Source organism: Cloeon dipterum, chromosome 3 (genome assembly GCF_949628265.1).
Source record: "Cloeon dipterum chromosome 3, ieCloDipt1.1, whole genome shotgun sequence".
In the NCBI taxonomy this organism is placed as follows: domain Eukaryota; kingdom Metazoa; phylum Arthropoda; class Insecta; order Ephemeroptera; family Baetidae; genus Cloeon; species Cloeon dipterum.
The window spans coordinates 12,926,799-12,985,336 of record NC_088788.1 but is presented as its reverse complement, the minus strand read 5'-3'; the positions used below and the strand labels follow the sequence as shown (position 1 = coordinate 12,985,336).

General features: G+C 41.6%; 2 protein-coding genes across 5 annotated transcripts; one reads left to right on the top strand and one right to left on the bottom strand.

The window, feature by feature from the left end:
* Positions 1 to 427: 427 nt before the first annotated feature.
* LOC135938820 (uncharacterized) lies at positions 428 to 46,734 on the top strand. Of its 4 annotated transcripts, none has more exons than XM_065482761.1 (11): positions 428 to 617; positions 16,351 to 16,409; positions 37,247 to 37,599; positions 40,727 to 41,003; positions 41,411 to 41,795; positions 41,857 to 42,112; positions 42,568 to 43,203; positions 43,297 to 44,390; positions 44,843 to 44,967; positions 45,031 to 45,254; positions 45,486 to 46,734. In XM_065482761.1, exons 3-11 carry the CDS (start codon positions 37,288 to 37,290, stop codon positions 45,663 to 45,665), a joined length of 3,489 nt encoding a protein of 1,162 aa, XP_065338833.1. In that variant the 5' UTR covers positions 428 to 617; positions 16,351 to 16,409; positions 37,247 to 37,287; the 3' UTR covers positions 45,666 to 46,734. The 4 variants fall into 4 exon arrangements, with proteins under 4 accessions (XP_065338833.1, XP_065338834.1, XP_065338832.1 ...); XM_065482762.1 differs by having other exon boundaries at positions 44,840 to 44,967; positions 45,046 to 45,254; XM_065482759.1 differs by having other exon boundaries at positions 429 to 617; positions 44,840 to 44,967.
* LOC135940827 (uncharacterized) lies at positions 5,150 to 6,206 on the bottom strand. The gene is made up of 4 exons (XM_065485897.1): positions 6,027 to 6,206; positions 5,635 to 5,968; positions 5,370 to 5,579; positions 5,150 to 5,312 (listed from the first exon to the last, which is right to left on the bottom strand). The coding sequence occupies exons 1-4, from the start codon at positions 6,186 to 6,188 to the stop codon at positions 5,260 to 5,262; spliced, it is 759 nt and encodes a 252-aa protein (XP_065341969.1). The 5' UTR covers positions 6,189 to 6,206; the 3' UTR covers positions 5,150 to 5,259.
* Positions 46,735 to 58,538: the final 11,804 nt, after the last annotated feature.

Sequence of the window (58,538 nt, the reverse complement as noted above, 5' to 3'; positions counted from 1 at the left end):
GTGTGATCAAAAGTCAAAGCATTCTTTAAAAATGCATGACACCTTGCTTCCTAGAAGAGTAATTTACCCGAGGGTCTACTTGAAAGAACTTTGGATGGAAGAGGAGCCGGCCGGCTTTGTCGGAAAAGACTCGCGGCAGCATAGACAGTATATAAAACAAAAAAGAGCCTCTTCAGGTCGTCGATGGTGGCTGCATTCCGTAAATAATAAAACGTGGTGTGCTGCATGCGAGGGCAAAAACGTTGATCCAGACTCGAAATTGGATGGAAATGAGAGAAAAAAGATGCAACGGCAGCACCACGACACAGACCGGAGGCACGTAACTTTCATTAGCGGCTCTATCGGCTGCGCAGAAGCCGCGTGCGCAGGTGTACCTGCAGTTTCTTCTCCACCTGGAGAAGGTACCGCCAGCCAGAGAATGAACCTGCGGCGCGCTCTTTTTATTCAAGAGCTCGCCTCTGAGCAGTGTGCACGTACGACGTGTTCCGGCCTGTTTGTGTTGTTTGTGTTTGGACAGGTGACACTACTTCATTCCCAGTGAGACTCGCGGGAACCACGCACACCTTTTCCCCTGGAAACCTCTGGAAGCTGACACGGACTATAGGGATCGAATGCTGGTAAGTGTTATTTCCGCTACTCTCGTTCTCTCAGGTGGTGTTTTGAAGTTGTGTACAGCAGCTGCTACATCACGCTGCTCTTTCTTGCAGGATAGCACTGTACAAGCGTTTAGATAATAATATTTTTTTTTTTAATTTGGCAGACGAGAAAGTCATTTCTTCCAAATCATAATATTAAACAATTTTTCAAATTAAAACTAAAAGAAAAGAGCAATTGAGATAAAAAAAAGTAGAGATCAACATTCAAATTCTCATTGTTTGACTTAAAAAAGTCCCAGCAACCAAAATAACTGGATGTAGCTAGCTTTCTGCACATTCGTGTGAATTTTGACAGAAGCAAAAACATTCGTTTTTGATAAAAAGCTGTCGGCACATTTCAACATTCCTTTGAGGCAACCTTGTCAGCAAAACCTGGACTTCAAAGCAGCGGTCTGCAGCTTTTACAACACAAAACGATTCAGTGTTTATGCCGATGAAGCAATGTCACACCTCTAATGAGCCATTATGCAAATGAGAATGCGGCTGCGGAGATAATTAAGTTCGTTAGCGGATCGCATCAGCGGGAGTAGCTATAGAGTGACACCGCTTGTTCAAAATTGATAATATGCAGCCAGCCGCACTCGTCAGGAAAAGAAGCCCTCCAACGGCTTTTCTCTTTCACGCTTTTTTATATTTTTGGTTCATTGCACCAGCTGTTGTGACGAACGTCTCCTGCGCGCGGCACCTGAAACGAACCATAGTTTCCTCTCCTTATTCAGTGAATTATTCCAGAGGAATGTATTAACCATTCAAATATTTTTGTTTGAGAAAATTCTCCGTGAAAATGTGTCAACGAGCGAATAAATTTTAATTTAGACGCAAAGAAAAGCGAAAAATTTTAAAATGCAGCGCGGCAGACAATAGGTTGTTTGAATAGCTTCACTAACTAAGGGCGTTTTGCAACAGCTAATTTATTTATTTTGCACTGCCGGCCTTTTCAACTGGGTTGAGGTTTTTGCATTGTACAAAAGTATCCAGCTGAAGAGCTTTGTGTGAAAATGCAGCTCGCCGAAGGGAAGTTGCCGTGATTGTCAATGTTTGTTTTCACTTTCAATATTATGCTGCGCCAAAGGGGAATAACTTTGAAGGGCGGATGAGTAATGATCATTGAGCCTTCGCATGCACAACGTCGTTTAAATGGTGGTGTCGGCATGCTAATATGGCTGTACGGCAGAGAGAGGTCAAACGTCTTTGTTTACATATTGATGAATGAATGGAAACTTGGCGCAAACAATCGTTTTCTCGTCCATGCGCGCCGCTTCGCGGGAGTTTCCTCTGCAGCTTCCAAACGGATTATTCAGTGTTCATTCAGGGCTGAAGGGTACTCAGACAGCCGGCAGCTCTATTTTATATGGCTTCCTTTCTCTTGGCTCCTCTTTCAGCACTGGCATTTGATAAATAGGCAGGGTCTTAAATAAACAGGGAATCGAGCAAGGACACGTAAATTTGCACTCCCCTTCTTAAAATGCTACTAACGGTTCTTTATGTGCGACAGGAAATGTTGAATTGAAACAAAAACATTTTTTTCGGAGAACTTTAACTGCCAATTCGTGAAGGCCAAAAAATTTTGATTTTTAAACTGAATTTAAAACAGTCTATCTCGGCTAATTGTGCTGGAGCGATCGTGCATAATTTAAAAGTGAGAGAAACAACCTGTTTCGAAATGACAGCTGGCTGCACTAATCGAGAGCACAAAGCAACTCTCCGTGCATGGCCGATCGTTGCATAAGCATACACACAGAGTAATAGGCAAAAAGTGCTGTAGCGAGAGATTTACATTTTTCCCCAACTGGACGTGAGGCTATTTATTCGCTAATTAAAAAACCACGCCGTTGTGCACTTGCCGTAACTCGCAAGTGAGTGAGAAGAAAATACGCGCAAGCACAGCACAGGTGCATAATACATTCATACTACATTCCAACGGAGCTTATAGGTGCCAAGCCCTTTTCACACGGCCGGCTTTAGATGCTTTCGTTTTGATTGTTTATTAATTTTATTTGCCCTCCAATTCGAGGCGGCGGCCATTAATTATACACGCACATCAGGCTGCTGATAAGATCACGCGTTATTAATACCTTCGTGATTGATGAATGCGTAAGGGAATCATAGAAAGGGCTCTACTCTGGATAAAAAGACGCATTCAAAAAGCAATTCGATGCGTTACGGAGCTGAGTTAATCGTGGCCGCTCCTGTACTTTTTCGATATCAAAACCCCGCTGCGATGCGCTTGGGGTGAGCACGAGCTGTTGCTGCTGATGAGGGACCACCTGTAAAGACTTTGACTAAAGTCTTAGAGAGCTATATCTCTTCACTTTGACGATATACTTTAGAGCAAGGTTATTTCGGACTCAAAGGCAAGCCGCCTTTTTCTCGATGGAACGGAATTCCCTCTGCCATTATATCCAAACACCGATCAAGGCGCCAGTACGGAATTTGCAAACACTTATCTTCTTCGCAGAAAAACGTCCTGACTCTAAGAGCAAACTGGAATGCTAATCCTAGCTCAAAGTTGAAACAGTTAGCTCAAATCAAATTGTAAGATTAAAAATTGAAGTAAAATTTTACGAGTCGTGTGGATGGGAGTGTCAAATATGAAACCATAAAACGCTGATGTGCGACATCACTTTGGAAAATGAGCCCCAAGCTTTTCTACCGACGAAATGATGACCGGCATTAATCAAAACACGCATGCGACGCGCCTCTAACTCTGCTGCCAGAGGAAAATAATGTTAGAACTGGCCTTTCATCGTCCAGGACCCGCCGAAAAAAACTTGGCTGGGGGCGGATATGTACGTATTTATTATAGGATACACCGCTCTTTTGTCCGAACCCCTTTCAACAAAAAACAACTGAGTGACTTTTCTTCAGAGCATTTTCCTGTGGGGCCCAAGGAATGAGAAGGAATCAACGCCTGCTTCCTGCCGCCTTCTCTCACGTAACGAGCGAGCACGATTTCATTATATTATTTGTCTAAGCCCCGAAAGCAAACGCGCGGGTTGGTTTATCTTAATTACACCGAATTGTTGGCCCTTGAGTGGATGAGTATGTTGTTATGTTTGCCGGCAATCTGTTTTCTTGCGCTGCAACCTACGACAAGGCGATCCCACCTGCGACAAAAACGGAGTCGGAGATAATAAATATACACACGCGGAGAGAGGACACCAAGGTTATACAGCTCTGCAGAGAGGAGGAATTCAAAACAGGTGTGGATGACGCGGACATTTAAATTTGATACACCGTTCGTTTGAGATGAAAATGTACGCACTGCTGTCCCGTCGCGGGCTGAAAGACGCTGGTATATTTTATTAGCAGCTCTCAGATGCAGGCTGGCCGGCAATAAAAGGCAGATAATCCAGCTAAGTTATGCGGTTGATTCGGACACGTTGAATGAAGAGAGGAGATTTCAACGCTCGGCTTTGTTCGCAGACGTAAATGATGTTTTTATACCCATCATAAAGCAGAGACGGAACACAAAAACTGTGGAATTCGAGCAACAGTTTAAGGATTGACTTACATAGGCTATTTGTTGAGTTTCCCTTAGTTGATTACTAAAAATTTAAAATTGTTTATAATTACGAAATAAATTTTTAAATGACAAAGTAAGAAAAGTGTTTTTTGGTTTTCCGAATGAGCGACTGCAGTTCCATTCAACGCCAAAGAATAATATTAGTATTCCAGATCATATCATATGCGTGTCAAACGTCATTAATATTGATATTAATTTGTTTGCATTACTTTTAATCGCATTCTCATCAAGTCCAGCAGTCACTCACTAAACGTCAAGTTTTTGCCTGGAGAAAACGGCAAAGGATTTTCCTGACACACAGCACCGCAGGCTAGCACAAAAACAAAAAGGTTGTTCACCTTCTCTTCTCGCATTCTCTCAGCAGCTCTCGTCTGTGAGCGAGTTAGTTGTCTTATCTCTGCTCGCAGCGATTCTAAACAAATTTTACTTTCACTGACTCTAGCCAACAGCCAACACACGCGTGCTTTATTTTTTTTTTATGTTGCGGACACGATCCTTTATATCATATATGGATTGGCTGGCCTTCACTGCGAAATGCGTGTTCTGAAATTCCAGCGCACAAGCGTGAGAGGCACCGAGCAAAAATGCATTTTCGCCGATTTCAAGGTGCGATTTTTAAGCGTGAGAATTGAAAAATTTCGCCTGGCAGCTTGAGCACAAGGCGAATAATGTGTCTGTGTCATACTGCAATTTAGTTAAGAGAGTGGCTGGGAGTTGCTCTGGAATTTTATGTACCATGGCAATATATATCAAAAAGTCGTTATTGCATCGCTATGAGAACCGAGAGTGAGTACCGTTTCCGAGAGTTCGCTCTCTGCGGTTGTAATGTGTGGATGCTGGCTGCCGGTCCATTAAGAGATGACTCTGCCCTGATATTATCCTCGCACTCGGCCTGTAATTACGCCAGCTCCAATGCTGAATTTCTCGCATGAAATGTGGCGAAAAGGATAAAGAAAAGCCCTTTAAAGGTGCCGATTCTATTTTAATTTTAATCATGGAAAAAATCCCCGATTGATACATTCTTACTAAAGAATTCTTCTCATCCCACGATCTTGTTTTATGCAAAACAGCCAAACATCACTTGGGTTTACTACTTGTAGAAGTGGTGGTTCTGGTGCCATTCTGGGATCCTATAAAATATTCATCAAATATAAACTGGCAAAAATATGTAAAACTGAAATCATTACTGGCAGATATCACAACATATTTCTGTCCATTATTATTCTGCCTTTTGTTTGTCTTGCGATTACTGAATCTGATTCTGACATTGGGAATGCCACCAATTCCAGCTGGTACTTGAATTTTCCTTGCTGGTCGCTTTGTTGTCGCCGCCTTATTTGCTTTGGGTTTCTTCGTTGATGTCAATTTCCCCAGTTTCTTAGATCCTTTCCAAAATTCTAGTAAAGTGAAAAAATTTAATTGTTAAGCACATACAGACAAGAGACCTCTTACTTTTAGCGAAATCTTGCGGTCTGCGATTGTTATTAGGTTTTGAGCTGGGCTTAGTACTACTGCTTGGTGGCGGAGTGGTGCCAGTATCTCCAGGACCAACTGCACCAAGCAAATTTCCGGGTGGATCGGTATTTCCTCCACTCTCTTCTGCAGGGGCACCTTCGTCAGTTGTGGCGGGTTCTTCTGCTGCTGGAGCATCGTCTCCTGAGGTTGAATCGCCTCCATCTGCAAGGGCTGTATCGGTTGATGAAGCAGCATCATCTACTGGTGCTTCTTCTGCAGGTGCGTCAGCTGTTGCTTCGGTTTGTGATGCATAATCAGTTTCTCCATCTTGCTGGAAATCATGAACAACTTTGCTGTTGTACTCAGCTTTGAAAATTCAAGATACTTACTGCGCTGCACGGTTGTTGAGCATTCAAAAAAATAAGCAAAGCGATGAAAATTTTAACTCTTGGTCTAAAGAGCATTTTTGCGAATGGTATGCATTCGAAATCGAATAGAAAATGCTGGAATTGTGTCACGGTTGAAAATTCACCTCCAATTTCAATGTGCATTGGAAGCGTTCTGCTCTGTTTTCCTGTCAATTTTTCCGAAGCAGACCGGACTTGAAATGACGTCGTATTTTGCGGGGAAAATGATGAAACTGTTTTAGCTACTAACAAGGTTGGCTTCAACGCACGGAAATGGGATTTTCAACTATAGCGTTAACTTTTGTAAAATTTTCAACAAGGAGAAATGGCACGGAAACTGCATGAATGATAAAAAGACGCACGCCTCATTAAGTAAACAGTAGCGTAGTAAACTTCATTAACCGTGAATGCGCCTGCAACACGCAAACTCGCAAGCGAATGTTAATGATCTTTTTACTTTCTTCATTAGGCAGCAGCAGCTTTTTCCATTGATCGTGATCGCCCCGCGCATCGCGAGGAGCTAGCTGCCTTTTGCTCTTTTATTGTGTGTATGAACATGCAATATACTCAAGTCGAGAACGAGCAATCAATCAATCACGGCCACGAGAACGTACTTTTGTGTATGAGTTTATTACCTTTAAGATACTTTTCACCACTGCTGCTGTTGTTGCAATTCAATTGCTGATTGGTATTTTGATAAAAACACAATTTGTTGGTCTGCTGCGCGGTCTCTCCATTAAGAAAATGGCCGGGTTAAAATCGATGTATCGCCGGCGGCAATGGCTGCGTGAATTTTGAAATCCTGAGCCAGCAGGTTGCTGCCCTTCTACGAGAGCATTTTTTTCCTTTTGGAAGACCAGCATAGCACACACATTGTGAAAGCTTCGCGATGATAAATGTTTTGACTATCGCCTGTCGGATCTCAATCAATCAGTACTGGTTTGTTCGTGTTGATATTGCAAAACTGGACGTGCCTCACTGAGCATATTTCGTGAAATCAAATTTCCAGGAATAAAAATTCAATCTTGCACACGCAAAAGCACAATTGTATTGGAGTTAGGTGTTTTTTTAACTCAATGGAGATGAAAATTGGACTGTTTCCGCTGTTTATGAACCGTTCAGATGAAAATTTATTTTTTAATTTGAATAACTCTATGTTTCGTTAAAAATACTAAGGAGTGGTAGCTCAACACAGACAATTGTGAGCTGATGCATTTGTCCTAAAAACGATAAAAATCCTCCAGCCAAATAAGAGCCATATAATTATTAATAAGATTCAAATTTTTTATTCGTCTCTGTTTCATATAAATAATGCATTAACCGAATCTAAACAATTTCTAATATCCCATTCCAAGCGAACCAAACTTAATTACAAAGTTTGTGTTCAGGAAGGGTGCTATTAGAGTTCCTCGGAACGCTCCTTTTATCAGATAGAGGCGAACACGTGATACGCGAGGCAGATCGAGAGACTTCCTTCTCTGATTGTATTCATCGCCCAAAGTATCAATAACAATCCCGGCCGAGCAACCGACAATTGAGAAAGAGTGCGCGGTCGGCACTCAGCTCTCTGGTGCTCACAAGTGCGTGAATTGATATCGCGCAGTAAATCACCTGCATGGCAGAAAAATACAACGCGTGGACCGTCTTGGGTTCCGCCAATATCGCACTCACTCGGGTAGTTAGCATTTCAACTTCCAGCGAATATACTAATGCAACAAAAAAGGAAGGAAGATGCTCGAGAAAGCAGGTCACTGCTTCACATCCTCCCGGAGAAACAAGACACTCGTCGCTGCTGAGACAATTGTGACCATCGCGCGTGCAGCATCATCTTCTAGTTGAGATGCAGCCTCGCACGCCTGCCTCTCCTAATTGTTTGTTCAAAAGGAACTGCGTGTGTCTGGTCTGGAGGAATAGACGCCGTGCGGCCTCTCCAGTCACGCCAAATCCGCCAAACTAAACTATTTTGTTGTTTGTTTGCATTGGCGCGCGTTGACCTTTCCCAAATGTCCTTCTCGTCATTTAATCATTTTGAAATGAATGAACTTTAATCGGAAAATTGTAAAAGAGAATGAATCAGTTTTATTGGTGTGTTGATTACTTTGTCCCCGTTAGCGATCTCAGTGGACGTAACTAAAATGGATCGACCGACAATATAATCACTAAAGGGAACCCGCAAGTAAAAAGAAGAAGAAATTAACCAGACGAGCGGTCGTATAAGCTCTAATTATAAAAAGAGTCATTTCAAAGCTTTATTACCGAGCTGCCCTTAATTATGTGCAGTCAGAAACGTTGATTCTGAGCCAATTAGAGATTTCTCGCACGCCGATTGAATTTCAACAACAACTTCTGTGTCAACCCAGATCGAAAATTGTGGCCGCTGGCCAAAGTTCATGTTCAAGCCGCGGCCGCAGGTTAATTCGAATCGACAGCTGGCAAAAATTCGAGAAGCAGCGAGCAAGACTTGTCATGTTGGATGCGCGCAATGGAACTTTGTCGGATGCTAGCGCAATTTGTCTCTGCATGCATCTGTGCACAAAACCATTCGCCCTGATCACTTTTTACACGGTTCACCTACCGTCGGACGAGAAATGGATGCCCCACAGCACGAGTCGTCGCTTTTGCTCCGACGGTCAAAACGTTTCCACCCGACTGCAACTATAATTTGCATATTTTATTGCAATAAAACTTGTCTGCAAGGATACGTATGAGTTTCAATGTGCCGGCAGGCGAGCGATCGAAAGTTGATTTTTGGAAAGTGAACCGGCCCGCGTGTTATTACTTGCGGCACGCATGTAATGACCGGTCCGCGAAATTATTGTTACATTGAACTTCTTTTCGCTTGGACGGGCGAAACACGACTAACACACATTCACGAAATTTGCAAATAATGTCAAGGAAAGAGACATGTGGCCTTTTTATTAACATTTTCTGAAAATCACGTGCCATGGGGGTTTGATACGTGTCAGCAAAAATTCTTCACCTTGGATCAAAAACAAACAATACCCTATAAAATACTAAATTTGGATTGCAGAAATTTTTCTTTATTTTTAAGGATTGTAAGATGGCAGGTATAAATTGAAACATAAATTGCAAGGAGGTGGTTTGTTTTCGGTGCGTTTACAACATTATTCAGATTTTTGCTAACAGCAAGTTAAGCTTTGAATTATTGTTGCTCACACAGGTTTATCTGCTGACTGGTAAAGGGTATTATGTATGCTTAATTGCAGACAGGTGTTTTACAATAAAATTTATACAACTATCCAGTGAGAGTGCTTAAATTAAACTCAACACCAAATTGTTAACAAAATTTGATAAATTTTAAAATAAAATACAAGGAAACTTGCACTTTATAAAAATACTCTAAATATTGATCATATTTTTTCGTATATATCAAGCGCAATAAAAGAAATCAAAGTTAATAATATATAAGCTGTTATTTGGAAATATAATAAATTACAATAATATTATTTGTGCTTTTAAATTAATATTTGTGCTCAACAAGCTTACGTAAAAGGGCATTTATATAAAATGGGATACAGCACAAACAAGCTGTTGAGAGCATGTTTATCTGGGCCAGTTAGAAGGCTTCATTTAAACTGCGGGCTTAGCTAGACGTGAGTAGAAAGAACAGACAAGCGAAATAATAGCCTATTATATATAGAGAGAGAATTGTCTGGTATGAGACCTATTTGGAAATCAACAGCGAATCCGATTGCCAGGCATGCCCGAGGAAAACAAGCGCGCCAAAATGGATTCCGAGGCGTGCGAATTCCCTCCTTCCCGAAATTCTGCTCGCGTTCCGACGGAATGAAAGAAATGAGCCCGGGGCTGATCTGATTTTCAATCGGCACGCATGCGACCTGTAATTACACACGCGGATCACACCAGTCAGCCAAGTAGCGTGCAGCAACACCTGCTGAATAAATTTTGCCTCCATTAAATATTTGGCAACCGCAGCAGGAGAGTGCAGCGCTGTGAAATATACATAACGATCGGCGTTCGTTGCTCCTAGAAAACATGCTGGCTCGCGTGGATGCATTTAAAAAAGTGGAACAATAAAAATTATAATAATATATACCGCTCTCGCGTTGCATACAATATGCGAGCGGAATGCACACTTGCGAGTATCAGGTGTTTATCACTTTCTAATTTTACCGGCGAGCGATTTTACGAGAATCAAATGAGCAAACCGGGCACTTGAGAGGGAGAGAGAGAGGGAGATAGAGAGGCGAGCTTGGCAATTTGGCCGCGCGCACCCAATTGGGACAAACCGATTATTTTATTAGGCACTTCTTTGGCTGCTGAAGAGATAAAACGTTTTTCCTTTTGCTCGTTTCACCTTGCTTGCTGCTGAGTTTGATGGGGTTTTGATAGGCCAAATTGGAAGTTGCGCAGGAATTAAGGTCTTTCACTTATCGCGAGATCTCCAGAGAAACTGCTTGAGAAAATGATTGCTGGCCGATTTTTCGCCTCGTTTACCAGAACATTACTGTCACTATTCCTATCTCGAAAAGTATCGGCTCAACGGCTGAGAAAAAACTTTTGATTTTTTACCACTTTCCGCTCCTTTAATTCGATTGCCAAATGATCAATATTTTATTTTTCCAATGTGGACGAGTTCTACCTTACTTTCAATATAAATATGATTCGCTCAGTTAAAAATATGAAAAAATGTTTTTTATTTCAAATTACTTAAAACTTTTAAAATAATTTGAGAACATATGGCACCTTATAGATTCTTTGGTTATCTTTAAGAGCCAAAATTTTCTTAGTGAATGGAATGATTTGAAAAAATATCATTTCCACCAACGCAGGTAATATAAAATTTCTACGCGTAGTTAGTGACTGAATGGACGCTCACACTGCTTCCTTTCCTCCAACTCAATTCCCACGCAAAAGTTCTGCGAGAGTGCGTGGCCATCGCATCATTAATCCTAATGCAGTCTTCATTAAAATCCAAATCGCAACTCAGCTGGCAATGTTTACAGCACCACTGCCATCATGTTTCCTTTTTCAATTGAACGTTCAAGGCAGTTGCGTTAGTACATGTAATATTACAGAAAAATATGGATCACCAGGTTGATTGCGTTTCCGGCCGAGAGTGGTGTGTGCGAAGGGAATAATGGGAAAACACACACGCCGAGAGACGAGCTGCCTCTCTCATGTGAAAATCGATTCGCGCCGTACTTTCGGAGAGGAGTGCGTGATGACGTCGAGTTGACGCCAATAATTGCGATCCGTTTTGCACGCCGCGCTGAGTCAGTCAGCCAACCCGTCGGAGCAGTGTATGTCAACTTGTATGAGTGAAAGATGCCTTGCATCGGTGTGCTCCAGTTTCTTTCATGACGAGAGGCACTTATTCACATTATTTGCTCCATGCAAGCAGCACCGTGAATTATTTCGTTTGTCTTGCCGGCTGGTGGAATATATATGTGTATTATTTGCAAGGACGAAGAAAGGGAGAACGCGGAAATCTGAGGAGAGAGAATTCCCCTTTAATTAGGACGTGATGCCATTTCTGCGTGCCTTCGAGTACTTATTTCAAACAAATGTTCATTATAATTCCAGTCCAGACGTTAAAATGGTGTAGGAATGGGAGCTATTCAATTAATCGCTCTGATTAAACTGGGTCATATCGACAACTATTATTTTTGAAATCTATGGAGCCGCTTCATCTTTAACGGTATCAAAATGTTTCTACCGACTAAAATAATATAAAAATCATTATATAGGTGCGTGCAGAAAATGAATTGCATTATTAAAACTCACGAACAGTCAGTTGTCACAATAAATAAGAAGTAACCCCCGCTGACGTGCTGGTGAATGCACGATTAAAATCCAACAACCGCCTGTGCAAGCATATGGTGTAAACCACGAGCTGTTTCATTCAGCATTCAAAAAGTAACGAGTGCACAGAGCGTAATGCAGCATATTGCCGTATACAGTGAGTTGTATTTACATTAACGTGTGCCAGGCCTACTTTTGCTCCGCTGCAGTATTACAATGAGGAGCAGAGAAGTCGCTTGAATATAGCTTTGCATTTTCATCTCCAAGTGTACATTCCATTTCTAGCACAGAAATTCATCTAGAAATAAGGCAGGCAGCAAGGTCTTCAGCTTGCAGTATGGAGGGGAATATAATGCCCATAAAAATCAAGCTCGTAACAGATATCATACGTAACATAAAAATCGACTTGGTTTTCGAGGAATAAATGGAGTCGGAGCAGTAATATTTTTATGTTTGTTTAATGCCTTCCAATTTGGCGGACGCGTGCTGACGAAATAAACACAGATGCAGTCTGAAGGTCAGAAATTTGGACAGAAATGTGTGAGAAATTCACACCGCCGGGCAAACAATACCCCCAGAATTTAGTGTTTTGACTGCAACACACGCACGCAACATTCTAATTAATTATTAAGCAACTAAAACCGCAAAAAATGGAAAAAATGCATTTCTATCAACTGTTGACTAATACTAATTAATTAGTTGACAATCAACCCCCAAGACATCATTTAGTATTGGGTAAACATGCGGTCCTGGGCCCGAAAATTGTGCTCAAACATGAGAGCAGAGTGAAACCAACTTATTAATTTGCGCACGACACGCAGCCCACCAGCACAGGTTCCATAAAACAAATTGCCAGTGGAGAGCATCTCTTGCTCCGCCGTGTCTATGTGTGTGCGAAAATCCGGGTTTAAAGGAGCACCTCGAGCCAATCCGCATTATAATAAACACACAGTGCGCGAAAAGAGCGGAATCCTTGACCATTTGACACCGCGCAGCAGCGCACGGGATGAAAGGCGATGCTAAAAATTCCACACCGAGACGACCGTATCACGGCAATTATATTCGCGGGCGCAACGATTTTGTAATTAAATGCGATGATCGCCGATTCTCGCCCCTGGTGATAAATTACTCTATTATGTAGCTCCTTTGTGAAATCATCGACTCATTAAATATGAGAACGCCGCCAAGATGGACCTTGAAGATCATCCCGCGGCGGCACCAAGGTTGCATACCTTACGCCCGCAACGTCGTTCTCTTTGTTCGCCTCGTTCGGCACAAATTAATTCGCACGCACCTCAAATCTGGCATTGTATTAATTACGGCTCGGCTCGGCAGGAGGATGTGCAGCGTAATGAAAAGCGTGCTGAGCGGTCAGGAGTGATGGCAGTTAATAGAGCGTAATGAGCTGCGTTTCCTCATCCTACTTGCGAAGACGATCTAAAACGCACGCGAATTTTACTGCGGCCGTCATGCAATATTGTTACTCTCACCATATTGACGGCTGATCTCGATCAATTGTATGATTGAGCAGTGAGAGGAAAGTGGCGTGAAAACACTTAAATTTCCATAGAATATGGATCAATTACTCCTGCGTTCACTTATTAAAAATAAACTTTTACATAAACTGACGTTGCTTGGAAAAAAATACTTTCCCCTTCAGATTTTTTTTAGTATTCTGCCTATCAATCATCAATCACGAGGAAAGATAATGAGTCACAAATTTGACGTGAAACTGATGACCAAAAGAATAATAAAGCTTTGCAAACTTTCACTGGAGGACCGTCTCTCTGATAATTGCAACATTTAAAATTTTTGTTATGCGGTGATAAATTGCGGACTGTAGGAGCGCAACGCCTCGTAGATGTTGCTGGAATCACGCACGAATCAATAAAAAGCTTCTCTCTCGCTGGCCATTCGTCGGCTCGCGCGCGTCCATAAAAACAAACTTTTGATTTCACTCTGCACCATCGCTCATGGCTAAAACAAAAGCGGCGTTTAGACAATTACACACGAAAAATTTCACTGTCAAATCAACCTGCAGCTGCGCGTGTGTATCATTTTCTTGTTCATATTTATTCAACAGACAGCGAGCGAAATTTCACTTTCCAAGCCGGAGAGGTTAAGAAGAGTACAAGTATTCCGTCATCTCGAGTCAGGTTGTAATTGGAGTCACCGGGGTCAGCCTCTTCTTCATACTCACAAATATTTGCATATCACGCGGTAAAAGCTGAAACATGAATCACTCGCCAGCTCACTTTCTCACAGGAGATGCGCGCACATTCGTATTGTTAGACAGGAAGCTCCGAGTTATAAGTCCGATCGGATCGAAATTTCACTCGGCGCCGTTTTGGTTTCACATAATTAGAGCACGCACCGACGAGTGTGTGTCGTATTTATCTGGAGCATCGATTCGCGGAGCGGCCAATTATTCTCTCGTCCGACTCGGAAACAAGAGCAGAGCCGGTTGCTGCACTGCACAACTTTACAACAGCGAAATGAAATACTTTGTTCGCGGTGCGTCTCGTGTTGTTGTGTATGTGCATCTGGATGTTGATGATGATGGAAAGGGAAATGAGCGGGTTGAGCTGTCGTGTTCGCTGCTGCTTTATGTGTCATCGCGCGTAAATCGCGAGTACACCTGACATGCTTCATTGCTTTTATGACACTATATGCGCGCTGCACCTTCTCTCGTAAACGCCGAGCGTCGCTGCTGGCAACTTTATACAGCCTTATCTGAGCCCGCAATGCACGCATAACTCGCGCCTTACGGGACCAGTGATTATGCAGTTCCTGTCTTTTTTCCGCTGTTTACTCCTCACCTTTTTAATTTGCCAGGAATTTATTAATGAAGCGACTCAAGGTTGACGCCTTGTTTATTATTGGCATTGATCGTGAGGTGTTGTCAAATTTCCGATAATTAGTTGGTTCGTGCATCATGATTTGATTGGAAACAAACAACGGAAGTAACGATCAACAAAATCGACGGCACAAACACAAAACAGTAAGATCAAAAATTCTTCTCTTTTTACTTGTGAAAAAGAGTTAGTGGAAAGAGGCATTTCCCTTTTTAGATTAATCTAGTCAGTGTTTTATTTTATCATGTTTGTCGCTTGCCAGCAGAACAAGAGCAGTCCGGTAATAAAGAGAACACTATGGTGCGAGGTGTGCTAATTTGAATGCACCATTGTCCGATTGCGATGGGAAGATAAGCGGTTGAGAAAGAGAAAAAGAAAAACAGCGTGAATGGTGCACAAAAGGAACACCTCGATCGTGTTTTACCAGCAGCGCGGCATCCACTTCATTGTGCGTGTAGAGCGTGTTTTATTGTTTCTAAATTAAAACACAATGCCGAAACACGTGCATTGTGTGGACAGAGCATCAGCATCCATTGTTCCAGCGAAATAAATTCAGCGTAAAAGCCCTCGGGTTGGGAATTTTAGGCTATTTCTGCCAAACAGTTTTCTATTATTAGACGCTTTTAAAAAGCACTCCTTCTCAAAACTTTTAGAATTAGGAAGCTCTTTAACTTACTAAGTAACTTCAACTATCAGTAAATTCGAATGATTAGAAAACGAAAAATTCTAATTGCATAGGGGATTAGCAGTTGGAATTTTTAAGGAGAAAATAACATTAAGACTCCACTCTGCGCAGAGTAGTTGACAAGGCTGGATTGCTAGGAGTGAAAATTTTAGAAGAAATAATCAAATCCTACGTTTTCACACATTTACAGTGGCTATTTAAGTTCTGCAGGGCACATCAACGTCGTACTTTACCTTTCAAACAAATTTTTACCGCAGCAATAACTCTAAATTTGTTTGTATTAATTCCAGAGGGTTGATAGAATTTTTAATTACGGTACTTATTCGGAGAATTCTGGTTTTGCAGTAAAATGTTTGCATATTTTAAGTAAATGGGACAGGCCTGAGAGAATGATGAAAAGATAAGTGTAAAAAGTATACAACCCCGCAAAGTACTCTGTTCATTCTCTGCAGCCATTGCGAAATGTCCAACACAAACAGGTGCTCTCTTCGCACCTCTTTTTACCGTTTTTATAATTTGGCGGACGCCGGGTATGCAAATATTAACGGATCCATCATTAAAAACATTCGTTCCCGCGTGGTGACGACGGCACATTTTCTGTGCGATATCCTGCGCTGTGTAGGAATAACAGTACAGCGCCTTTCGTTCAGAGTGCACGCTTTGTGGTGTTTGGGCCAGCACCGGCACACTCACACATGTGCTCAAAGGATTTGCCTCAATCCGCTCGCTGATTATCATAACAATAATGACGACGAGACACACGAATGCAACAACTACATAGTGCTTGCTGACTGAGCAAACATTCTGCGACAAAGGCACCTCTTTTGAAGTCTGCGGTAGACCTTTTGCCTCTCGTGCAGCAGCTTTGTCGCAAAGCCGGCAGCTTCTATTTCGGCAGTGAAATGCAAAAATTGTCAAGCGGCCTCGCTTGCTGTTACGATTTCCGCTTGGACTCATGTTTTGCTTGCTTTTGTTCCAGATTAGGCAACATATGAAGCGTTCTTCGCCCTGCTTGTGATCCTTTGAAGTTTCAGCGAGGTGAGTACCAAAGACCGAAGTGATTATACATTCACCCATCAATGGTGTGGCTTGACCTGATGGCCTCCTGAATATTTAGTTCAAAAGGGAGGCCATGAATTTGTTTTCCGATCCTTTCGAAAGATATAAAAAAAGCACACGATTTTTCAACAAAATCATTAGTTGTTGCATGGTGTTCAGCTAGTTTCGACTACTGGTTGAAGATATATCCAAAAATAAAAGTTCACTTTACACCGAGGTAGTTGCTTTTAATTTCAAAGTGAAAATTAATTAAAATGGGTGTTGGACGAGAAGTTTTCCACAAAAGCTAAACATTTTGAAGTGGAACAGTGACGCAGTCTCTTTCTATTTCAAGTAATAAAATCTGCACGGCTCGATTAAAATTGCCTTAACAATCAACTGCAAGAAATAAATATTACTCGCCAAAAGAATTGCACGCATCCTTGATTTACAGCTGCTCTAGCCTCGACCTTTGATAGCCATGGAATTCGCGCAGATATTAATCACCACAGCTGCCAATTAAAGCTAGTTTTTCAGGCCATTTAATTAGCGGTCCTGAGATTTTCTCATCGGCGGCAGATGTGCTGCTTGCTGTTGCCTTTTCTAGCCGCCGTTATTGTGTTGGAGAATTCTCTTTCTTCTGCTCGCCGAGCCCGATCGATTATAACATTTCATTTGCTCCGATGGCTTCTGCGCCAATTAAAGCATCGGAGCTTCAGATAACTGCAGCAGGGATGTGCAAAACAGTCAGTCTTTTTAATTCAAATAAAAGTGTATTTCCTTTGCATTAGACAGCTGCATATTTTATCAAATACCACCGGGTTTCCTGAAACGATCTTACTGAGAAATAACACCAAATCACAATTAATACTACCCGTTTTGAATAGTGTTACGCAGCCACACAGCACTTATCACATTTATGTAAATTAAATGCAGGAAATCAAGCAGACGGATAATTTAACAGCATAATAATTTTACGAACAAAAGTCTTTCACAACCCTGACCGTCGCACTCGGCGAATGTCTATTTGGGCGGGTGCTGAGTAAAATTATTTTGGCGCGAGTGTCAATTTGCGCGCACTGGGATGAGATTCGGTCCGTATAAATAAGAAGAGCAGCCGCAGAGGAAGAAGCAGCGCAGCTCTTAGCGGACGCACACACAAAGGCGCAGCCAGCACAAAAGAGACGCTGAAAGTGTTGCCAAATATAATTAGCTCGTTATTGCACAAAAGGAGCGAAATGCGATTTGCATTCAGCGCGCAGAGAGTTACGCGGTCACGCTCAAAAAGCTGCTTTTCTCAGGAGCATGCAGACACCGCAAAAGGAAAGGAAGATTGTCTCGTAAATTTTGGCCGTTTGCAGCCGCATTGAAATATTGCTCCATAAAGGTCGTATTTCATGCTCTTATCGATGAGTTGGAGAGGTGATCAATTGAGGAATATTTTGCATTATATAGAAATATAGCTTTTTTAGGAATCTCATTTTAAGAACATTTTTCTACGTGAACATTATATTTTTATGAGAAAATTTGTTCTGGTAGTTTGTTATGTGAGACTATACAAGAAAGCATAAACATGAGTTACATAATAACTGTGTAAGCAAGTCGGTATTTAATATACGAGAAAAATTATTGATAAATTAGACGCTAAAAAATCTCCGATTTTGTTTTTTTACATCCAAAAAGGGGTAGCCTAATTAAGATTAAATCACGATCACTAGATTCAAGAATTTTTAACAGAGAAATCAAGCGAGCTCAACACACCAGTCGGCGGCAGCAAAAAGTCGCCCGACAGTCAAGGTTCCCAAACCTTCCACTGGATTTTCGTTGTGCTTTTTTGTTCAATATTTGGGGCCATTATATATTTGAAGCTTTTTATTTGCGAGGCGCATGCTGGGCAATAATTGCCTCAAAAAGTTTACACGTGCGGGCAGCTTGTGGTTTCGATCTCTTTCTGGTTTTTGCGATTACAATGAAACATGCCGCCATGCATGCGAACACACTCACTAATTTCATATTCTTTCTGCACTATTATGAAATAGTACAAATATCCTCGCTCGAGTGCCCAGCGGCGAAATCCATCCGGCGGCTGCTGTGTAATATTGTCGCTTTGCGCTTGAATTCCCTCGCACAATTATTTTTTTAATGCAAAAGCCGCCGACGCGAGAAAATATGAATGCATATATTGCTTTTTGCGGCGGGAAAATGGCCAGCGACAAAGGGTCTGTTTTGCGCCGAATCTGGAGCACCCATCGCTGTGTCCGACTCCCTTTCTAACGCGGGAGAACGGCGCTTACTCATTTCCATGAACGCGGCGGAAACTTCCCCTTTCCAGTCGTAAAGTGGCTCGATCGAAGCAGCCATATAACAATAATCTGCTGCTTTTCCTATTAAACGGCGCTCACGAGCAGATAAAATTTCACTGGTGGAGCAACCGAGCAGTCATTGCGGTAGGATACTTAATAATTATGTACTCTGCTGTTTGGCCGCCGGTGTATAGAGCAGGCGCAGCGAGTTGAGCCGCGGCATGTGATAATAAGAGACATTACACTGGCAAGTGTGGGAACCACATGGCTGTGCGAGTAACCAGGTCAAGCCGTCCAGCAGCAGCTAGACGCATTTCTCTTTGCAACAATAAGCAAGCAAGCATCTCTCGCGTCGACACATTCGAGTTTCGTCACTGTCTACTGCTGACAAACTGTTTCAGGGGAGATGCGCATTATGTGAATGCAATTTTCAGCGCACAATTGAATCGAGGATGCTGCGGCTCGTTGGAATGCCTTCTTTGGGCGAGGAACAAGCTCAAGCAGCTGACACGCATTTTTAGATTAATGTAATGATTTGGAGAAGTTTTAAGGGATTTAATCAGTAACAATTGCTACTCAATATGATATTGTCCCGAAGAAATGATGAGTGCATTTTAAACATGGGGTGAAATGATCATATTTATTAAAAACTAAAAGCGAAGATACCAAAAATTTAATAGCATTAAAATAATCTGATCGAATTATATAGAAAGTTATAAGTATTAAATCATCGACGTTGAGTTATCAATAATAATAATTTTTTATTTAATGAAATATTTCCATTTTTTATTGCAAAACTTACACGTTTTTAACTTTCATTTACCAAAAGAGCAATAAATAGATTTTGCACATTCATGTAGAGAACAAAGGTTGGATTTGGGGCTTGGCTCTTTAGGAGAAATTTAAAGGAGTCAGCAAACTTTATTAGCAAACAAATCCGACTTGTGACCTCAAATCGACTGTGAGCGTTTGCCAGCTGCATGGATATGACTCATAATCAGTCCGAAAGTTGTCTTGGCCATAAGAAATGCCTGCACGACCAAAATTAATGCTCCTCCATTAATTTAACGCAGTTGCTAATGAAGCCCTGTGACCTCTCTGCTCGCATCCAAGAGCGATGCATCGAGACGAGATGCGAGTCTGCTCACTTTTCCCCCAAATATGGCGAACGCACCTGTTCGCAACTTTCCATGGCATTGTTTTCGGGCTGCGGTGCCTTTCGAAAAGGAGTTTTTCTATTTGAGCATGCACTTTTTCTATTATTGGCTCAGATGCGTAAAGTCACGAGTGGCAGTGGGGTCAGCAAGAGAGATCAGCAGCGGAGGCGAATTCACGACTTGGCCTTTTCAGACTATTTGTTTGTGACACACTCACTCACCGTTTCTGCGTGCGTGGCGAGCAAGTGCATCTCCAGCCCGCCGGCCTTTTATTAAGCATTTCATCGTCAGTCCTGCTTTCTCCCCGTTCCGAAGCATGTGTACAAAAACAATTTTACTTTTTCGCCGCGCGCAAAACGGACAGTCATCCTTTTCTCTGAAGCTGCTTGTAAAACAACATGTCCCAATTTGTCCTTTTCTGCTTTTCTTCTCTACCTGAACAATAGATTGAATATTTGCTGGGAAAGTCAATACACTTTGAGCAAACAAAAAAGTCAAAACAGCTTCTAGGAAATTGAACTCCAACAGCAAAGCGTAAACCGATGCAACAAATATTTGATAAGAGTTTATGAAGCATAGTCAAATCTGCAAGGTGGTTGGGAAATACTCCTTTGCTTTTAATATTTAATTCAAGGCTGAAACTGCAAAGGGACAAAAAACTTTTCTGCAAAGCGCGGTTTAACCATAAAAAAGTTACAAAGAATAAGTTAAAGACCCGAAAGACCAAACAAGTGGGATGTAATGCTTCAAAGAGGACGGTAAAAATTGCACGCGAATTCACCCACAGGAAAGAGAAAGGTGTGGGTGGCATGCCGTCTGGAATATAAATTCAAATTTAAATTAGAAACGCACTTAAGAGGAAGTGTAAACACAGCAGCACTCAGCTTCTATACACACACACAACTTTTTCTGCCGTGGCGGCTTTTTACGACGCTGATGAATAATTAATGAAGTAATACGTGTAAGCTGCTAATCCCCTGGATGAAAGGAATAACACGAGATCGCTGGAAATCGAAAGTTTAATGACTGCAATAAAAGATAAGAAATAAAAACAAATGCGCAGAGGTGTTAGGCATTCGTCGTCTCGGCCGGGCAATGAGGAAGCGGTGGCGGCGAATTGTACTGTTCGACAACGGTTTAAAATCACGATCGATAGCATTCGACGTTTCGCAGGGCAAAAAAATCGCACCGATAAATCACCATCAAAGCGAAACTGTCGCAGCCGCCGCGCCTATTGTGCTGCTTCCCAGCGCCTTTTGTGCGAAAACGACAATAAGATAGAAGCTCTGCGGCGCAGCCGGCGGTCCGATTGTGCAATTCTGCTGATTGGCGAGCCGGCTAATTGTTCCTCGGCAAACAAGAGGGCCGAATTCTTGGGCAACTGTATTGCCCCACGCTGCCTGCCGACACTTGGCGCGCTGGATGCTAATGACTCCTTAAAGCGTCCTCAAGCGCACGAGACGCGTCAAGTGCGTATCGTTTTGCCAGCGTTGGCTAATGAATTCAAGGCCCAGTCGCAAAGGCAAAATTTTTAGAGCAAGAAGTGGAAGTTGCGTCATACAGCAGCAAAGACAGCTCAAATTGTCTCCTGACAGTCTTCAGTTCTCTCCTAAGAATATACAGGAACATATTAAATTCATTCTTGCTAAAATTTTTGGGGGCAATTATCTGAAAAATTCCTCTGTTGCAAGAGAAAAATATTGAGCTTTGAGCTTATTGAAGATTTGTGTTTCTCATTTTCCATTTTTGAAGGGAATTTTATGAAAATCTTCCTTTTAATATACCTCCATGTGTAATCAAAAATTGTAGGCCAGTATAATTTCACGAACCACCAAAGCGAGCATAAATTTATAATGCAATTGGACCAGAAAGGCTCCTAATGAGTTTCCTGGATGTTGTGTGCTTCCGAGTTGCACAATAATTATTGCCTGCGATTTATGTTTTTACAGTATTGTTTTTTACTGCCAAAAATAGCAGCCTTGATGGTTTGAAGCGATTTGAACGTAACGTGTAAGCGTCATAATTACTGTTTAAAGATGTGCGGTTGCTCCTTAATTGCAGTGAACAGTACAATATCTGAACCACAGCAATTATCCCTGAAATTCAGTTCGTGTGGGAGACCAATATTAAAATATCGCGCTTTACAATGTGCTGCACACAATAATTATGATATTTAAGACTTGTTACTTAAAATTGAAATATAAATCATGATGTCTATAAAATCAAAAAATTGCCCTTGTAAGAAGCAATTCCTAAAAATCATTATTTTTTTACTTCTTCATCGTTTAGCCGGATTTGAAGGTTCTTAAAATATCCCGAATGACCTTCTAAGCGTTGTCCTGTATCCATCAGATAATGCCGTAGACACGTTTCTCAGATTTCTGCAAGACTTTATCTCAGGGGTCGCAAGCGCCGGCTCAGTGGGGCGCCTGATGATAAGCGCACCGAGCAGACGCGACAGCAGGCAGCAAAAAGTGTCGTCGGCGTCGTCGTCGTCGTCATCGTGGCGGTGGACGAAACAAAACAAAGCACTCAACGCTAATCATATTAGAAGAGCAGTGAGAGTGTCGGCGGCGTCGGCGTGACACGCCGTACGCACTCCAAAGCCGTGTGGAAATAAAGGAGACAAGGCCCGGCCGTCTCCTGCAAACTCTCAGCGAAATCGCGAGCGCTCTCGTCATAATAATATCAGAGCTCTTCCTGATGCACGTTCAACGTGATCCATTATTATTGTTATTTGGAAAACAAAAAGCGCAGCTTCTTCTCATTCACTGACCAGCAGCGTGGAGGCCTCTCGAAAGGAGAGAAACGCACCCAGGGAAAAGTTTTAATTGTGCTTAATCGTGCTTCGAATCGCTTCCTATCGTTCCGCCGTCGTGAAATTTGATTGTTTCGTGTCAAGTCCGCATTGATTAACTTTTGTTTGGCAGTGTTGAAGCAGGCGTAAAAGGAGCTTTGTTTAATCCTCTCTGTAATCTTCAAAATTAGGAAGCGAATGGCTTTTAATTGTTAGGGTAAATTCTTGGGAATTTCATGAGACGGACTTAAACTTTGATGATAGTTTGAAACATTTCAGTGGAATATTAGGGCTCGTTATAGAGCTAGCAATAATCAAACGAGAGTATCTGAACACCAATAAACTACTTCCTTTATTAAAGCATTCTAACCAGGCCAAAATCGTAAACGTGGTATATGGTAGCGAATTAAGCAGACGTCCAATTTTAACTGCAGTTTGCATATCAAGAGAATAATGTATTTGAAGCTAGAACTCTACACTTTAAATAGAGCGTGGTTTGACGCGTTTTATTATGCCATGTATGTGTGCACACTTGCTACCTACTTTAAATTATGTGTTTCCAGTGCACATGGATAATAAAGTTTTATGTCGGTGAGGATAATCACGCATGCACTTATGATAATGATCCACATTAGCCGTTTCCATGACACATTGTTTTAACACACATCAAGTTTGAAATTTGCTGCAAAACAAAATCCTAATTAATTTCGCGCCTAGTTCTAAACGCTCTCGCAGCACCCAATCAAAATGATTGATCTCGAGCCAGCAACAATGCGAACCATTAATTAAGGCGGTAATTAACAACAAGCAGAATCAGTTGTGGAACGTGGCCTGTTTGCTCGTTGGTGCTCGCAGCCTAACTAACCGGCTCAGGCGTTGAAATAAAAATTCATCTCTCGGGCTCGTCAAATTACGGCATAGTAGCTGTAGCTAGCTGCTCGTCGCGTAAATAAAGAACTGCACACAAGACTTTATAACGCACATGCCATATACTCGTATCTAGTGCAACTGGCTGGCGAACACAATGGCTTCTGAAAAAATTCACGCCTCGTGGCTCTGAACGAGTGCAAAGAACCACCAGGCGCAGCACTTTGACAATGGCAATTAAACAAAGCATTTTAGACACAAAAATTTGTTTTAGGAAGTTAACGGGATCCGTTCTGCCTCTTTCTCCCGCGCGCTGCTGCACTGCTTATTAAACGTTTGCTCGATTCTTATCAAATTGGCTCGGTTATGCTGCTGTTTTGTCTCATCTATAAGAAAAGAAACGCACAAAGCAATGGAATTCGCGGAGAAAGAGGCGCTCTTTATCGCCCGCAGATGGTGAAAATGCGCGGTGCCGCAGTGCTCGAAATACTTGGCATTGAAGTTCAATCGTTGGCCTACACTGTTTGTTTTACATTACAAATGGGTGATAGTGGGTTATCTGACCAGATATAACCACAATTCGTTTGATGGAAACGTGGCTCATTTTATCGCAGAATAATTCATTGCTTTATTTCACGAACATCAAAAGAAATTTTGAAAAGAGCTTTCGTACTGTTCATTTTAATCGCTAACAATCCACAGGGAAATAGAAATAATGATTCGCAGAAATAAAATTTACAAATAATATCCTCTCATTTAGAAAACGAGTATAATCGGCTTTATATTTTTGTGATTCGCATTTTCCATAGAAAAACTAATTGTAACAGTATGCTGGCTAAATAGCGAATGATTGTGCTTATTTTGGTGGTATTGAATTTTCCCTGTTTAAATGCTCCAGCATTCGATGAAAATTTTAGGCAAACTGGGAGGTACACGTGCATGGATTTTGCATAAATCCTATCCGCAATCAACGGTAGAAATTCTGCTCATAACAAATTTACCATCGGCGTCATTAAGAAAGTTTGGCATTCGTACCGCATAGAAATAATCATTATTGCTGTATACTGTCAGATATCTGGTGAATAATGGTGGGATGAGTTTGCTGGATGCCGCGCCCTATAGATTTGAAAAGTTTGCAAGCGTACGCCGCAACAGTTTGCCAAACTAAACAAAAAATTAGGCGGCGCTGCATGCTTTTTGGCGCAAACAAAGCTCTCTGGTGCTTCATAAATTTCATTTTCGCGGCCACCACGATGATATTTATACATTCGCCCCAACATGTGGGCTTGTAACAAATATATTCACGCATGAAATGAAGCCGCGCAGACAGCAGCACGGTTTTATATACATATACACATCACGCTACTTTCCATTCGACGCTGGGAAACAAACAAAGCAGGCAGAGCTGCGGAGGAAAACTCCCCCGGCTGACTGAGAAGAGGCAATCTAAACGAAATCCACGGGAGGCATACGCAAGTCACGAGAATGGAAAATTGAATTTATCTCAATTCTTGCGGTCTGGCAATCAAACGCCTTCTACATATATATATTATGTCTGTTTGTTCATCTGCGCGATTGCAGCTAGTGCGACGGACGAGCGTGTAAAATTCACTTTCCTGCTGCTCCTAGCTGACAGCTACATTATGCCGCACCGACCCATACTTTTCCTCCATGCTGCACCTGCCCAGCGTGTTTAATAATCACACTTGTCTTGGTGCTCATTTTATTTCCCGAATCGGTGCAGGCAGGGTTTCCTGAGCTGCTATAGATGCGAGGCGCCGTTACCTTTCCACTTGGGCGCCTGAGCCGCCGTCCCGTCCGACAATGCACCGGTCCCCCTCCCACTCCTCCTCTTCCTCCTAATATAATTTTCGCCCAGCCAGTGTTTTCTGGCACCGAATTCGGTTGCGTCACGCGCAGGTCATTCCCATCCGCGGCAGCGTGCAGCAGAAAGCCGAGTCTTTCTCGTGTTCTAGAGCTGTGTGAAAGAAAAAAAAGCGCCGTAGCGGAGCTTTCTGCCGTGTCGTAGGTTATTCGCGCGACGCCGGCCGCTAGATCGTGAAGATTTTACACCGCGATGCCTGCTAATTTACCGAATCTCGATCGCGAAACGAGAGTGCTGCTCTTTGCGCTGCCCGTGAACCTGAAATTGTCGAGCAATTGAAAGTACTGCAGCATGTATACAGTCGCACGGGAAAGTGGAAAGAAAGTTTGCACGTTGTTTGCACTCGCAATCAGGCGGCTAAGCTGATTTAATTTTCGCCCTCTGACAAACGTGGAATTCTAAATTAGAAAAAGAGATATTGCTGTCTTGGAGGCAAAGTTGTTCTTATACACTTGCAGAAGCCGAATCTCTGACATGAATCCAAAGCCATAAAGCAGAAAGAGAGAGAAGAAAAAAGATTGCTCGAGATATACATTGGATATCGTGAATACATTTTTGCAAGAAACAGGGTAGATCAGCCAATATTACCGGATTATGGATTTGAGCTTTTATATTACGAAAGTCAGCTCTCATCACAATTTAATGCTCTATTTAAAAATGGAAAGGTGCGTGAAGTAAATCAGTTTACTAGTTAGTGCAATCAAAATATTTTTTTGTTGTTGATTAAAATTTAAGATTTAATTGTTTTTACACTCCTGCATATCTCATCATCAGCCAAATTTAAATTTAAAATTAAATATCTTAACAACTTAGATAACGTTGATCTAAATAAAGTTTACGCAAATCATTTTACAGATTTATATTTTGAGGTTTGGTTCAAAATAGAAAACCAAGTCACGAGGTATGCCACCTTAAAATGTTTAACTTGAAATATTTAAATTGTTATCTGCACGAATTAAAATAAATTTATATGTAGTTCTCCTCATGATTAGGGCTGCTACAGTGGTCGAAAGCTGGCCTAGAATCTGTCAATTATTCTCCTACAACTAAGATTGATTCAACTTCACAACAAATATGGAGCTTTTTTTAAGTTTTTTGTGGAAATGAATGTTTTACAAACGATCTGTCTGACTCTAGCACCTTTCTTGAGTGCATAGTTTTTCACCTCCACTATTCCGACAGAAAATGACCCTTGGCTGACATTTGACGTCTCCAAGCCCACTCGATCACATCAAGATTGAATGCAAAGCGTCCCGGAAAACCATGTTTGTGATTAGCCAGGGCATTAAATCATCATGCAATCATGGGCACAGATGCCCAGCATCAAACAAAGCGTCACGAGCAATCAGTCGGCGTGTGTGAGCGAGCGAGGAGTGTCACATCCAGATCCGCAGGCCGGCCGGCGCAGCGTCGGATGATTAAAGCGATGCTGCTGCTGCTGCATCGCAATCATTGCCACAAAGCAAATCCTTTGAGCCGAGCCGTGCAATTGATGGCCGGCCTAATTGCAACATAATTTTCAGATCAAGCAGTAATTACTTAAACCGTCGCGCGTCGATTATTATTATCATCATTACTGCTTCTGCCCGAGCAAACACACTTCGGACGCGTCCTCGTTAATCACCACGACTGCTGCGTGTGCGCATCGAGAAGTACTATGGGTGCTGCTAATTGCACGACACTGCAGTTAGTTAGTTTGCGGTTTAATCCGTGCAATGATATATACCGGCAATAATTGTCAAACGAAGGGATTTGAGTGGATTCCTAATGGGGATTAATATTATAATGTGGGTTTTGATTCCTTTATCAGTGAGATTTATTTGTTATTTAATAGGTATATGGGAGCCAACTGAGAGACATTGCAAATAATATCTATACTAGCCTTGCAAAAAATATTTTAACAATACAAAGAAAAAAGGCAAAAAAGAGAGAATAATATAGTAAATAATGAAGAATACCACTTTGTTTCCTGCGAGATATAAACCTGCTTCGTAGAAACCGCGGAAAAGTTCCTTAAACATTTATCGATATTTCCTCATCAGCTAATATTTCCTCTTTTAGTTTGCTGATAAATTGGATTCGTAATACTTCAAAAGCATCTTGCGCAACATAATCCTCCGGCGTAGTACTAGGAAAGAAAATGCGATTGCAAATTTAATAAGCGCAGTTGGAATTGGCGTTTTACGTCAGATGTTTCGCTGTAAAAATCGAATTTATATCATCAGGTAGAAGTCAATTGCAGCGCCTCTCCACTTAAACTTTGCTAGATTAAATTTCGCCTGCAAATAGGCTAATTGCTCTCTTACAACTTTTATCCAATAAGTATTGAACTACGCCTTTCTTCAGCACGAGCATTGCAAAATGACATAATTGCACGGCTGAAAAGAAGTGATGATGCGCTCTCGCTTTTAAGCCTTTCACAATCGCACACATGCGAAAGGTCAACGCAGCAATTTGGCCCGGCTCAGAAGGAAAGATCATTCCTGCTGAGATACGGCCAATTTTAATGAAAATACCTCATAGAATATTTAAATTAAATATGTTGCAACTCCACACCAAGTAAAGAGTTTGAATTATTGTACATTGATTTTTCATTTACTTCAAATTATTTATTTGGACATTTCTAAACTAAACTTGTTTTATATATTTGTTAATGTAAAAAATAGTTATTTGTTACAATTGAATCTCACACGTGTGGAGATATCTGGAAAATTATAAACCAAGTTTGTTTGAGACAGTATTCAAGCTATTATTTCACGAAGAAAGCTGACCCTTTTTAACAAATTTAATAAGATATCTGTGATCAATTAAATATTTTCCTTTACCAAACTATTCATTAACGCCAGTAAGTGGAGGGAACCGCCACAATTTTAACGATTTGAAAAACGATAAAATTGAAAAAAGCAAAAGGAGTGAGGAATTCCTAAGGACTAGGGGCCAACCGTTTAAACTTGGCGTTCATACCATTTAAATAATCGTTTTCCCACTCTCATTACAGCTATCATTGTAAATCACGTGCTGTTTAAAATCGGCGAAAACAAATTCGCATCACGACCGTGCGAGAATCGTTTATTATTTGCAAAGGTGCCGTGCCGACCGCAAATGGCGCAGATATCATACGGGCAGTGAACCTACTCACATAAAATGTGTGAAACATGCCACCTGAGGTTCGGAATCCCAGGAAACAAAACTCTAAACCTTAAATTAATGCGCGTCAGGACAGCCGGATTAAAAGAAAATGTTTGACAGCTTTTACTTGATCCGATTCAAACCTAAAACGCAGCGATTTTAGACAGTCGAAATTAGTTGGCCTCGCGTCCTCGTCAATCACCTGACAAGCCATCTTCCCGGCATTTGATGGGATTTCCTTGTCGGACAGGCCGATATCGAACACTGCCCTTGTTGCGAAAGAAGAAGACGTTCGGTTCGTTTGGTCGGCCAGGGTTCAGTAGCCGTGAATGATTTATGTGTTTGCGCATGCATCGAAAAATATGATTGCGTCTGTGTGCCCGTCCTTTGTTAAATTGCTGGATCAATGCTTTCCGACGGACGGGCAGTCGGGCAGGCTCTGTGTGCGCTTGCTGCTTGCTCCTTTCTCAATTTTAATGTGCACAGCCGCGAGAAGAAAACACGCCGGCGTGCGGAGAGCGGCGAGAGTGCAAGAACCCGCATCACTCTCGCGGCTAGTTGTAGTTCAGCTGCTGAAAACACCCACACTTGAGCAAATGAGAATGCACACTAATGAAAATGTATATTCCGCAGAGCAGAGCACGCGGTTCAATGCCTCCTGCGAAACGGCCACCAGTTCCGCGCCTCTAGACGCATTGTGCGGTAATTGGAGCCGGAATATAATATGAATGAAAGTCGCATTTCGCTATCAAATAGCAAATTTAGCTCGAAAAAGGTTTCGAATGTCAATTTTACCATGAACCAAGATACATAATATCTTTGATTATTAGTACCAGGCAAAAGAGACGCATATATTATTCCCTTTTTATTCTCGGTTAAAATATATCGTAAAAAGGTTATTTTACCACCCAATTATGACTTATAAGAAAATTAAAAACAGGGTTTAAAGTACATGCTAATTTAGTAAAGTGGCTTGAGGAAATTGGCATTGTTAAATGATCAAAGTTGAGAAAATTGAGAATTTTTAAATTGTACAATAGTCTTTAGATTGTGACTGAACAATGTTACACCTGATTGTGAGCTGAAACACTCTGGGTCTAATTACTAGCCATTAAAATGCTGGTTAGATGACATTAATTTATTATATGCACCAGACATTCGACTTCGGGGGTGAAAATCTAAAAATATTTGGCAAAATAGTCCGTGTTCGTGGTAATTAGTGCGCCACCTCGTCAATTGGGACCAATTATTTTTGATATCTTTAGAATTGGAGGGAATTGTTTCCGTATTAGTAGAACAAATATCGAAAGTCGCAAAGGTTTCCCACAGAAAGAGATACTGAGGAATTTGACCTTTTACACTAGATAGCTCACTGGTGAAGACGTTTCCTGGAAATTCCAACAAATATGTACGCATGAAAGGAAAAAAAATCAAAGCCGGTTCAATATTGATTCTATATTTTCAACACTCCACTTCATTCAAACTCGCCGCCTTTGTTTGTAGTAAAAAAAAAAAATGTGTAAACACGATGGAGCGCATGCACGATGTTTGCTTACGAAACAATATTGCGCTATCCGGCGAGTAACAAGAAGTGATTGTTGCTTTGCGGAGAAAATTGGAAATTGATGTGACAGCAGAGGAAAAGTCTTACGCGCCGGGAGATATCACATATCTCGAGGAGCAACGCGCGCTCAGACGCGATTCAGAGAAGAAGAGGTCATCATGTTTCGCTGCTCTGCTCGCATTTGAATACAATCTGACTGCAGTTCAGTTTCTAAAAGTGAACAAAATTCCAGGCAGATGTAGGCAGATAGTTTCTCATTAAATTCACGACCGACGAGAAGGCAAATGAGCTTTCAGAAATTCCTCAGCTGCAGTTTTCCAGCGCGCAATTAGCGGAAAGCATTACGAAATCCATTGAATGCCATCTTGTCAGCCGGAGAATTCCTCGACAGCCGATGTTAAATTATTAGAGCTGCATATAATTAATTGATAATGCGGACGAGTACTCGAGCATTTTATTCTCCATTCATGCTTCTCATGCACACACAGCTGCAAAGCAGGAGAAAAGGCAGGGATTGCTTCTTGACAGGCATTTAAATTACGCGCAATATTTTGAGATTAAGTCAGGTTTAAAACGCTTAATAGAGAGTTTAAAAGCCAACCAGCATCTTCCGAGATGTGAGTTTGTAATTTCGTAATGCTGTTGAAAATGTGGAGATCCCATAGAAGGGTTGTGTAAAATTGTCGGCTCTCTTGATTAATAGGTTTTGTTGGCCACAGCTTTGCCTATAAAATTATAACACAAGTATATCATGCTTGAGCAGAAATTTTTAAAATCCTTTGAGTGTGAAAGATTTCCGATTCAAATTTTTTCCCCAGCAAAATTAAATAGGAACATTTTTATTTGCTCAGTGTATTGACCGAATATTTTATTTATATTGATTTTTCAAAATAATTGTTCCTCGCAATCAGCTATGGGAAATTCATTGAATACCCGTTTTGCACATCCCTGCGACCCGTGTACGCATTAATTCGTAATGGAGACCAAAAGTGAGTATGCACGTCCATAAAATTTAATTAAATGAATTGCAGCAGCTCTCGGCATGCCGCAGCATAAATTTGATTCGTGCAATTGACTGACGCATCGATTTTTACCGTGTAATTATCACGTTATGCGGCGGACTGGCACACCTTTTAATGGCTCTTCTCCGCGCTGCGCGATTGCTGAGAGAATCTCCCAGAGTGCATACGCATTTTTCAGAATTAGGGTCACGACGCTGAGATGACGAAATACACGCGGTATTCATTCCCGAGCACAGCTAGAAAAAAATATATGGAAACGCGTGTCGAGAGATTTTCCCTGGATGTTTTCTCAAGCAGCCAGAGTAAACATTTGACGAGAGAGCGCGCGCGACGGGCCGAGTTGAAATATATGCACAGAGAGTTTTCAGTTTGCGTCTCATCGGCGCAAAGAAAAGTGCGTGCCGGGCACTTGGATGCCTCTAGCTCTTTCTCATTCTTTAATGGCTGTGCAAACATTTCGCCAGCACACCCTCTCGGTCGGTGCTGATCTCTCTCCAGCAGCAGGCACCTGTCGAAGTGTTATAAGAAAAAGCCACGCCGTTTTGCGGTTTGCTCGGCGTGAATTTTTTGCTTAAAGTGTTTACGCTCCAAGGCGCCCGGAACTTTATGGAAATTGGGGGGTCCCTTTATACGCGATGAAAAATGTTAGTGCCCGTGAGGCGCTGCGCACTGGAATACATTGCATAAAGTGCCGGGAAAACACCGCACTTCTTGTCAACCATTCATGATTGCTTTCTGAACATAAAAAGGTTTTTAGCGAACGTACGTGTTTTCAATTATTTTTTGCTACAGAAAAAACTATTAAACACAGTACATCATTAAATTGGAAGCTGAAACCAGTCTACTTAAGATTGTGTTTGATGTTATTGTCTGTGGATGAAGTAACTAATTTTTTATGGATATTGAATGCATATAACGTGTGTGAGCCAAGCAATATTGACAATCTACATAGTTATACTAATTTTAAATTTAATTTGAACAAACTATTGTCAAGTAAAAATTTGGCTATAAAATTTTTCAAGAGGAAAATTCGGGTTGAATTAACTAAAATGACGCCAAAAGGTCTTTGCTTCTAAATGAAATATATTAATATCATATTTATTGACTGTGTACGTGATCCAGTTGCCCTGCATGACTTGGAAACGGTAAATATTTGAAAATGAACGTCTCTTGTGTCTGGGAGCAAAAGTCAATCTTTCACTTGTCGCCTGAAAATACGCGTTTTGGCGTAATGTTTCTCGTCACAACGATTGAAGCCCAATTATCGTCTTCTTGGAACGTTTCTTAAATGTTCAACACATCTAGAGCTGAATGCACGCGGATCCGTTTTAATTGCAAGGCCATTATTTTCTAGTTAGAAAGTTGCAGATTGCGTTGCGATAAAACATGCGGCGGAATTCCCTTCTGTGCGATGCACCAGCAAGTGACTCATTGTGCGCGCCGCAAAAGAGTCCGTTTTCATCAATGGCCGCCCGCTTGGCTAAAAAAGGATGACTTGCGACTTGCGGGTTTCCTCAAAGACATCACCAAAGCGACGAGTTTTCATTCACAGCAAGTGGGCCTTAAAACGAATCGATCGATTTCTAATCGGCCTGGGAAAGATAAAAAATTAATTAACGGACAAACACAATACGCCTTGCAAAGCTTTCTCGGCACATAAACACACACACGCCCAATAAACACAAAAGAGCAAATAAGCAGCGGTGGATGATATAGAATTTCAAATTAACCACGCAGCAGAAGCAGTGTGGAAAGGAGAAAAACGAGTGCGCCATACATTCTCCTGAGTTATCGCAGCACAAAGGAAAATCGAAGCAAAAAATTCACACGCCGTCGTGCACTTTCTTCATATTCATCGCGGATATTAATAATATTCCCATCATTAGTGTCATTTTTAATTAACCTACCTACATAAACTGCATCTTGAATAGTTTTAATGGAAGAGGGAAAATGAGAAATTAAATCTATTTGCGGTGATTCAATAGCAATAAGCTATGCTGGTTTTAATGTTATAAAAATTATCATTTAAATTTGTACAAGTATAGCCTAACATATTATGCTTGTTAGTTTTAACATTCCCCTAAAAATTTAATAAACGTACACTTGAAGGAAATAAAGCCAAAAAGAATAAATAATGCTAATTTTTTTTCTAATAATTTTGTCCTTGTCTAAACTGAACAGCGTGTTTCGTTTTATTACCACTCACCCTTCTTGTTGATTTTTTGGCTACATTTTCTCTCGTGTGAAGCATGCATGATTAGGGTCTTTGACACAAATTGCCCCGAAAACAAGTGACGTGTGCTTGCTGCGCACCAATTTCTCCGCTAATCATTGTCAATTATCGCTCCGCCCGGTGATGGTGCGTGGTGCCATCGCAGTTTCTAGCGCTGGGCCGGATGTCCTCACCAAGAAACTGGAGTGGAACCAGTTTTTTCGAGTGGCTCATTTATCAGTGATTTTCCCAAAATGTTTGCAAGGCACGAAATGAGATATGTAAATGGTTCCATGACGCGAGTGAAAGTAGTCATTCAGAGATCGAAAAGCCAGGCATTTCTCAGAATAAGGATTAATTTAAGCGGAGAGCTGATGAAAGTGAAATGAATTTGACAGCCCTAGGTCCTTTAATGCGTTGTGTGAAACCTGCTGCTCTGATGAGGCACACTCGAATTTTGCTGTAAATGAAGCTAAAAAAGCCAGTCTGTGTGCTGGATGTCTAAAATTAGCAGCCCCGGCGGAAAAAAGAGAGGTAACCCGTGTGTTTGCCATTAAGTTGAAGGTCTAAAACCGAGTTAATGTCACGGGAAAAGGAGTTACATTAGGTACATATTCCAAATTGTAAAAAGTGTCTATTCAGGGTCGCTCTTGACCCAAAGTCGATGTCGATAAACATACACATAAGTTTAAAATAGCATTGAGATTGCTATCGTCCAAACCGAAAATCTCACACGCGTGCACATATAATTACGCCATCAATCCTCCATCTCAGATCCATATCCAGGCAAAACAATCGATTTCCCATCTGTTTATCTCGCCTCCATTATCGTCGGTTTGGAAACCATTCGGATACAAACTGCGTGCCCTTGCTCCGAAAGTCGTGACTTGAAAAGCACTTTTGTTTCCTACTCATGTCATCAACAGAAACACACACAGACACACTTGCCACGGTTTGTATAAACGAATTCGCTCTCCTATCTCATGGGTGTGCACAAAAGAAAGAAGCAAACGAAAGTAGTTTGCCGCGCGGCGAAAGTTGAGATAGTCTGTCTGGTCGGTGTGCAGTTTTTCAGCGCGTATCACACACACGCTGCTCAAGAGCGGCCGCGGGTCACTTCACTTTTATCATAAACCAACAGGCCGAGTAATTAATGTCCAAGAGCGAGTTCAACAAACCGACCAACACTTCCTTTTTGTGCACTTTTGAGAGTAGAAACGAGGTCACACTCACACACACTGGTGCTCAGGGTCAAGGGAGAGTTGTGTGAGCGACTCTATTTTTACGCACCGCAGATGTGTCTATCGCTCCGCATGCATACCATTATGTGGTACCAATTCATACAAATGCTCGTTCGAGCCGCACTTTCATTGCTGTCTAATTTACGATTATCCGTCGTGCGTTTTATAGGCTGCTGGGGAAAAGTTTGTTCGTTCTCGCTGCCAGGTGCGCGCGCTTTAATAGTAGTAGAAGTTGTAGTATAAAATTATATGTCGATGAATTCTCTCGGTGCACGCGTTTTACTGCCCGGCCCGCTATTGAAAGTAATTTTTGCTCATGATCATTAACATCCCAGACATTTTTTTGACAGTTTCATTGCGTAAATTGTTTCCAGTGAGAATGTTTTTACAAATTCCATACAAAATCCTTACCCTCGAATTTTGTCCATGACCGAAACCGTAGAAGAAGTTTCTATTTTTATTGCTCTGTTTATTAGTCATCTAGCCTACGCTCAAATATATGCGAAATTCAGCCCACTAGACATGCAATTTAAATTTGGGTTCACGCCCGCCGTCGTGGGATGACTATATAAACCGGTTAAATTGCGATTCGGGAAGATGGATCTAGATAAGCGATCTCATCAATCAAGGCAAGTCGCGTGTCTTCTTAATGGCGCGAAGGAAAATCCGTTGATTTTCGGGCATTTTTGCATCAATTAGCATACTTAATTATCTAGACCTAGATGGGTAACTTTCTATTCAGATATGAATCTACGAGAACAATTTTCATATTACCTGCTTGGCGCTGTTCAAGCATTTTCTTGATCTAAATATAGTTATAATTGCGTGTTATTATCCAATTCATTAGCTTTTGATAGCAATTTCCTTCATCAAATAATAGCTATAATACGCTCTCTTTGCAGTATATTGCTTTTATGAAAGGTAAAAAAGAGGCAAAGTTGTGCTATGAGAGGTGCATAAATTGTCGACAACAAACTCTCATAGGCACTTATTCTTGTTATTTATCACCTCAGTATAATAGCCCAATTGAGCTAGCTCACACTGCCTTCGAGGATGCTTTAAAAATAGCATATTTAATCTATTCCATTTTCTAAATAAAGAAAATTGGGTCATGTAGCGCTGAAAATGATTCAAGGCAAAACCACACTGCGTCATGACGTTTTGCAATCTACGATTTAAATTTTTAAAAAGACTCCATTGCATTGCTATTCTTATATCGCTCGGGAAAATATACTTATTTGCAAATCCACGCAGCAGATTAGTTTTGGAAGTGAAAATTCCGCGTTCGTGATTTTATTAACTCTTCTTGCACGAGTTTACGGCTCTGCAATTTGTGCTGAATCTTCTCAATGTCGGCAACGAGTGAAAAAGCACCTCAATTTGTATCGTGTTGACACAGAAAATGCTATGTATTCGCGCTGCGTTCGAGTTACAAATTGAATGCATCTATCTTGTGTGCAACAACGTCAAACGGCGGAGAAAGAGCAACAGTCGTGAATTGTTCCGTCACACTCTTATATCCTACTTGCTGATAAACAGATTGTTGCATACCCAGCCCCATGTTTATTGTCCACGGCGTAACGATTCTGTCAAACTTGGCGAATCAACCTCTTTTCCATTTATTTCTGCCGCGAAATGTAATAATAGCAAATTTAATAATCAGCTCACATTATTCAGGCTGGAACTAATTAGTAGCGTCTTCTCTGACCGCAAGTAGGAGGTTTCCGGTGCAACTAGGGTGCTCTGCTTAATGAGCCAATTGTGTGTTGGTGAATGTTTGCCTGATTCCAGTCATTAGCCAAATCTGTTGTAGGCGGTGGCCAACTTTCCTTATGTCTTAATTCTTAATTCGAGAATCGGGGAAATTGCAAATAAGGAGAAAAGTGATTGCTGCGCGATTTTGAAATTATACTTATGCTTTGGGGCAAGTAAAGGAGTTGCAGAATGTATCGAAATGAAATATGAATACTCTCGCGAGTTCAAAGCAACTCGTTTAAAATGGCAAAAGTCTTAAGTTCGTGTGAGAATAGTGCCTAAGCCACGGCTCAAATTACACCGGCCTTGGTCCCAACAAACTGCAAACACACCAACATTTGAGCCCGAAAAGTCTGACGAAACGTTTCTGGCAGAGGACCGTGAGAATTAGATACTCGACCGGGCCTAGCATTCATATAATATTCAAACGGAGTAAAAAACAAAAAGCTGCAGCGCGAGATATGCGATATTATTACAGTTGCGATCGATTGAATTACGAGTGAACTGTATCGGATAGCCTCATGCTTTGATAATAAGAGTAATTGAAATAATATCAATTACAATTTCAGCTCACGAAACAGGCACACCTACATCGCAGATAGCATTACACGCCGCGTGTGTTTGTATATGTGTGTGTCCAGCGTAATAATGCAATTATTCTGATACGAAACCTGATTTTCCCACTAAATGGCACTATCCCGCAGCAGCAGCCGGCGATTTTAATATCGAGCGAGTAGGAGGTTATTTGAACGTGTCTGTTATTACCACAGTCCATCTGAAGTCGGTGGCCACAGTTGATTAGAGACGTGGGATAAGAGGAGAAACAAAGTACGCCGTTTCCTCCGATCGAAATTCACATATTTCATTACCCGATTTTAATGCGTTTCATTCCGATTGTGTTTCAGGTCGAGTGACGATGCGAACCTGCTGAAGAGACCGGTGCAACATGGGCAACTCGCACTCGGCGCAGCACAACCTGCACCAGCACCACCCGCACGACCCTCGCAACTACCGGCCGTACCACCACCATGGCGAGATCGCCTACCCGCCCGAGGACCCCCGCTGGAGCATGCACTCGTTCCCGCGGGACATGCACCGCCGGGGCCCACCGCCCCACGGGCCGATGCGCGGCCCCGAGATGATGCCCGAGAACAAGGTGCTGCCCAAGGTGTTGGGGCCGCCGCCCAAACTCAGGTCCACAAACAACGGGGCCATCCTCCACCAGGGCGGAACCATCAGCGGCCGAAAACTGGCGCAGGTGAGTTCCAGTAATTTGATCGTGACTTTGGTTACGGCTCCGCGAACTTTCTGAACTAGGTAAAAAGGTGGCGATGATTCACTCCGGCGTTTTGCTTGACATATATCCACGCACTCGTTTAAAGTGCGTGTTTGTTTGGTGGCACGAGATGTTGTTGTGAAACACTGCAATCATCTGAATCAAGCGTAATATCCGCTTTAAACCACAGAAAGTTGCCAAATAAATGGCTCAAATATAGTTCAAAAACATCATCAGGTATTTCCCGCAAGAAAATGTGGCCACTGACCAAAAATAATTTATCCATCCTAAAGCATCTAATTAGTTAATAAAGTAAACGGGCTGTGAAATTTAGATGGTAGAATTTCTTTCTTTAAATCGTCAGAAATAAGAACGAATAACAGCAATAATTAAAACACCGAGTAAAACTGCTTGGCCGATCTAAATTTGCAAAATTCCAGTATATTTTCGCAAAATATCAGGTGTCTTTTGTCAACTTCAAGTTGAAATTTTTCTATCACAAAAAATAATATTTCTCAACTGAACTATTATTAATTAGATATTTCTAAGAATTCAATTTCATTGCAACTTTAAACCGTACCTCTTGTTATTTTCATCTTTGGGGCAAGAAACTATCAGTGAAAAATTCTCAAAGATTTATAATCAGTATTATATAAAACTAGGTTTAATTTGATGCTATTTGTCAAATGACTAATTTTGTTTTATTACCGACGCATGGAAACCCCGCCTAAATCCACGTTTTAATAGTCCCAAAATTTGTTTATGTGGTCACGAAAAATTGATAGAATTTGAATTTTTTTTCTTCGCCTAAATTTTACAGCCAATTTTTTAATCCAACAAAATGTCTAAATAAGAACTAGGTTGATAAATTCAAATTAGCTGCTTGTTCGAGACGACGTGTCAGGTAGTCTGAAGAGTTAAGCTTCCGTATCTCATGTAGCCCAAATTCAATAATTCTATTCACGTTGCACCGATTCAATCCATCAATTTCACCAGAGAGAAACTTCTGACGAGCAAAATCAAACTGTCACTGTGGAGTCAGATGTTTGGACTTAATTTCGCGCAATTGGATCTGGCTCGGCATTTGGCACGCGTTGTATATTCAAAGCTGTGTGAATTTGGTGCATATGTACATTCACCGACATCAATCACCGTGTCACATTTTGACTGGCCGCGATAATATGTATACACAATGCGACAAACAGAATGTTCGGATGGATCAGCTCGTCGGACGCACTGGTCCAGTAAGCCAAACAAATATAAATCAACGGAGGCCAAAAAGTTTGTCAACTGTTATTTGTTTAGACCGAGATAATTTATTTCAATTGCGTCGACTCCCGTGAAAAATTCGTCGCCGAGTCATAGCGGTGTTGTGCAATTTCGTGTGGGAACAAGCGCTGATAATTTGGGTCAATAATGTAATTTCATTTTGGTTGAAAAATTGTCGGTTTGCTGTGTGAGAGTTTTTCACTTAAAGGAAGCGAGCAGCGACGTCCATTTCCGCCAAATGATTTTGCCGCTGACCGTTCAGCGTGCTCCGAATGTAATTTCATGAATTCGCATCTAACTATAGCATGCCTTAAAATAAATTGAACCACTAATTTTTCTGCCTGACAGTCTAGAAAATAATTTGCAGGGCATCATTACCTTCTACCGTAGTATTATTTTATAAACCCATTAGATCAATGAATAAGCATGTCTACAATATTATATTTAAGTTTGAAGCTAATGTGAACCATGCAATTAAATAATCTTCTGGAAAATGGCTTCATTATTTATTCATCGTTATATGTAAATGTAACGTAAATGTGATTGCTACAACACTTGTTTTGTAAAATAAATAAATTTCAATGAATTATTGTAATCTGTAGTATAAAAATGTTTACAATATTTATTTTTTTTTATACAAAATAATTTTATTTAAATTATTAAACCTTTTGTTACAGTTTACTTAAATTTGTTTTTTCTAAAATAAAAAATATTGTTTATATTAAATTTTTATTTCTTTACGTTGCCAACTGAGCATTCATTGTAAGCAGTCACAATGCTATATACCCACTATACACTCCCGATAAAAGTTTAAATTTCTTTACATTTACATTATATCAATTAAACTTAACTGTAGTTTTCTTGATCCGTAAAATAATAGCGTATTTTATGTCTATGTTTGCATATTCTACTTTGTTGGTATTTGTTACCAAATTCTACCTACCTATATATATTGCGTATAAGGATATGAAATTCAGCAATTCATTTTAAAACTCATCTCTTAATCTCCTTTCACCCGCGTGCTCATGAATGGATTGCGAATAAATGAGCTCTTCCAGCAGCAGCAAAATACCGCTAGCTCTGTAATAATTCTTCTCTAATCACGACTGCTATTTAAAATGCAACTGTATTTTAAGAGCATTATCATAAGGGAGAATGCGCATCAAGCCTAATTGCAATTTACAGCCGGTAGTGCTGGTTGCATACGCCGTGAACCGTGCCGAGCGCATAAATAAGCATTAATACGCAGACAGCGAGCTAGCGCTGTGGATCCCTTCGCTCGTCGCGCGGTGCAGAGATGCAGCTCGCCGGCATAATTGATTAGTTAATTAAGCACCTCGGAGAACAGCGAGACGTACGTGCTCCCTTTCCGGTCTTCCCAGGAGAATGTGCATTAACTGCACTTTCTGCAGACATGCCTCGCGAGGAAACAATGGGATTATTCGCTGATTGGTAAAATCTCAGAGGGCTGTTCTGGTTACTGTCTTGTATAATGCTTAATGCTAATGCTCTTGTCAACGTGGTGTGCTTAATAAGCTGCGAGCAACGATTTTATTTGTCGGACAACTAAATTGAGAAGCAAATCCTTCAATAATTGCCAAAATGATTTCAATTAAAATATCAAACATTTTATTTCAAATGTGATTGTTAGTATTTTATTAAAAAAAATAGTAAACTATTAAATTAAAAAGGAATAACTTGTTAGGGGGTGTGATTTTGCGTTTTCCTATACAGTTTTTTAAGCTGTAAACTTTGTCGAGTGTGAAATAAGCCTTTATTTAGCCTTTCTTTTAGCTAAGCCATTGATAATTACTTACGCATGTTCTCTCACATGTTACAGGGACAGAACGTGGCCCCAGTGAAGGCTTACAAGGCCAAAGTGGACCGAAGCTCACCCAACAGCAGACTAAGTGCGAACAGATTTGGAGGCAGCGAGCCGGATTTGAGAGCACCCTCGAATTTTCGAGCACCCCCGGCGCCGCTGATGGTGGTCAATCACCAGAAGGCGGCCGTTAGGATAAGTGCTAACGCGGCGGCAGCCGCGGCAAACAAGAAAAAGTACAAAGCACCTCCACCGCCTCCGAAACAGGATTCAGAGTCGCCCAGTGACACAAGCGGTTAGTGCACTTTTTACTTGAAATCTTTTGAGGATACCTTGCAAAGCGCCTTTTAAGTCGAGGAAAATTATCCTTCATATTAAAAAAATCTCGTATTCGTTACTCAACTGAAAACAAAAGAAATCAAACTAAGACTACATGGTCATCCAATTTCTATTGGATTTTGATTTTGCAATACGTACCAAAGACTTTTAATGGCAATTCTTTTAAAATGTCAATTTTCAATGGTTGAAGGAGAATGAAATTATTTTTTTATTAATTGCTTGATTTTTTTTCAATTAGTGTCTAATATTTAAAATAATTGCTTACATATAGATAAAATTATGATATTAACATCAGTAGCTGAATAAATTTTTAAGCAGTAGTGAAAAACATAACGACGTATTATTTATTTTAATGCACTTTAGGCTGGGAAGATACGGGTTCAGCAGCACCGAAGAAGACGCGACTGTTCAAAACACGAACGCAGACGTCGGGCAACAGTCCCGCACCGTCCAACGATGCGCGAAAGCCAGAAGAGAGCAAACCGCGGGCGCCAATCAATGCGGCGGCGGCCGCGTTTTTGGCCAAGAAGAGCGTATCGTCGCCGGAATTTCAGCAGGAGCTGGTGAAGGCAGCCCAGCTGAAGCACAAAGAGCGGCAGGCCAAGCAGCACCAGGCGCCAGAGGCCCAAAAGGCAGCGCCGGCCTCGCAACCGCAAAACAAAGGGTCACCCACACCTACTGGCCCCAGACACGCACCAGTTGGCCGGGAATCGTCCAACGACCATCGCGAAGTCAAAGAAAACCACAGGTACGAGAGAATATTGCTCTGCGGCCACTGGAATTTTTAATTCTTTCCGTTCGTTTTTCAGGCCGAGCAGAGCGAGGTCCCCGCTGCTCGATCAAAGTGCCAAAAAACAGCCGCCGGTGACAGCCCAGCCACCGAAAACTTTCTACTTCGGAATGGACGTGGGCGGAGGGGTGGCTGCCGCGGACGAGGATGAAGTCGACAGGTTTGCGGCCAGACTGAGAAACCCCAAGTTGAGGCGGAAGAGATCGTCTTCAGGATCCGGTGGCAGCTATACGGAGGACGAGATTCCGAATCATGATGGAGATATTAACCTACAGGTATTTTTTTCACCATCAATTAACCTTTATTCCAAACCGCAATACAATGGGACCACTGAATCGTAAAATGAAACCTGAAATTAGGATCATTGCGGGATTTTATGATCATTCATTAAAACAAGTTTAGTGTTGCAACTGAAGGCTCTTTTGAACATTTAAATATATTTTACAAATACTATTTTGCCGAAGAATTTAATTATTTATTTATGGGCAAATTTAATTGTTATAAGAGAGAGTTTTGCCGCTCGATCTTCTTTTCTTTGTGTGTTCAGAAGCGAGTGCAGCTGGTAATTTTGACCACGTTGATTTAGAATTCTTGACAATACGAAAACGTATGATATTATTTTTTCTATATTTTCTTCACTCTTAACCGTCAATTCCGCACATATGAGTATAGGTTTCGGGAAAGATAATAGAGTTGTAATTAATTGGACGAATATTATTCTAATTTTCAGTTACGACCTGTCCTCCCCAAAAAGACACCAGACATCCCCCGATTCTCCCCCACGGCCGCCTGGCGCCAGCTTTTAGTCGGCGACCTGCCTGACGACCCTGAAGACGACCCTCGCGGCAGACGAAGGAATCGCTCGGTATCGCCCATCCTGCGCGAGACGAGTGGCACCGCCGCCCTCCTGGAAGAGCGGATCGTACAGTGTTACTCGCAAAGAGCGCCTCTCTTGGTCAGGGGCAGCGTGGCTACGCAGGAGAAGTCGGGAGACTCAGGAATTTCCGGAGACGCCAGCCCAGGTCCCGGACAAAACATGCTTGACTCTCCAGATCCGGCGCCGGCTGCACCATCCAGACTGCGCAAGCATCACTCGCCGGTTGCCAGGCAGTGGACACCGGAGCAGGACTTGGATGACTCAAGCTCTGACGATGACCAGATTAAGGCTACCGCCAGAGCGTCGCAGGCGAGAAGGGCCATCTCTGAGGAGAGACCTGCAGAGGTGATATCCAAGAGTGAAAGGGGCAGGTCGAGTGGCAGGGTTACGCCACCAAAGTTTACCAGAAGGTCGCACATGTTCTCTTTGTCACTGCCCAGGCCAGATCAGCTTCAAATAGCGGCTCAAAAGGGACCGGATGATATCGACGTGAGTAAAAATTACTTCTCAAATAAGAAACCCGTTAGGATTTAAAATTAATCATTTCAAAGCTATCAAATAACTCAATTTGCAATATTTCAGTCCCCATTGGAAAGTCCAAATGAGAACCTCGCCACCTTCCACAGTCTGAAAAAGTTCAAAAAATCTGTATCCGGTGCTCTCGGTTCTGCGTTCCAAATGAAATACAACTCGCAGCAGCAGCTATCCTTGGACGAAAACTGGTACCTGAGTCGGAGCGCCCCAAATTCACTAGATAGCACAGGTGACGGACCTGGCTGGCAGAAAACGCCTATTCAGTCAGACGAAGGTGTTTGCTGGAACTCACCAAACGAGTCAAGCAGCCCTGAACAGTTTGAGGAGGTCGAAGAAGTCGAGGAAGTCATTAAGCTGGGCAAGAAACCGCTTTCCCACATCGCCTCAGGAAGCCACATAATGTATCTGCCGGAGTACGACTCCAGAAGGTGCATGATGCCCAGGATGAAATCGAAGCAGCTGCACGCGGGTCAAAGGTCGCTGAGTGTGGACGTGCTGACGCAGCTGAACAATCAGGAGAAGGAGGGAAGTGCCAGGAACAACAACAGTTTGCTCATCATCAAGAACAACATAAACGAGAGGCCGCAGGAGATGCGGGAGTTACGACCTGAGTCACCCTGGGAGGTCCCTCACCAAGGAAACGCACAGGACGATGAGGAGCAAGCGCTGAAGGCCATCAAATCAAAACTGTCCGGCAAAGCTGGCAAGAAATTCACGTTCCAGTCAACCATCAGGCAGATCGAGAGGCGAAGGGTGGCGGACCGACTGTCCAAGGAGGCCGAGATGCGGGAGAAGCAGAGGAGGCAGGAGGCGGAGGCCATGAAGAGGGTGGAGGAAGAGTTCCAACGCAAACGAGCCAGGGAGAAAGCCAACCTGAAGGAGCAGCTCAGGCTGTACAGTCTTCAGGACAGCGAGGGTCCGCAGTCGCTGCCGGTCATGGCCCTCGAGGAGCCAAGGATTGTTTCAAGGTCAAAAACGCGCACTGAGCCGGAAGGGCAGGCTGCCGCGAAGGTGCAGAAAAAGTCCATCTACAAACAGATCGCCCAGAGCATCCAGGAGGAGGACCAGCCGGGCAAGCATGCCAAGCAGGCCGAGCCCAGAGAATACAAAGACTACATTGCGAATCCAGCCAAAATTAATAGGTTTGTCTGCATTGCAAATGTTAACTCGTGTAGAGCGCACGAGGGCGAAACCTGCTCTCTTGTCTGCGCATTCGAATGGGAGATGTGCTTGATGGTTTTCGTGTTATTTACACTCTGCAAAAGTTTCTCACTTGTCTGTCCGTAGCTGCTTTCCGCACCAGCCGGCAGACGGTCCCTTTTGCTATTTGCTTTAATTAAATTTCTATTTGAGCTCCTGCGGGACATTATTTACATTCCTTGTAGCATTACTTTCGGCCATACTAATTTCTCTCTTCACTGCTATCTGTGTACAATGCTCGTAATCATTTTACCACGAATCATCTGTTTGCTATCTAAACACGCTATAGTCATTCCTTGAACGCCTTCCGGATTGTGAGTACACCGTTGCACGATGATTACATGCGATAGTTACTCAGATTTATTGTAATTTTCGTGTCCTTTCCGTGCAGCAGATTCCCGAGTGGCGAACGCGCTTCTCCCTCTCCGTCCAGCAGCAGTGCCAGCAGCAACACGCGTAGAAATGTGACCCACCCAGCCATTATTTGTGATATTCCCAAAACCTCCCAAGCCTACCTAGGTAATTAATTGATTCAAGATCATTCGGCGATGCTCAAAGCTAAAACCGTATCTATTTAAACAGGCCCAATTTTCGCAGAGAGCGATTTGAAAATCGTGCCCGAGGCGCATAATTACCGGCGCGAATTCGCGAAAGGCGCAGTGAACGGCGGCCCCTCGGCGTCTTCCAAGGTGCCTCGAGCTCGGCTGTCGCCGTCTCCGTCGCCGTCCCCCAAGGAGCAGCAGGACGGTGGTGCCTCTCGCGGCCACTCGCAGTACAACGGCTTCACCTCTCTGCCGCCTCAACAGGTCAGATTAATTTCTGTGTGGCACTCAAGTGCAGCAAAACTTTCCTGTGTATAACGAAAAACAAAAAAGTTAAAAATAAGCCCTTCCTTTGTTCTCACAATATTAAAAAAAAAATTGTTGGTTAAAAAGTAATTAAACTATTTCAGTTAAGAGCAATTTTTAGGGGTGTTCAGGTTTTTTTAGCACGACAAATTAAAGCATTGCTTTAGGATGAAAATTATCTTGTTACAGTCTCCCGGCAGCTCGTCATCGAGTAGCACTTCGAAGTTGTCCAGCAGCAAAGTGCCCGCGCTCCAACCCTTCAGCGCGGCGAAGACGAAAGGTTTCCGCCCCATCGGCTTCAAAGCCCCGTCGTCGAGTGCGTCTCCCACGGCCAACACCAAGCCGAAAGTCATGCAGGCAGTCAACTAGATAGATAGTGCCGCTTTTATATTTGCATTAGGGACCACCTGATTTGTGGACGCTGCTAATTTCTCTGTGAGACAAGTTGGTCTACCGCCGACGTGGCAATTTGCACCCTGCTAACTAAGAAGGCGGGCGGGATTGTAAAGTTTCTCTAGTATGTTTGTGTAGCTGCTGCTTTTGATTAATGCGCCGAGTTAATCAAAATGTTGTGTATAATTCAGCGGAACAAGTTTTGCACTGTAAATATACGGATTAATATGCATATATACATAAAATATAAAATCATTGCGCTGCATCGCCTTGTAAATGTATACAGCAATTTGTACCCGCAGCGTTAATTTGCTCAGCGAATTTGATGATGTTATCCTGTACGTTTGGTATGCACATTGTTATCGATGCAGCATAGCCGCCAAAGTGGCTAATTCAATTTAACTTGGCTCTATCTGGCACCGGGGCTGGCATAAAGATAATTTTACGAGATGAACGGTGAGATTCACTGCTGCGTATTATACGTACGTCATAAAATGAAATTCTCCTCCCGCGCTCTCATCTACTTGAACATACCAGAAATCTGCATAATCTATTGTAATATCACCGTAATGGACTTTTAATGCGATTTGCTCAATACAAAGTAAAATATAGATGTAACAGCAGAGTTCATAATAATCAGACACACACGCATATACCCATTAATTATTACTCTCTGATCGCACACAAATGTACATTCATCTATTATTAACTCAACGAATCAAACGATGAAACAGCCGCAGTCTATATCGATGTATTACTTAACGGAACCCCAAACCTCGTGATAATAGTCAAGACATCTTTGCTTTAGTTATATGCCAGATTTTATATAGCATTATTATACCATGTGGTTATCATGATTTTATCAAGTGCTCCATTTAAACACAAATTTTCACATTTTATAGGATGTGTTGGAAGTCGATAAACATACATTATTATATGGAGGTAGTTCAACGTTACTAACCAAGTGGAATGTGATTTGTACTCTAAATAATGTTGCTATACTCAAAGTTGCAGATGACAATAAAGAAATAAATTTTAAATAAAAGACTGGTTGCCGGTTTTATTGCGCTTTTACGAGTTTACCCAGGGTATTAAATTTTTATTTTTAAATTTAACTACATTGCCATCATACACTATCTACAGTTGTAATTTATATTGGAATTTACAGCATTTTAATTTTACGCTCAAATAAAGTTCAATAGATTTATCACCTTCAAGTTTGCAACTGACAACATAAATTGAGATATTAAAGATATCCAAGCACCGTAAACATCTCCTGAAGGCAATAAAGTGTTAGACGAAGTTGAAAATCAATATGCCTTACGCATCCCACTGAAACTGTAACAAAGCGGCACTTATTGATGATCCCTTTCTCTAAATTATCGAATTTTGTTAGGAAATAACTATTTATCTTTGCGGCCCCAACTCGCGTGGCTGCACCCAGAGGGTCAAGAGGGTTGCCTACCTCACCCTCGCTAAGCCCATCTTGACCTACTGACTTCCTGCGTGGCAACCGACCACGCAGGCAAACATGATGAAAATGGGAAGAATGCAGAAAAGGGCGCTGCGTTTTATCCTTGGTTGACGACCGCCGTCACCGCAAGAGGCGAAAATTATGCCAATCAACATGCACTTAGCCTACACGGCGCACACTTAAATTTCTTCAAAAGATGCGATGGAGCTGCCTTCAAATTCAACAACGGTGCGGCTGCGAGGCGACGCGAACGACCGGCACCAGCGTCTGCAGCCGCCGCCAGCGCGAAGTGTTTTTGGCCAGCGTGCTTTTTCCTTTAGAGTGGCACAACCGTGGAACGATATACCACCAGAGCTCAAGTACGGCACCGTAGCTGAATTTCCCTCCCTCTGCAAAAAGCACTTGCGGCAAGTGTACAGTGATAGTGATTAGTGATAGTGTGATGTCATTTGCGGCTCAGTGCGGCGTGATATTACTTTGTGATGGATCATCTTAGCATTTTTTCGCTAGTATACTGTTCGCCCTTTATTGCCTAATGATATCTTCATATTAATTAATGTTTTTTATTGTATTAGACTCTAGCAAGAATAATAATAATAGTATCTCTTGTGGAATCTTGAATAAAGTTTTTTAAAGTTAATTTGACGTATTAAGACCTATCAATCGACGTAGCATGATATATTGCACATTTCATCCCTCTGCAGCGGAACAGAGTGTTTCTCACGAAAGAACAGGTGAGCTCTCATTTCTATTGCAGCCATCTCGGAAGGACGTTTAATGAAACAGTCTTAATTAAAAAGAGTGGGCTGAATTCCCAGCAGTGTCTGTCTTGCTCGGCGAGGGAGAGAAGCCCTGTCTGCCATTAATCTGGCAGCTGCAAAATCAATTTAATTAAAATGGGAAATTTCATCTTGAGCTCTCGTTGGCGGTGACGACGCCGATTGTTTGCTCTCTTTTCTTGCTAGCGTCGTTGTGCTTCTGCGAAGCAAACAAAGTGGAATTATATATATACCGTTTATTTGTATACGCGTTATTCCTTCTGCGCAGCGAGAACTTTTCACCTTTTGGAAATTCATTTAAGAAATTTTATTCCTCAAGCTACTTCCTTGAAGCTACGGCAGATTCAGATGAGCGAAAGCGAATCAACAAGTATTTTGAGATTTCCTTTGCTGGGATGTTTTTGGAGTGGTCAAAGAAGAGTACCTTTTACCTGGGTGTACCAAAAATATCAACGTTGAAATGGCTTAAACAAAATGAATACATTAATTGAACAATTTTTCGCTTAGGAAAATAAACTATTTTTCTACGGTATGAAAAACGTATCAAGAAATGGACATTCCATAAAATGGGGATGAAAAATGTTTAAAAATTTGAATATGCACATCAACTTTTAAATTGCCAACCCGAATTAACTTTATGTATAAGAGGCAAAATAATTAATATCATCTATTGATCCAACGCAGGTAATGCTTTTCTAAAAGCAAAATGTCGAGATTTCATTTTAGAGAACGTACCAGAAAATTGTGCTGGCTGGCTGGAAAATTTACGAGCTACCTTTTCTTGGTGACAGCAGCGAGTGCGCAATTCTCAAAAGTTTTCGTGGCCCGGCTCACAGAGAAAAATAAAGCTCATTAACGCAAACTAATTTAATGCTCGCTTGTGTTTGGACGAAGTTTCGCTTCCTTGCTGCTTTAATTTGCGCCTTTTTGTTTGCGCCCGCTGCTGTAATTGTGAATCGTAGTCTTAATTTGACTCTTCAGACACACGCTTCAAATTCATTTTAATTTCATAATGCGATTGCGTCAATGCATTTAATATATACACAATTTTATGGAATAACACGTCATGAAAATTTCAGTTTGCATTTAAGCTCCAACAGGATTTGCCTCGGTAAGTTCAATAAAAGTTATTTTTCTTTTGAAGTATCAAATCTGCATCCTAAATTTAAGTTGTTAACAAAAATTGCAAAAATCATATAATTAAACTGCGCTGGATGATTCACTGATTTGCTTCGAGGCAACACAAAAATATGCATACGTTGATATTCGCAAGACTCAAGTGGTGGCAAGTAGGTAATATAAAATTCAATTTCAGGAATCGTTAGAGCCAGATAAGCCCGTCGCACGTTGGTGTAATTTCCTGCAGCATCAGCCACAAAATTTGGGAAGAAAGTCTTCTGGGGCGGTGGCGTCCCTTCTAAACCATTCTGGCATCATTACCAGACGAAATGAGACGTGAATCATGCCGTCCCAGATCTGTGCTAAGTCGCCGGCGCCGCGTCATGCTGTTCAGCCTTTTCCGAATGGACCTGACACCATGAAAGGGAAATGAAATCGAGCCAGAGAACGCGCACGCGGCAGAGAAGAGAGGCCAGATTCGAGAGTAATTACCACTGCAGGCGGGCGGCGGGAGCCGAGCCAAAACCGTGTGTCACCTCACCGGCCGCTCCCGTCCGAAGGGAGTGAGGATTCCAGCTTTTTGCCCAAAGCAGATTAGAGGGCAATTCTCCGCTACGTCGCACCGGCATGTAACTCGCTTGATTTTTGAAAGTGTTTTCAGGGAAATGCACAAAATGTGCTATTTGATAGACACTATCCATGAACAAAGGTTAAATATTTTTTGCACTTGTACATGACACTTTAAAACTATTATTTTACGTTCCATTGCAAAAATTACAGTATATGTGAGCTATTGATCTTTTGGTTAGGCTAAAAACACGAAATTATAACTAATTTTGTTAAAATGTAAAAAAGTGTTTGGATAGCATTTTAAGGTTAGTTTGAATCATAAAAAAAATATATAAAATCTTAAAAAATACTATTGTTAAGCAGATTAAAAAAATACTAAGGTTTAAAAAAGAATAAATCTATTTTACGCCACTAACTCATTCTCCTAGTTTCAAAACCATCAAATTCCATAGCTATAAACCATTTAAAAAGCACTAATATGCTGCATACCTGCAAGGGTTTAAAGCAAATTCAAAAAGTATATTCAAGGAAAGACTTCCTCCAGTAAAAATTCAATGTTCCCTACGCTCTGAAATTGAATAAATTCATATTAAGTTTTGGATGCGGCAGTATGGAGCAGCTCTGGTTGCCTTAGGGATCGCTTTTTAATTTCAAGGGACGCCGTCGGCTTTTTTGATGTAATTGGAATAAGCTCTGAAAACATGTTATTCATCCCCGTGGTAGAACCCCATCTTTTCAATCCTACTCTTTTGAGCTTCCTGACTATTTTGTGATTCTCAGAGACAATGAATCAGATTATCTTGGCATTAGATTTGCAATTAACCTTTTTATCCGAGCAAACCAAGCCTGCAAGGCGAGGCCACGGCGCACGTAATTTAAAAAGGCGAGAGAAACGCGCAAAGGGCGCGCTATTCACCGCAGCCCACCGAAAACACTGCGTAAAAAGGAGCGCCTTTTCCCTCATTCGTACCGCGTGGTGGAAAAAGCGTTTAATTAACGCCAAGTGCGATAACTCTTTGTGCGAACCGCTTGGGCAAACGCAAAAGCACGTTCAACGACATAAATTTGCATTCAAGGAGTCTTTATCTTGGCAAAGGGTTGGTTCTGCGGTTATCTGAAATCCCGTGTTTGCAGTTGAAAGACCAAGTAATGACCAGCAACGTGTCGGGTTTGTGTGTGCTCCTCCGCGCTAACGCTAAAGCCAGAGCCAAGACAAAGTGGAGCGAAAAGCAAGCAGAATGCATACTATATACTCTCGTTTGTTGTCCTCCTTTGTTAACTCAAAATAAACACAGATGCTTGTTTGGCGACCGACTTGGTAAAAAATAAAACCGAGCGACCGACATGAGAGGATGGAGGCAGGAAATATACTGCGGAAAATGAGTGCTTTAATTTGTTTGTTGCCGAGTTTTTAAAAATTAATTTACAAATGAACGGAACAAAAGTTCGATGTTCATATTCCTCCAACGTTTATTTTTTGGTCAAATTACTGCTGGAGGACAAAAAGTGGGAAAACACAACTACAGAATCAGATGGAAAGGGCGTCCGAATTAATTCGAGCACGCGGCAGAACTTATCATTCTTTGCACTCGGCAAATTTATTCTCGTGCTTTTTATCTCGCTGGTGGTTGTGAGTGGAATTTGGGTCTGCCCAGAGTGGAGAGAGAAATGCAAATTTATTCACGCCGACGGTGGGCGGTGAGCGAGCTGAATTGACACACGCCAGCAAATTTTAATGATCTTCTGTGCCGACTGATTATCCGCAAAGATAGAGCTTCTCATTCATCCGCCAGGCTTGATGTTCCGCAGTGCGAACCTTGCTGGAATTTTCCTTTTAGTAACGACACTTTAATGTTCCTTTCGGCCCATTTTTTCTGAATTGACAAAGTCAGGAAGGGAGGCACGCGCCCCTGAAAGGAAATTTTTCGATCTGTTCGCGCCTTATGAATGCGCAGAATGCGGAATTACATTAATTCGTTACTTGCTCATCAGGGGCGAAGAGCTGAATGAGAAATGTGGAGGGTGCCGACTTTCATCAGAAAATTGATGGTCTCTTTTCAACTTGTAGCCGGATACTGCAGCTTTTTAATTAATTTCCGACTCCTACTGATGCGAGGCGCATTATTTGAAGTGTTCGATGGGGTCATCTTTTTTCTTAGTTGAAAGCTCCAGAGGAGAACAAATCAAACAATTTACCGTTTTTTTTTAAAAAGCATTAATTTATTTTTCACTGTGATGAAGTATATATTTTCCTATTTTTATAAATTTAGAAATTGTATCCTCACCAGGAAAAAACAAATGCTATCGGAGGCAATGTGTAATTACTGCCTGTTCGACTCTCTCCAATTTCCTTACCCGCACCCTTTGTTCCTCTAGCAAGCAGGCGGGGCATTGAATTACAGAGCGAGCAGAGCATGTTCTCATTACTAGACTTACCTATGTGTCCGTGGCCCTTTTTGCTGCTCGCTCGCCATGATAAAACCACCTTACCTTCCTACGTGCGAAAGGAGAGAATCGGCGGTCTCACCCGTGTGTAAATAATAAAAACAATATTGCACACACAAGGCAAATACATACATTGCAGGATTGCACGGCTGGCTGGTGTGGAGGCGTTATTACAGCCGGCTTTGCTGCACTGCACCGCGAATGAAATTAACGAGCGCCATGTGTGTGTTCGTGCTAATTTACAGCAATGTTGTACCGGCGCCGCCGGTGTTTTGCGCCCGCCATTGCCACGACTAGGCAACCCGCTCGCCGTGAAATTCAGCCAAATGAATGAACTGCAGGCTCCACATCCTCAGTCAGAAATTTGTGCCGCCGCTTCATCCAAGCTCGGCTGACGATGTGAACCGCAAAACTGACCCTTAAATAAACTGTGCGCATGCTTGGCCTTTGGTTTGAAAAGAAAATATGCTTGCAAATATTAACGTTCACTAGAACAACACAGCATGATTTTATTTTTTCTTTTAGAAATACAAAATTAAAAGAAAAGTTAATTAGTCGTTATTAATTACAAAAATAATAGTTATTAGTTATTAAGGTGAGCTCTTTAACTATTAACGAATTATTGGAGTGATAAAATAGCAATAAATCTTGATAGTTGCTAGTACAATAAAAGAAGCGTGTAAATCTGATAATTTCAACTGCATAACGATGACTAAACGTGTGTAATCGTAATATCTGCGCTACGCCTTTTACGGGAACCAGCGAGCAAATTGTTAGCAGCGGAAGCCATGACCACAGTTCGGTCAATCACATCGCTCATTTGTCTTCGTAAGCGGCGTAAGCGCCACTCGTTCGAATCCCACTTTTTCGCGAGGGATGTGCAATATTTCACCTAATATTATAGAGAGGGGCGAGACTTAATAATCGAACTGGGTGCGTGGAGGCAAGCGATGATAAATACATTTTGCGCGAAAAGTGCCTTCGACACTGCTCGTTGCGTGACGTGAATTTTATTGCCTCGCCTATAGGCAACGACTGCTTTTATCGAGTGTATGTTATATGAAATTACATAAAAATTTGCGAGCGTGTCTGTAGCCCTTTGTCATTATTATTGCAGCCATTCCTCTTCATAATATGTGTGAAGTGCTCTTCCCCGTCGTCGCTCATTTATCACACGATGAGCAGCGAACGATATTCTTTAAAACTGCGGAACGTCAAAAAATTCAAACATAAACACTCGTAGAGTAAATTTGGAATGAAAATGCGTGATTGAAGCGAGCCATCTGCGATTTAATGTTTAATGAAGACAAAAATAAAAATAAAAAAGTATCTGTAATTGTAAGAATGACTATAACATAACTTTAATAAATAGTCCCCAGTACTTGTAATTTTTCCTGTCAAAATATAATTTAAATGTTTATTCGATATAATAGTCACATTAATTTTAATTGATTGCAAGCCATCAAATATCAAGAAGTTGCATGTATCTAATTGAGAGCAGACAATTTATTAGAAATCAACAACATAGAAATGGTTTGCAAAAGACTAATTTTGGAAGAAAAGCATAACTTCAAAGAGTCAAAAATTAAATTCTTTTGAGGATTCCTTCCATATAAAAAATATATGTGAGCTGTTTTAAGATTTTCTGCTCGGAAATCAAGGCCGTCGCACCCGTTTCAGATTTTCTATGTCATAAGGGAGAACGCTCAAGCGGATCGATTCTAATTTCGGTGCTGAAAGATTGTAGACAATTTTAAAAATAAAAATATCTAAACTTTCAAAATTATTTTTCGATCAAGCTTCCTTTGCCCAACAAAATTTTCAAAGCATTTTCAATAATATGAAGCGAAATTCACAGTCAGACAATCAGACAGCAGGAAAAGAAAGTTTTGATCGGCTTCTCTTACAGATGTTATTTTCATTGTGAACTGCATTTCATATTTCAAATTAGGGTTCACTGGTATTTTCAAGTGACATAATATATCATTTTGAAATTCATCAATCAATGTAATTAATGCTAACGAGAATTGAGAGATTTCACAGCACGTCAGCCTCAATGCACAGGGGGCAGATCAAAAACAAAATGAGATAGTGTCGTAAATTACATCAAGGATGAACGTACAAGATAATCGTCGCTTGTTTTGTGTGTTTTTCAGCGCAATAGCTCGCTCTCGGCGGGTGTAGTGTGACAAAAGATGAATGGCCTGCGCGACACACGCCTCACGTGTGATTTACAACACCCATCACGCGCGTTATGTCGCCAGGGTTAGCTTGAATAATTACTTGTTAAAATTTAGCTGCATTCTGCCGGCACTGCCATCCACTACGCCGCACGCTGCCGTGGAAATTCAACGCCGCCGCATTGTGCGGATGAGCCAGCCTAATTAATGGTTTGCGGCACGAATTATTATTCTCTAGGCGAAAAAGGAAGCGGGCCAAATTCAGGCAGAGACAACATATTTGGCAGCAAGGATAATTTTGCTAAGCGGATTGGAGCCTCTACGAACCTCTAAAAGGGAGCACTTCGATGGGACATTTTGGCAAACATGATGGTTTTGACTTTATTGCAGTATATTACGAGCGCAGTCAACCTGCCTGGTCGATATGATCAACTAAAAATTAAAACGTTTCATCGTGTTATTTTTCAAAATGAAATTATTAATTTTATTGATTGTTCTTTCCAAATAATTCTACCTTTTTAATTTTTACAGTTTTGGAACTGGGCGTTGTTCCAAACAAACTGAAATCCAAAAATTGTAAAAAGAACACGGCTAACAGCAATTTTGACATGTCAAGGGGTTTTGTCCATTTGTTTAGAATTTTGGAAGCGTCCATCCGGCGCTGGGCACGCACTAATCTGAGCCCTTCAAAAGTCCGGTGGAATTTTAATCCACTTTTAGGCAAGCCGTGCCTTCAGCAAAGCGGACGCAAAAAGCAGCATCGCCATTAAGATTACATTTCACGCCGAGCGGTGGTCCGGTCGGCTCCCAGCTGAGCTTGTGCCCTGCCTCTGTGCTCTCGCTCTATTTTCCGCCTCCACGCCAACTGTGTCTGTGTGTGCACCAAAACAAACACACATTAAAGACACTGCTGCCTGGCACATTTGAGCCGTGAGTAAGCAAGTATGAGTTGGGAAAGCAAAGCACCCACTCCCGTTGCAAAAGTGCGCGTTTACTCACCCAGCTTGTGGTTGAATTATATATTTTGCTCGTGTGTGGTGCTGAAACGGAAGAAATGCTGGTAGTTAATAGAGAATTAAATGGAGATGTAAGCATAATCAACTCCTGAAATGTAAACGGACTGCTTGGATGGGGAAGTTATGGCTAATAATATGAAAAAAAATCTTAAAGCTAGAACCATCAAATAAATTTGTGGAATAAAGACGTGACCAGTATTGACAATTTTTTATGTTAAATAGGAAACGAAATATCTAAGATGTGAACATATTTTTTTACTTTATTGGATTGAAAAGGTTTCATAAAATGTGCAACGAATCAAATTGATCCAGCACTAGAAGGTAAAAAATGTATTTGAGAAACGGAGCTAAAAAAAATTAGCGAGAAAATATACTTTCCGTTCGAAATGCACACATTTTTAAATTATATTAACTGTTTTTTTAAATAATATCATCCATCAAAATGAAAAGAAACTAACCACTTCCTAGATATTTTTGTTTTATCTGCCGTGAAAATATTTTCTGAACAAGCCAGGCACTGTTTTCCACGTCCCTAGTGTAAATTCATTCATTCTCGGGAACGGAGAGTAAAGCTTAATTTGCCACCGCAACCTATTCCCGCTGCTGCAGCAGCAGCTGTTCTCGCTCTGCAAAGTGCCTAAATTTAAAAAGGTCAGACGACCAGCACGACCAAGCTGTTGCACCGGTTGCATAAGCAGACACGCGGCCGTGTGCTTCTTCCATCTGCATATGAGTGTGTGCCTCGTGAGAAATAAGGTAATTGCAATTATGGTAATGAGTTGCCTAGTTTCGAGAGGACAGTGCGCACGCGGCGCGTGAGTAATTATAGAGCTGATATTGCTTCACTGGAGGCTGGGTGATACTTCGTCTCCACGCGACGGATATTCTCTCCAATTTCCAAGTGCTGCTACTAGAAAGTGCAATTAAGCGGCAACGTAAGGTGGCAAAACGTGTTGGGAAATCTGCCCTCGATTCACATGTAGATGGGGGAGCTGGGAATCCTCGTAGTAATTAGGATCATGCTGTCTGCCGTGTTCAAAAGTGTTATTTAGGAAGCTGCGCAATTCTCACTGTCTATGTTTCATGATATTTTTTATTATGAACAACCATGTACTGCAAGTGTTAAGCTTCAAGAGAGAAAAAAATGATATCAATTTCTACACAAACTTTGGGTAAAATTAAAATTCACTTAGACATCATAAAAAATGAAAGATATTTGTTGCTCAATTCCGGAAGAAACTTATAAAAAGATCAAGAAAACAGGCAGAAATTATAAGCCTGTGATAATTATCAAATCCAACAAATTAAATGGATGGTTTAAAAAATGCATTAGTTTGCTTTAATCAAGAAATATATTTGAACCTTTGCAGAGAGGCAAACCAGCGTTGAGAGCACTGCATTAGCAGAGCAAATTATTCCCACTCGCAATCATTTCGAAATTCCTCTCTCAGCAAGTTTAATTACAGCTCTGCAAGGAGAATATCCGTGTTTTCCTCGAGGAAGTCACCCGCCAGCAGCGGTGCCGCGGAATAAATCAGAAAAGACGCACCAGAATACACTTTTGCGCAACGCCGTGGCTCAGCGGGGAGCGTTTTTATTTAAACATCAAAGCGAAAGGTCGACCAACCCTTATATTTTTCCAGCGTTTTCCCTGAGTCAAAAGAAAGCTCTTATCAAGCCGGCGGGAGAGCGGGCCGAGGGGCCTCCTTTTTATTAATGACTTGCGCTCGCACCACGATGTTTTTAGCCAGGCAATCTCTTTGTTCCCACTCCTCGTAAATTTACGGGCCCACGCTTGCTTGTTATTTTGTGTGTTTGCCTGCAAAATAGCATTATCAGATCCTCTGTTTCCTGCCACTTTATTGCATTTCCCACAAACTTTCTGGTTGCATTTATGGTCAGATCCTTTCCAGCAAAAAACTAATTCATAATTTAATTGTCAACTGAGGCTGATAAATTGCAAATTTTCTAACACCCACACGAAAAGAAAATCTGAAATAAAAATTCCCTTCTCCTCCATCAAGATTAAAATTACCTCTAATTTAATTTCTTCTCTTATCTTCTTGATACTATTTTGTCTAGAATTACTTACCAGAGTTGAAACGAACCAAGCATAAAGAAGTTTATTTAGAGTTTTTATATCGAGTTATATCGTTGATATATTTTCATTATCCTCTATGGGTTAAAAAAAGATAAAAATTTAATACGTGCTCATAAATCAAAAGAAAAGTTAATCATTCTTATATATGAGAAAAAGACCCATCCTAAACATATAAAACAGAATGCCAATCAATGCACAAAAGTCGGCCACCCTTGGGTAAGCCGCGAAATCCTTGGGGGAAAGAATGCTGTGCGTGATCCACTTAACTGCATAATCCCTTGATGTAATATGCGTACAAATAAGGTCGGAATTTGTCATCTAGCTGAAGTAAAATATTTGCGTGGGTCTGCAGCGGCGAGGGACGAGGGACGAGAGAGAGTGAGAGAGAGCCCAACGGCGTGGCGGCGACATCAACAAACAAGCCGTGTGACCGCACAGCATTAGAGCGACTCGGCGCGCGCGTTATAATGCGAATCTGTCCGGCAGATGCGAGCGAGAGAGTGCCACCCACCCGCCACTGTTTACCGCAGCTATAGCGTATTCTGACTGAGCCAGCCTAGATTGGGGGATGAAATACATACAGCCCCCGACGTGCATGACACGCTTACAAATTCGCCCGAATTTATCAAACCCATCCATCTGGTGCATTTAAATATTAAGCTGCGTCGGTCTGCTCTGTTCCGAGCAGTCGAAATCGGCCTGCGTGCTATCGAAACGACCGCAGCAGTTGCATTCTACCCTGCTGGAGGGGAAGTGTTTGCGCGATTTGGACGGCAAACGCTGTATTTGAAGCGTTTCCGGCTTGGATTCACCTGCCATCGGCTTACTGAAGCGATTATCAATTGTGATGTCATTGAAGGACGCGTTTTAAGCTCTAATCGGGGTTTATTTTCCTATTTAGGATTAATTTTTTATTTATAGAACCGAGTTGACGAGAGATCATGACGTACTCGTCTACAAACGGCTCGCGATAACGACGAATCAGTTTTTTGTTTTGAGTGTTTATGCAGATACTGCTTTTCATTTTTAACAGTATTAATGAATCTCAATGATTTATGCCTGTAAATATTTATAATGATCAATACATAATAGTATGTTTAAAATATCAAAGTATTGGTTGTAAATATTAAACACCGCAGCAAATTTAAACTGCCGATTAACAAAT

Bases quoted from the DNA above. Each gene is read 5' to 3' on its own strand.
- LOC135940827 (XM_065485897.1), bottom strand. From the start codon at position 6,188: ATGCACATTGAAATTGGAGGTGAATTTTCAACCGTGACACAATTCCAG. The intron at 5,969-6,026 runs GTAAGTATCTTG...CATGATTTCCAG, and splicing joins CTCAACAACCGTGCAGCGCA to CAAGATGGAGAAACTGATTA. The intron at 5,580-5,634 runs GTAAGAGGTCTC...TCACTTTACTAG, and splicing joins ACCGCAAGATTTCGCTAAAA to AATTTTGGAAAGGATCTAAG.
- LOC135938820 (XM_065482760.1), top strand. From the start codon at position 37,288: ATGGGCAACTCGCACTCGGCGCAGCACAACCTGCACCAGCACCACCCG. The intron at 37,600-40,726 runs GTGAGTTCCAGT...CACATGTTACAG, and splicing joins GCGGCCGAAAACTGGCGCAG to GGACAGAACGTGGCCCCAGT. The intron at 41,796-41,856 runs GTACGAGAGAAT...TTCGTTTTTCAG, and splicing joins GAAGTCAAAGAAAACCACAG to GCCGAGCAGAGCGAGGTCCC.